The 72,089-nt window shown below is 38.8% G+C and overlaps 1 protein-coding gene across 1 annotated transcript; it reads left to right on the forward strand.

The window, feature by feature from the left end:
- Positions 1-24,418: 24,418 nt before the first annotated feature.
- On the forward strand, positions 24,419-52,173 carry LOC116516361 (zinc metalloproteinase-disintegrin-like MTP8). Its single transcript, XM_032228789.1, has 18 exons — positions 24,419-24,554; positions 25,306-25,412; positions 25,904-25,980; positions 26,771-26,849; positions 29,106-29,182; positions 30,911-31,103; positions 31,728-31,730; positions 31,834-31,896; positions 32,438-32,509; positions 33,446-33,615; positions 35,603-35,687; positions 36,712-36,842; positions 38,315-38,492; positions 43,044-43,133; positions 44,164-44,365; positions 46,789-46,891; positions 51,054-51,177; positions 52,102-52,173. Exons 1-18 carry the CDS (start codon positions 24,503-24,505, stop codon positions 52,171-52,173), a joined length of 1,878 nt encoding a protein of 625 aa, XP_032084680.1. The 5' UTR covers positions 24,419-24,502.
- The last annotated feature ends 19,916 nt before the right edge of the window (positions 52,174-72,089 follow it).

Genomic DNA, 72,089 nt, shown 5'->3' on the forward strand with positions numbered 1-72,089 from the left:
CCCCTTTTTTTTTTGAAGATGAGAACCATCAGTGCTTTTCCAGTCCTCTGGTAGTTCCCTTGTGCTCCAGGATTTTTGAAAGATGTGGTACAGTGGTTCTGAGATGACATCTGCCAGCTCCTATAGAACTCTGGGATGTAATCCACAAAATCCCAGTGATTTGTATTTATCAAGATCAGAGGGGGGTTCTGTTACCATTTTTTATGTTTATTTTAACATTTATTTCTAGTTATGAAAGTTATGTTTTTGACAGGTTGCACTATAATTTCTTTTTGCATGAAGACCGATGCAAAAATGATTTAAGCTGCTCTGCTTTCTCTCTACTGCCTGTTATTTCTTTGCTGTCTTCTCTCTTTGGTGGATCAACTTTTGCCTTGATTTTTCTCCCTGGTTAAAAACCTGGTTACAGGCAGAGGAAGAGCTCAAAATTCTGATCCTCTCTTTGTCTGCACAAGCCATAGGGGGAACTTGTGGTCCCCAAAACTAGAACCCCTCATTTCTAGATTTAAACCTTAAGTATTGAAATGGCCCATTTCTTCCCGAGTTCCAGTGAAACCATTCCATGTACTGTCATGCAAATCTCCCTTGCAGGTACGACAGATTCCTTCCTCCCCCATGTATTTCCCACCTGCCTCCTCAGCTTCCCTGCTGTATTTATGATTGGCAGGGTGCTCTTCTCTCTGGGGCCAGGGAGCAGCCCAAGCACCGATAGCAGGAAGGGCAGCGGCAGAAAAACCAGAGGTTTTGGGGTATGTGGGTTGGAGGGAGGGAAGACGTAGTTTTGGAGGAGAATAAAGCTCTGTCACCATGCAGGAAGGCCTCTGCCGTTGCATCACTAGTTCTCCCTGCAGCTCCCTTTGCATGCTCGCTTTCCCTCAAAACCTGCTCCACCTCACTTTTGGCCTACTCCGTGCTTAATGAAACAATCACGACCTCGCCTGAAGCATCCGGGGGGCACTGCAGGCTTGACATGTGGTGGGCCGAGGCAGGTGGGTGGGAGAGAAAGAGAGGCTCTAATGGCGGGACGGGAAGCGCCCTCCTTCCGCACTGCCAGCTGGCAAGGGCTGCTGCTCCAGCGCAGGCCAGCAGAGAAAGAGAGGCAGCCCCCTCCTCTGCCTCCTCCTGGATCACTTTTTTCAATCCGGGTTTTTAAAAAATAATTAAATCAGGGAGGAGGAGCACAAAGCAGAATAGCCAGGCAAAGCCCTTGCTTTGTGGGTAAGGATTTCGGGAGGAGCTCCCAAGCAGGGAGCAACTATTTAATGAGGTGCGGCAAACGTCTGGTTCTCCATTTCTAATAAAACAAAAACATGTAAATGTTAAGCCAAGATCAATATTGTTAGAACATCACTCATGCTCTGGTCCCGGCTGGACTTCTTCATAGGGCTACCCTTGAAGAGCATTTAGAAGCTACAACTGGTACAGAAGGAAATGATGCTAACAGTGGTGGACGCGCCTGGAACATGGAATGTGTGATCACATTGTTACACAAGTTACATAGATTGCCAGTTTGCTTCTGGGCCCAATTCAAGCAGTTGGTCATTACCTTTAAGCCCTTTATGAAATAGGTCCAAGATATTGGTGGAATTGACCTGGCCCAGTCCTTCGGTGGAATGTGCCTGCTTCAGATTCCGTCAGCCAAAGACTTTTGGCTGTCCAGATGCAGGAGAAAAGCCTTTTCTGCTTGGCGATTTTTTTCTTATCAGAAGTGAGATCTGCCCCCAGAATTCTGGCTTCCCGGAACAGCCTATGAACCTGGTTCTGCCTCTTGGCCTGCGTCCTCAACATGGGCCTGCTATGTTGGGGATGGCTGACCAGGAAGAGGCAATTCTCACCCCCAGGCTGCCCATCATCTTGGTTTTTAGCTTTTATTCTAATTATACTTGTTTTAAGCAATTTCTAACTTCTTATTATATTGTAAGTCACTGAAGCGATTAGCAAATGAACATCCTCTCATTACTCCATTCTTGCTCTACATGGGGCAGCCCTTGAAGAGTATTCGGTGACTTCAGCTTGTCCAGAATGCAGCCGCGCGAGCGATTGTGGGTGCACCTCGGTTCACCCACGTAACACCTATCCTCCGCGAGCTGCACTGGCTGCCAATTGGTCTCCGGATACCCTTCAAGGCGCTAGTCGTCCCTTATAAAGCCCTTCATGGTATTGGACCTGGGTACTTGAGAGACCGCCTTCTGCCAATTACCTCCACTAGACCAATTAGATCCCACAGACTAGGCCTCCTCCGAATTCCATCCGCCAGCCAGTGTCGACTGGCGACTACCCGGAGGAGAGCCTTCTCTATGGCTGCTCCGACCCTTTGGAATGAACTCCTCATGGAGATTCGTACCCTCACCACCCTCCAGGCCTTCCGCATAGCCCTTAAAATCTGGCTGTTCTGACAGGCCTGGGGCTAAAGATTCGCTGCCCCTAGTTCGAATAGTATGACTGTTGTGCTTTTTAATTATGTATTGTTTTGTGTTGTTACTAAACTGTCTGTATCCCCCCTTCCCTTTTTGAGCTGTGAGCCGCCCTGAGTCCCCTTAGGGAAAAGGGCGCCATACAAATGAAATAAAACTCAAACTCAAACTTTTTAATTAGAATGAATTCACTCTTTCCTTTTCAGGGATGTAAAGTGTGGCAGGTTATACTGCAGACATGGAAATGAATGGGAATGCCAAATGGATTACTTTCCAGAAACGCCAGATGTTGGATTGGTTGCACCTGGAACAAAATGTGGAGATGGAATGGTTAGTAAAAGATTACCTCTAATCAATGTGCTCGGATTCCAAAGGTTGATCACTATAAATATCATAATGGATCTTGCTGAAAGCTGGTTTAGATTTTCCAAACTGCAGTGAATGTACACAGAAGAAAAAGTATCCCTTTAGAATTCTTTTGATTTTCTTATTATTTTGTTTTTCCTTCAAACAGCAGCCACAACAAATGAGGTGAATGTCCAGGGCTGTTTCTTTCATCTAAGAACAAAGTTCCTGGCCTTCTCATAGCCTTGTGCTTCTCCCTGGCAAGCACTTTCTGGACAGAGACAGTCCTTTCTCTTCACTTGTAGGTATCTCCATACAAGTGAAGGTGGAAGAGAGAAATGAGAAAATCAGGGCAGAGCTGGTTGTGACCCAAAGGTCTACAGTTCAGTGAAGCCACTTAAAAGTGCTGAAGAAATCCTGAAGCTTATAGGAAAGGACCAGGAATAACTTCACCCTGTCTTTTTATACAATGTAGAACCTGAAAGAAATTTGGGTTAGTGCTAAGGAATGACAGAGTTTGGTTGTGAGGCAAGTGCTGTCTTACTCTATTGCAAAGTTGTCAAACTTAAGGCCCAGGGGCTTGATCCGGCCAACATGTTGCTTAGATATGGTCCACAGGGCCACCCAAGAAACAGGGAAGGCCTTGCCCACAGTGCCTCTGACAGCGAAAATGGAGGTCCAAACTCCATTTCTGCTGGCAAAGTGTTGCAGAAGGCTGTTGCAGCTGAAAATGGAGCTTGGCAACCTGTTTTCTCTGGCAAAGCACTCAAGCCACCATAGGCAAAATTGGCACAAGTGATGTTAAGCTGGCCACACCCACCCACCCTGGCCATGCCTATCCCCCCCCTTCCCCAAGATCAAATACAACCCTGAGTTTGACACCCCTGCTCTATTGATAATCTGTTACTTTGACTTTCAGGTCTGCAGCAACGGGCATTGTGTTGATGTGGAGACAGCCTACTGATCAACCACTGGATTCTCTATAATTTGATTTTGGAAATCTTCCTTCAAGTCCAAAAAGACACACCTGTCTTTATCCTACTAGTAAATCATTCTTAGCTTCCAGATGGCATCTAAAATTTGCAATATTTCTTCTCCATATTTAACCTGATTATCTTTTGCTATAATCAAACCTTTTCCCTGCCACAAAGCTCCATGGTCACGTACAACACCACAGGCTTATTTGCTGTTAAGAAAAAAAAATGGCCATTTTACCACTTGCCAATTGCAATGCATATTTAATGCAACAAGTTCTGCTTTTGAGCTGGTGTATTGAAAGGCAATGTTTCCTCTCCCAAATTTTATGCTGGCTTTCCCAGATGTAACTGCTTTCATCAATAAACTATTCTCATTCTGCACTTGTAAAGGCTCATCTTTCAAATCTGGTTTGATGAAGTAAACTGTATCAAGAACTTACATGCAATCATGAGTTACACCTTTAGGTGAAATATCTACTGGTATTAAAGAAGTTCGATTTAGCTTTTTCACAGTCACCTGTCTCAATCTAGCTCAGAAAGAGCCTCTAAATATAAATCTTTCCCATATTGCAACATGTGTGCTTTTCAAAAGGTTACTGGAGTTTCTTGTTTTTTCCTTGAAAATGTTTCACTTTGATACCATAGGATGAATTGTCACTGTAAGTGAACATATAATTATCAAGTCCAGTACAAAATCCTCAATAGGCTGGCACCAATAATAAGTAAAGTTTATTTTTTCTAATAGTCCATTGCTGTGGCAATAATATTTTCAGGAAAGCAAAGCCTTAGAAAGGTTTTTTTTTTTAATGTAATCTCACATTATTCATTTAAACTGGGTACCAGACTGTCTGTCTGATTGCAAACTTTCCAGGATGATGCCCAGAAGTTAAGAAAGATGGATGAATAACCTACAGTGGAAAAATCTAAATGATAGTTCTCAAGACTGGGTGAGAAATTTAGCAAAATAAATATAATTTCAAACTGCATTCCAAGCCTGCCACCTGAAGTAGCTACCTCATATCTAGCAGCAAATCTTCTTCAATTTTCAGTAGTTCTGTCAGAGCATGAATTCCCATAAGTGTAACAATCTTCTGCCATTACTTTGTGGGCTGTGAAAACATACTCAGGTATGTTTTGTCTACATATCTCAACAATTTACAATAATCTGTGAACAATCAAGAGTGGGGGGGAGCTGTCTTCACCCTCTTTCTCTCACACATGATATCCAGGCAGAATTGCCTCTTAATCCTCTGAAATTTACCCCATTTCTTCTGGAAACCATTTCAGCACAGGAATCTATCTGTGACAGTGCTGATGTTGGAAAAGGAGCACATAAAGGAATCAATCTGGATTTAGATTCTGCTACAACTATTCATTTACCAAGTGGTCTTTTGCAAGTTGGATAATAGTAGCTTGAGCTTTCTGTCTATAAAATGGAATAAGCAAGTTTATATGGTGACACTGTATGAGATAGTGAATGCTTCATGCATAATGAGCATGAGTAAAATAAAATGGGTAATAAATATATGGATATTAAATAAATTGTTTGGAATTCCTCTGAGATTTGTTAAACCATTTGTTATCCTGGCAGGGCATGTTATACGCCATTAAAAGACAGCAGTTTTAAACATTTAGATTTTTAAATAATAGTGTCTTTTTAAATGATCTTCGTATGTGTAGCAACCCTGACATCTACTATGCAAGAGTCTCAACTGCATCCTTAAATACTTGCTATTTATTTGTCTTCTATCTGCATATAGTCATGCTGGCCACATGACCACAGAAGCTCTTCAGCTGTAAATCAGAAGTGAACACTACTCTGCAGTGTCAGACATATTTTTAATGCATTGGTAACAATGTTTGACAGTTTTTCATATCATATTTGGCCAGAGGATTTAGGAGCAATAACAGCTACAGTAAATGAAGCTCACCAGTTATGTGGATTTTGCCAACATAAAGTCAGTAATCTTTGTGGTTTTGGTGCCAGATCTTCTTTCACACACTTTGTTCTGCTGACACCCAAGATAAGATCCAAGAGAATAGGAAGGGATGATGATATTACATAGTACTACCTTTGCTTTGAAAATTCTAAATGAGACAATTTGATATTAATGGTAGATATGTTTCCAGACAGAGCACATGAATTTCACACTGTCCTTTGAATCAGAAAGAGTAATGGTGTGCGGGAATGATCCTGAAAAAGACTGGGCAAAGCGAGGGAACAATAACATAAGAGACAATATGGCTCATAGTTGCATAGTAGATGGAGCAAGAGGCTCAAAATGGATGCTCCCTAATTTCTCAGACTGCAAAGGAGACAGTGGGAGAATTGTACTTTCAGACATTAGAGGACTTGGTTTTCCAGAGCCTCATCCTTCCACTTCTATTTCTGTTCTGTAGTGGAAAAAGCTTCTCCAACAGAGGCACTAAAATTGCTCACTTGTGTCCTGGTTCTTAGGACTCAAGTACTCAATTCCAAAATATCTGTTTTTATTTTTCTGCAGTTCCAGATTTCACAGCCATCTGTGAAATCCTATTTTACTACACAAATGGAACAGCTTTTCTCCTGAAGGATTAGCTGCTTTCTCTGACCGGATCAGATGGCAAGAGTAACTAACTTGGTCAGTTAAAGCTACCACCTGCAACATTTAGCAACAAAATGCTATTTAAAAGCACACATTCCATCTCTTCCTTGTCTTTCTGTCATCTTAAAAAGTGATATAAAAACCTCAAGTGTCTTATAATTTGGAACTGAAGGATATCAGATTCTCATAGTCTTAAATCAGATTGCCTTGAATGTATCAACCACATTCTTAACAACATGGTAAATTTTACGATGAAGAAGATGTTGCGCTACCATGAATGCATTTGATAATATACATTAGATTCTGGAGCGTTCATCCTTGCTAACTTTTATTTTATTTATTTTATTTTTCTGAATTAATTTATTATTATTCATGAGCTGCCCATCTTGTCCAGAGATGATTCTGGGAAGCTTATAAATATTACAACTAGTGCATAATAAAATAAGAAAGAGGAATAACTAATTGCTCAGAACTGAGTGACTGATGAGAACAGAAACAGTTTAAAATGCAACTGACTTTATTGAACAACAGCAGAATAGCTAGAACAACTCTTGGTTCCTCTGACATTTTATATCTCTACAATTATTTGAATTTAAGATAGATTGGAATAAGCCACCAGCTAATAGTAATCAATGGTTGATGATAAGTGAAGAGTTGGATCACTCCAATCCAAACTCAACACCTTAGTTGCTATGATATACTTGCTCTTCTCAATAGCAGCTGATTGGCAATCCTTGAACTTCCTGCAGGGATGGGAAACTTTTTCCTCTGAAGACCATGTGGCTTGTTTGATGCTACAGAGATTAGCCTCCTATTTAGAAGTGTACCTTTGTTTGCTTTTGTTAAGATATTAAAATTTAGTAACTGGAGCTGTGGGGTTGCACAATGAGCCATAGCAGACACTTAAAGCCGATTGTTCTTGCATGAGGCAATCTGCATGTGATTGGTTGCTATGGGTGTGAAGGGGGAGGGAAAGTCTCTCTCCCCCCATTTTTTTTTACTGTGTGCCTTGTGTGCTCTGTGATTTACCTCATGAGGCTCCTGTTTGCCTGAATATCTTGAGCTTGTTTGGAGGTTCTAGCAGGGGAGCGCAGCTATCGTGTACCCTTGACCGAAGATCGGTACACTCCTTCTATCTGGGATGGTCATCCTCTTCCACCGAGTGCACAGCTTCAGGAGGGACGCACATGGAGTGGTGAGGGAGGAAGGGGACACCCGCCTAGCCAGCCAGATCAGCTGAATCAATCCTGGAGATCAATGGGGTGACAGATGTCGCAGCCAGATCACCCTCAGATCTGTGTACTCTGTGATTTACCTCATGAGGCTCCTGTTTGCCTGAATATCTAGTTTTCTGTATAGATCTATGTAAAATATATTTATTTAGCATGACACCTGCTGTCCAATTCCCTGACAATTTCCATATATGTAAAAGTCATTTTGGCATAGCCTTGATCCCTTTCTTGTAGCAGTAGCCATAGCACTAAGACTTCTATATCACTTCACAATGCTTTACAGCCCTCTCCAAGCAGTTTACAGGATCAACCTCTTGCCCCGATAATCTGGGACCTCATTTTACCAACCTCGGAAGGATGGAAGGCTGAGTCAATCTTGATCCTGGTGAAATTTGAACTGCCAAATTGCAAGCAGTCAGCAGAAATAGCCTGCCTACCAGGATTTATGATTTCTCCTCAACTCTTGAGCAGCAACACCGGGGAGGAAAATAAATGATGAGTCTTCTTCAATCTTTCCAGTCATCCTTTGATAATCACTGGTTTCTTACTGTTATTTCAACTGGGAAACTGGTGATGTAATCAAAGTTATTCATCTGGATAGTAGAAATCCATTACCTGATTGCTTTCTATTAATTGTTGAATGAATCTAACTTCATTATAAAAGGAACAAATACTTTTCAGAAAGAAAATTGTTGGAAATAATTTTTACTGTGATGTTTAACTTTTTCTGAATGTTGCAATGTGTCTTCTTCTACAGGTAGTAGAAGACAGGTTGTCCTTCAACATTATTCTCCTACACCAAAGAACAACACAGGTAGTCCTTAACTTACAACAGTTCATTTAGTGACTGTTGAAAGTTACAATGGCACTGAGAAAGTGACGTATGCCCGTTTTTCATAGTTACAACCTTTCCAGCATCCCCATGGTCAAGTGATCAAAATTCAGATGCTTGGCAACCAGTTCGTACTTACGACTGGTGCTGTGTGCCAAGATCATGCGATTCCCTTTTGCAACCTTCTGATAAGCAAAATCAATGGGGAAGCCAGATTCACTGAACAACCAGGTTACTAACTTATCAACAGAAGTCATTCACTTAACAACTGAGGCAAGAAAAGTCATAAAATGGGGGGAAATTCATTTAACAACTATCTTACTTAACAACAGAAATGTGGGACTTTATTGTGATCATATTTTGGGGACTACCTGTAACATCAAGAGAAATTTTCAATTTTCATTCATACAGTTTGGTACGGGGGATGAGGTAGAAGGTAATCAAAATATTCTATATCATTTCTCATTTACAGACCTTCTGGTGATCTTAAATGAGCTTATTGATCCAAGCTTATTTGAATCAAAATTTCAAAAAAAAAAAGAGGGGCGGGGAGTATGTGTGAATAAGCATGCTGATGTAAATATTTCTCCTACTCACCTTCTGTGGCTGTGACAATTTTCAAACTACAATGGATTAGACAAAACTCCTGAGTCTGTCTTATAAAATGATGACACTGAGGCTGAAATAATTTTAAAATATAAACTAGCTGTATATACACAATAATGGCAAAACCTAGTGAATTGTGGAAGAAGTTTTCATGGCTGCAGGTATTCCTCAAGAAATATCAATAGTTGGTGTTTCTTAAAGCTTACATTCATAGATGATGATTCTGGGTATGTTTTTACTCAGAGTTAAGTCCTATTGAACTCAACAGGAACTACCTCTGAGCATGTGCCAAGGAACAATGTGTTTTTTTTAAAGAAAGCTTGGCAGAGAAATAATTTCACAAAGCTAATTCTTCCTGAATTGATGGCTCAGCTTCACAATCGCTCTTCTACCAGGGCCAAATGTAGCCACTAATGACCTACACTTTACAGTAATTCCCCCACCTGCGTTTCCAACAAGCTGCATTTTATAATTTGATAGAAGGGGGGATGATCCTTCTGCATTTAATTAATTGAATTTGCATAGAATTAAATTAATTTTTATCTGGTTCTTTTCCATTGTTTCTTTCATTCTGGTTTAGGTTTATTAGATTTATATGCCGCCCTTCTCCCAAGGACTCAGGGCAGCGTACAACATTAAAAGAAACACATAATACAATTTTTTAAAAAATTAAATAGAATATCCCAAACCCAATTAAAATTGACAATGGCATTTTTTTTTAAAAAAAATGAATTAAAATTAACAGTGATCACCCCACAAGTGATGCGCCTCGGGGTCGATCCCTGCCCTCCAGTCAACACAAACTGGTAGGAGGACAGGTAGGAGGAGAACCACCATAAAATAGTGTCCCCCACTCCCAACCCCTCAAGTCGTCGCTGTACGATACCATGGTCGATGGTATTGAAAGCCGCCAAGAGGTCTAATAGGACCAGGACAGAGGAGCAGCCCCTGTCCCAGGCCAGCCAGAGATCATTGACCAATGCAACCAATGCCATCTCCGTGCTGTATCCAGGCCTGAAACCCGACTGAAATGGATCCAGGTAGACAGCTTCATCCAGGGACTTGGGAAGCTGATGTGCTACCGAATTCTCAACAACCTTCACTACAAAGTAAAGGTTGGAGATCTGACGAGAGTTGGCTAAAGAAGCTGTGTCCAGGGAAGGCTTCTTAAGGAGAGGCCTCACCACCGCCTCCTTCAGGGTGGTGGGAAAGAACCCCTCTCTCAATTAAGCATTGGTAATCGCCTGGAGCCAGCCTCGTGTCACCTCCCGGGAAGCCAAGAGGGACACGGGTCCAGCACACAAGTGGCAGCACTGAGTCTCCCTATAATCCTGTCCATGCCCTCGGGGGTTACAGGATCAAAGTCATCCCAGATAGTCTCCACAAGATTCATCCCCATCGACTGGCCCGAATCTACCCAGTCAGAGTCCAAGCCTGTCCGGATCTGAGCGATTTTATCTTGCAGATACTGAACAAATTCTTCAGCCCTACCCTGCAACAGGTTTTTCCCAGCTCCTTGGTTAAGTAAGGAGTGGGTCACCCTAAACAGGGCAGCTGGGCAGTTATCTGCGGACGTGATAAGAGTGGGAAAATGTTGCTGTTTTGCCGCTTTTATCACCACTAAGTAGGATTGAATATGAATTCTTACTAGTGTTTGATCAGATTCGGACCGGCTATCAATATAAAATAATACAATACAAAATATCAATTAATATTTTTCTCGATCTTCCAGAGTTGCAACTTTTCAAAATCTCATCTGGCCAAAATATATAGATGAAAATAGGCTTCAGACCATTGACTGTCTTCTTTTGACAATTTTATGCATTTATTTTTATTTATTTTATGCCCATCTCATGGTTCAAGATGACTCTGACCAGCTTAGAAATTAAAAAACACAAACATTTGACAATTATAAATATAAGAACATTAAACTAAAACAATTAAACTAAACTTTTTTAAAATATAAAAAGCCCAAAAACCCAAGGATTTGGAGAGTAAGGTGAGCATAGCCAGATTTTAAGGCTTTGCCTGAGGAATAAAAGAGAGAGTGGATCTTACTTCCTGTGGCAAAATGTTCTAAACGGGAGGAGCAATGGCAGAAGATGTTCTTCTTCTGGATCCCACCAGCTGAAATTCATTGGCAGAAGGATCTGCAGCAGCCCCTTTCTACCAGCGTGAGTAGGGAAAGTCAATCCTATTGGGGAAAGATGATTCTGTAGATAGCCTACATCCATGGCATGAAGGGCTTTAAAGATAATAATTAACATTCTTAATAGAACCCAGTAAAAGATCAGATAGAGTGGCTCAGTGGCTAAGACACTGAGCTTGTCGTTCAGAAGGTCGGCAGTTCAACACCGCATAACAGAGTGAGCTCCCGTTATTTCTCCCAGCTTCTGCCAACCTAGCAGTTCAAAAGCATGCAAAAAATGCAAATAGAAAAATAGGGACCACTTTGGTGAGAAGATAACAGCACTCTGTGTGCCTTTGGCATTTAGCCATGCCGGCCACATGACCACGGAGACATTTTCTGACAGCTCTGGCTCTTTGGCTTAGGAACGGAGATGAGCAACGCCCCTAGAGCTAGAAATGACTAGCACTCATGTGTGGGGAACCTTTACCTTTGCTATCCAAGGAGCCTCCAAAACTATCCATGCCAAAACTGGACCAATTGTAGCTTCCCAATACTCTTCACGGGAAGCAGCTGTAGAACACACTACAATAATCAAGTGGGAGATGAACAATAGTTGGCAGCAGTATGCTTGCTGTTTTCAAGGGTGATAAAATGCCCATAAGCTCACAATTCAAATCAAAGTACATTCGTCTATTTTTTTTAAAAGTTGAAGGTCTATCTGAAGAACACTAACTTGTGAAATCTTAATTATGAATCTAAAAATCTTAAGAAAAGCTTTGGTGTTTCAGAGATGTTTGGGATTCTTATTTTTTGATCAAGAGCTGGGCCATTAGATAAGACTATAAGATGCCATCAAATGCCAGAGAAAAAAGCCATCTCCTTGTGTAGAGAACAGCAGTAAAATATAAATAAGGGCTTTGGCTTCTCCATTCTGTTAAAAAGTTTCCTTTGCAGAAGTGGTTAAGTAAATATGTTTTCCTGTTATTTTCTAATCTCTGCCATGAGAAAGCTAAATGTCAGAGTGTGTGTTTATTATTACAGATCCTTGGCATGGATGAGATTTATTCTGCTAAATATTTTGTACTTGTCTTTCAAGGATTAGGATCATCTCCAGAAAGGCAATGAAATGCCATCCCAAGCTATATCAACGTTTTGTAAATTTGGACTGTGCCAGGTAAGTTACATGATTATTTCCATGACTTCTATGAATTGGTGTAACCCTTTTCTGAAGGAAAAAGAAGTTAAGGGAGCCAGGTATGTCCAGCCTATCGAAGAGAAGGATTAAGGTGGATATGATAATTGTCTTCCAGTACTTATGGGGATCTCATAGTGAAGAGATCATTAACTTATTAAAGAGAGATCCAAACTAAAAGTAAAGAGATGTTTTCTGACAGTGAGAACAATTAATCAATGGAATAAAAGTTTACTGGAGATTTGACTGGGATGGTATAAGACTTTTTGAGCAGTGAATTGGACTAGAAGATCTTTGAGGTCCCTCCCAGCCTTATGGTCTATATTCTGTAAAACCAACCAAGCTGGTAACCAACGCCACCTCTCATAGTAGCCAATTCCAAAGCTGAATTATACGTTTTATTAAAAAAAAAAAAAAAACAGATTTATTTCTAGGACAAAATTTCATTGGGTGACCTCTGCTTCAAAATAAACTCCCTAAATTCTTCACCCTGTTTATGGCAAAAAAAAAAAAAAAAAAAACAACAAACCCTAAAAAGGTATTTGCCAGATTTTCAATAATTTAGAATGGTCACTTCTGATGAAATCCTGATGAAATTTGGAAGGCTACCATGCAATTTACAACTCATAAAATACACATGGAAAGGTCCCTAACACAAAGGGAAAAATGTTAGAGCAACATTAGTACAAAATGCAGGCTTCTGGTTAATACAAAATTTACAATGATTGAATTTAGCCATGATATGCTCTTTTATCTGATACAGATATAGGGTTGGAAGGGACCTTCTAAGTCATCTAGTCCAATGCACCACCCAAGGAGTTATTTATTTATATTGAAGAATATTGGGCCTATGACGGAACCTTGTGATACACTACTGCTTACTTCCCTCCATGTAGATGTAGTGTCATTAAGGACTACTTGCTGAGTACGGTTTGTCAGCAGTGACAATTCCATCTGGTGCTGATGCTATCTATTCCACTTTTTTTATAGCTTACCAAGAAGTTGGTTGTCAAATGCCTTGCTGAAGTCTAAATATATTATGTCCACAGTATTTTGCTGGTCTACTAGTTTAGTCAATATGTTGAAAAATGAAGTAAGATTGGTTGGGATGATCTGTTTTCAGCAAATCCACGCTGACTTCTAGTTATTACTTTACTCATTTCTAGATTTTTTTTAAATTATCTTTTTGATGTTAGGCTGATTGGTCTGTAGTTTCCTGGATCTGCTCCCCCCCCCTTCTTTTTTTTTTTTTTTTTTTGAAGATGAGAACCATCAGTGCTTTTCCAGTCCTCTGGTAGTTCCCTTGTGCTCCAGGATTTTTAAAAGATGTGGTACAGTGGTTCTGAGATGACATCTGCCAGCTCCTATAGAACTCTGGGATGTAATCCACAAAGTCCCAGTGATTTGTATTTATCAAGATCAGAGGGGGGTTCTGTTACCATTTTTTATGTTTATTTTAACATTTATTTCTAGTCTTTTAGAGTTATATTTTTGATACATTGCACTATAATTTCTTTTTGCATGAAGACCGATGCAAAAATAAGTTAAGCTGCTCTGCTTTCTCTCTGCTACATGTTATTTCTTTGCTGTCTTCTCTCTTTGGTGGATCAACTGTTTCCTTGATTTTTTTTTTCTTATTTATATGTTGGAAGACACTTTCTATTATCTTTGACTGACACCTCTCATAGTAACCAGTTCCAAATTGTAAGTTCTGTACAAAAAAGTTCTGTAAAAGAATGAAACAAACAAAGGAAACAGATTTATTTCCAGGACTCAATTTCATTGGGTGACCCTTGCTTAAAAATAATCTCCCTAAATTCTTCACCCTGTTTATGGTTAAAAAAAAACCACTAAATAGGTAACAGGATTTCTCAGGTTTTCAGTAAATTAGAATGGTCACCTCTGATGAAAACCTCCATTTTCAGAACATTACTCGGCGATTCACAACTCCTAAAATGCACATGGAAAGGTCCCTAACACAAAGGACAAAAAAGTTAGAGCAGTGGTTCCCAAACTTTTTCAGTCCACCGCCCCCTTGGTGCTACAAACTGATCCTCAGTGCCCTCCAAGCAGTGGTGGAATTCATTTTTTTTTACTACTGGTTCTGTGGGCATGACTTTGTGGGAGTAGTTGGGGGGGGATCATGTGACTGGGCGGTTTGCACGACAGAAGGAAGATAGTACCAGTAAAATTCAAAACTGTAACAATTAATTGCACATTTATTCAAAATCCAATTTAAAAACCTTTTTAGATAATGTTAATTCAACAAAATTGTTGAACATGATCCAGTGATACCAGGTTTTCAAAGTCTGATAGTCATTTATCAAGAACCTTACTAACTAGTAACTTAGTAAACTCAGTAAAATTTAGTAACTACTTCACTGTTCAATAAATTCTTAATGTGATGGATGGGCTTGATGAAGTGATACCAGAAAAAATGACTTTTCAAAGACGTGGCAATCAGCTATTTCCCAAACTGTAGGCAGAACTCCAGGATGTGGGACCTGGAGCATCCCTGTTTTTAAAAACCTGGTTACAGGTAGAGGAAGAGCTCAAGACTCTGATCCTCTCTTTGTCTGCACAAGCCATAGGGGGAACTTGTGGTCCCCAAAACTAGAGCCCCTCATTTCTAGATTTAAACCTTAAGTATTGAAATGGCCCATTTCTTCCCGAGTTCCAGTGAAACCATTCCATGTACTGTCATGCAAATCTCCCTTGCAGGTACGACAGATTCCTTCCTCCACCATGTATTTCCCACCTGCCTCTTCAGCTTCCCTGCTGTATTTATGATTGGCAGGGCGCTCTTCTCTCTGGCGCCAGGGAGCAGCCCGAGCACCGGTGGCAGGAAGGGCAGCGGGAAGAGGAGCACAAAGCGGAATAGCCAGGCAAAGCCCTTGCTTTGTTGGTAAGGATTTCGGGAGGAGCTCTCAAGCGGGGAGAAGGAGCCTTGGGAAAGAAACGAGTTGGCTACTCTGCTTTGATTTTAAATGCACCCATAGGTGTGTGTTTCTCGCTTTTCTTCCCTATCACTGGTATGAGGTCTCGCTGGAGGCTGGATGGCCTTTCTGGGGCTTGTTATTTACACACAACACACTATATCCCCTTCTATGGCCCTATCATTCCAAGTAGAGTCTTCCGCCCTGCAAGGGGGCGACCTCCAGCACTCCTCTGCCACCTTCCTTGCCTCTTAGTGCCCCCCTGCTGCCCCCTTGCCTCTTAGTGCCCCCCTGCCACCCCTCCTTGCCTCTTAGCTCCCCCTAAATCATCCCACCGCTCCCCAGGGGTTGGTACTGCCCACTTTGAGAACCACTGAGTTAGAGCAACATTAGTACAAAATATTGTAATGCAATTCTTTGAACTAGGCATACTAGGAATAGTACAACAGAAAAGAAATGTATTAGATGATCATATACATGCATGCAAATTTTAATACAGGCTTCTTGTTAATACAAAAGTTATAATGATTAATTTAGCTATAATTTACCTATTTCATTTATACCCTAACTTGCATCTCAGATTAATATTTAATATAATAAATTCACAGAATCTATGAGATTAGACTATGCAATAGTCTATAGAATAAAAACCTTTGCAAATCTTTAGCCAAATATCAAATTCTCATTGTAAAATAACCAACAGTTCTGCAACAAATGTTCATAACTCTGGTAAGAATGGACTATCTTTTGTCCTGTATTTGAAGAAAAAGACCCTATACCAAAAGGAAGAAAGAATGCTATAGTAGAAAACAAGGAAATATTAGCTTTTACCATAGTCACTAGTTTATCCAGTTTGCCAATATTGGTGCAACGATTCTCTTAACTGATCTTCAAACTATCATTATGAACAGAAAGGCAGAAAAACTAAAGTTGATATAGAAATACTACAATCCCAAACAAACATTCAATAAATAAACTTATTAGAGTACATTGAGCGCACAAAGAACACACAAAGGAATATATTGCTTTTAATTTTTTAAAGATTAATGTCTTTAGTTGGAATAATCCTAGCTGTTCCCCAATCCTGAAGTCTGTCATGTGTTTCCTAGTGTAGTCTATGTCAACCTCAGCAACTCAACTCAGCATGCTGACTGGGGAATCCTGGGAGTTGAAGTCTACACAGCTTAATGTTGCTGAGGTTGAGAGAACACTCTACTTGTGGTGTTGGGGGGGAAACTCACAATGGCAGTTGTATATAAGAGAACTTATATAAAAAGTTCTACCGATGGCACTTATCATCAGTGAGATTGACCAAGATGTATCCAAACATTCTGCAGAATATTGGAGATGCAGACATAAATCTGGAATGCTGTATCATATTTGGTGGACGTGTTCCCATGCCAGGAAATATTGGCTTAAAATTAAGGATTGGTTGGAAGAAACCATGGAAGAGAGGATAGTATTGAAACCAGAATTATGTGTATTAGGTATTAGACCCAGAGATGGATAAGAAATACCAATATATAACATTACACAAACTAACTGCTGCAAGGATTGCCTTTGTGAAAAATTGGAACAACTGATCCCCCCCAACCGATGACATGATAATTATGATAATGATTAAATGTGTTGAAATGGACAGGATGACCATGGAGTTAAAAGAAAGGGAAGAGTTGGACTATTATAAAATTTGGAGTAGACTGTATGACTAGAGAATTAAAGCCAAAACAAGAAATAAAAGTTTTGAAAACTATCGAATACACTATGAAGAAAAATGTATATATGTAAAATTTGATTATATGTACTAACTATATTATTATATTATAACATAATTATCACATGATCATTAATTAGTTAAAAACTAAGGGAAGGCAATAATTAAACTATAAACTACAAAAGCAGAATATATATGCTGATACGGAAAGCTGTGAAAGTATATTACATTGTTATATTTTTTGTGTTTTTATCTGTTTTGTATTTGTTTTTGTATTTATTTCTTCTGGTTCGTTTTAAACTTTAAAATGTTTAATAAAAACTATTTTTTTTAAAAAAAAAAAGATAAAAGAATTTGCCACTTTCCAATTTAGTCAAACTCCTATTATTGTAAGGAAAGGCAGGCTTAAACTTCAAAGAGACACATGGAGATATTTCTTGGTCTGCAACTTTTATCATCTATCTTCATCCAAAAATAAATACCTCTGCATATTTTCCACAGCCATTATCAGCTCATCAAACCTTTTTTTTAAAAAAAGTGTTCATGTTCATAAAGCAACATCTAAAAATAAAGAAAAAAAGGAAAACACCAAAACTGAGCCAATAGGATTCTACTCAAAGTGACAGACACAACTACCCTTCCTTCCTTCCTTCCTTCCTTCCTTCCTTCCTTCCTTCCTTCCTTCCTTCCTTCCTTCCTTCCTTCCTATTATTTCATGGATTTATAACCAGTGGTTATCATACAGCATTCCAAGGTAATGTGGCAAAACTTTGTTGATCTTGATTCTTGCAAATGAGGATCAGTTTGATCCAATGGTTAAGTTATCAGGCTAGAAATTACATAACCTATACAGTGAACCTTATAGCTGGCTTTACCATTCAGAGCAAGAGGACTGCAGTATGGACTGAAATAACTATGTCCCTTTAGATTTTATATGAATTTATTCCATTTATGTTCCTAAACCTTCTTTGGATGGTAAAAGAAACCCCCATTTATTCTTTCTAGAGTTTTGCAATGCTATTACAAAGCACATTTATATGCTGAAAATTCCAATGCTCTGAATGTTGTGATTCAATTCACTGCTAATGTAATCTGTTATCAAAAAGCATCTATAACAAACAAATGAGCACCCTATTATACATTTGCATATTTTAGGTGAAAGTCTGATCAAAAGTATTTAAATTAGGGAGAATAATCCCTGTTGGGGATCTTTGTTGGAAAGAGAGAATATTAAAGGTATTAAACTAAGATTATTAGGAGAAAGTCTATACAAAAAATGTGCATGATGCAGAATTACAAATACGGCGTAATTCGGGAATAGACAGAAAGAATTGGAAACCTGGAAAAAGAAGAGCCTTTGTCATAAGACTTTAGGGGAAGAAAAGTTTAACTTCTCCTTTTTATTGTACCTTTTAAAGTGATTCTTGTTTATAGCGTATTGCAGACCACATCCATAAACATCAACTAGCAGTCAGAAGACAGGATGGAAACTTTTGAATTACAAAACACAGAGTTTTAACTGGGAGACTGGGAGGATCCTAGATCAAGCCAAATTCAAAAAGTCTAGAGAATTCCTAGGATTTGGAACTCAAACAAATCAGCCTTCATCAGGTACACAGATATAAAATCATCTATACATTAATTGAAAGAGACAATCAAAGGGACAAAAAGGAACCAAAAAAAAAAAAAAAGCCCCAAATATTTCCTCACCGGCAATTAAGTACCAGATGAACAAACACCAACACCAAGATGAACATTCGACCAACAATCAAGACGTAAACAATATCCCAATCAAGGAACTTCTAACTCAGACAAAATGCTAACATAAAAAACAATTTAATTTGGTAAAAAGGACAATAAGGAAGACTCTCACCAAGACCAATAGGGAAAGCCACTTGTATATAAATAGAGAGCAAATCTCATTCCCTTATAGCATTGATGATATTACCTAGTTTGGTAATGAAATATCTGCAAGAAAAAAGGACTTCACAGTATTCATAAGCAATAGCTGCTTAAAAACAGTAGTGATATCAGCACTATAAGGCAATAGTTTTGAAGTAGCAAAGGCTTCATCACAAAGAATAACCATAATAATAATGATTGCAAAGGGTTAAGCATAATAATTGTTTCATAGTTGTTTTGCCTTGTGTCTTGCCAGCATCTGATTGAAAGAAACAGACAAAATGAGATCAAAAGAGATTAAAAGGAGATTAATGTGGAGGAGCATGTACAAAGGAACCATTTTCTTTCATGATCTGTTTCTTTATTTCTATTTTAGTCCCTGTTTATTTTAATTTTATATTCCAAAGCTATAAAGGGTCATACTGCAGCTTATGCAACATTAGAATTAGTGGCAGTCAAGAATGCACACATTTGACCTGCCAGTTTAAAAGAGACATGACTTTGTCACCATCATCTTGACACTCGTTTACTAACCTTCTCTGAAGATGCTCATAGCTGCAGTCAAAATTCATCAAAATCACTGAACCTTGTTAGTGACGGTTAGAATTTGGGGAGAGATTCATTTGCAAAATGAATAACAAATGGAGTCATAAAGAGCCAGTTTGGTGTAGTGGTTAAGATACTGGTCTAGAAACCAGGAGACTGTGATCCCATCTTAGGCATGAAAGCCAATTGGGTGACTTTGGGCTTTTCTATTAGTCCAAAAGATCAGAAAAAATAGGTCTAGGAATGAATATAAAGAATGTTTACAATCTTGACTTATTTATAAAATAAAATCAGAGCCGGGGGGGGGGGGGGGGGGCAGAATTTAAACATAAACCAGAAATGAAGAAGAAAACATTTGGCTATAAATCATGTAGATGTAGAAGAACAGACAAAGCTGGAGGATGGAGTTAAATGTGACATCAGTTTAGAGTTCTTGCATTGCAAAAGAGACCCAAGCCCAACCTTCCATGAATTTCATTGATCCTTTTCTAGTATCAATTTAGCATTTACCATTAGTTGATTCATCTTTACAATGGCAAGAGTGTGCTTTGAATTCAATAGTTTTGTTTAATTGTGCCTGCATTGTGTTCAATTCCAACATGATAGTCACACTCTGCCAAAGTTTATCACTTGGAAAGATTGAACAAAGTGGGATAATCAGTACCACCATTGGATCAATTTGCAACTGACTGACCAACCACACTCAGCAGGTAGTTCTCAATGGAACTACATCTATATGGCAGAAAGTATGCAGTGGGATAACCAAAATTCTGACTTAGGCCCAGTACATCTTCATAAATAAATAAAGCCCAGTACATCTTCATAAATAATTTAGATGAAAGAATAGCAGGGTAACTCATCAAATTTACAAGCAGCGCCAAGCTGAGGGGAACAGCCAACACTTTAGAAGATAAGCTCAAGTTTCAGAATGACCATGAAAGACTTGAACATTAGGCCTTATCTAACAAAATTCAGTGGTCAGAAAGGAAAGGTTTTACACAGAGGCAAGAAAAACCAAATCCACAGATACAGACAGGGTGATACCTGGCTCAACAGTAGTAACTGTGAATGAAATCTAGGTGTCCTAGTAGAACCACCACTAAAGTATGCTGCAGCTGCCAAAAAGGCTAATGTACTCCTAGGGTTCATAAACAGGTGGATAATTTCAAGAAATGATAATACTAGTAAAACTACACTTGGAATATTATATCTAATTCTGGTCACCATGAGACAAAAAAAATATGATGAGATGATATGAAATGAGTGCAACAAAGATGATAAGGAGTCTGAAGGCTAAACCATATGATGAAAGAAGAGGGAAGTCTAATAAATAGAAGGACTAGGGGTGATATGATAACAGTCTTTCAGTACTTGAGGGGCTGTCACAGAGAAGAGGGAGTCAATTTATTCTTCCAAGCAGTTGAAGGCTGGACAAGAAGTAACAAGTTGAAGGTCATTAAAAACAGATTCAACGTATAACAAAGAGAAATTTTCTGACAGTGAAAATGATTAATCAAATGAACAGTTTGCATCTGGAAGTTGTGGGTACTCCATCACTGGAGGTTTTCAAGAAGAGATTGAACAGCCATTTGTCTCTAATGGTATAGGGGCACCTGACATAGGAAGAACTTGGGCTAGAAAACCTCCAAGGTCTCTTCCAACTTTATCAATCGGTGCTCTGGGATTCCTCTTGGTTATTTGCACCTGACAATGGGTCTATAATTATATTATGGGAACTGCACATTGTGGATAGTGCTGCTATTCATGGGCTTGTTGTGGTTCCAAAGACTTTAATCTGGCCCTTCTTTCTTCAATGTTTACTTTCCAAGAAAATTAAGACTTTAATCCTAGGGCAACAATGCTATGTGTGTTTGAAATGGCTGTTGCCAGTTATGGAATATTGTGGTTTGGCAAAGAACATTTCTTCTTAAGTATAGTAAACATCATCCTCTTGTCACAAATGATGAATTAAACCTTGTTGTCCTTTCTTTTCTATTCGACATCATCCTCTTGTCCAGGTGAGAACATCTCACTGACAGCTCACAAATGACAAATGAAGTCTTGTTGTCCTTTTTTACTATTGGGGTTGTGATTCAGAAGGGCTTTCAGCCTCCAAAGTTGGTGCCCACAAAAATATTTTCAGTTTTCCTTGCCTCATAAAGAACTTTCCTTGAACTGGTGAGTGGGTTGAAATGGACACTAACTTCCTGGAGAAAATACTTCTCTGAGGTTCCCTGCCTAACCTTTAAAAAAAAAAAGATTAAGTTACAAAAAGGGTTAGGGTTAGGGTTTGGTATCTTTTTCAAGGGCCAGTGTCATATGAATTAAGATGTTGGATTGGATTCAGGACAGCCATGTTTAAGTTTCCAGTTACCATAAATCTCATGGGATGAGTTTTCACATTAATTTTCTTAGCCAAGATTAACTCCCAAGATTGGTGCTGTGAGGAGAGAATCAGAAGTGATTTCATACATATTTTGTGCTCCATGTAGGAAATGTGGGAAATTAATGTAAGAGTATAAAAGAGATTCTCGAATGTAGCTCTTAGGCAAAAATTTTCCTGGATTATATTGATAATCTTCTGTTTATGGTTTTTTTTCTTTGACCAAGATAATATAATTTTATTTAATTTCTAATAATTCCTAGATTATGACAATAGATTATAACAGACCAGCAAATTCAACACAAATATCACAGGTAAATAGGATAAAAAGTGAAAAATAATTGTTCTATAATATCTAAAACTATGACATTCTGTACAAATTATAGGACAGTACTTTGCTATGGTCAAGGAAATAAAAACAGACTGATCCAATACTAAATCTTGAAATAAACCATGATACTGTATAGAAATCCAAGAGATAATTTTCATCTAGACAAGAACTGTTACATCAGCAAAGAGGGCTGAAGGGTTCTTGAAGCTGCAAATTTGGCAATAAACCCTATGGAGTTTGTAGAAGAAATGCTAACTCTAAAACTTCCAAATTCTGCTCAATTAAAATCTAGATATTTTGGTGACACTGCTTAGGGCTGCCGGGAAATACCTCGTTGATTAGAATTATCTGGAAGTCTAAAGGACTATTATAAAGAAAAGACAAAAGATTCTGAAAGAAAAATCCATATGCATAGAATATATATACCTATACATATATTCACCTACTTAAATAAAACGTAGGTAGGATTTTTTTTGACTAAGCTAGTGAATTATGTAGCAAAAGTTGCTACATAAAATTTCTTTTCATAATGGAGATAAAAGAACAAATAAATGGTGCTTTTACAAGATGAAGGAGCATAACCCAGAATGTGGAAGAAGAGATGGAGAAAAAAAGAAAAAAAACTTTTTAAAGAAAAATTTGAAAGTGATACATTAAGGTTGTGTGTTAGACAAAAGTGTTAGAAACTTATTTTTCATGTGTTATTTTGATGAACAGCTAAAATCATTTGTCCATAAATTTGGCTTATGGAGTGCTTAATTATCAATCAGTCATGAAACTTCCTATAGTCAATTCATAAAATGGAGGACAAGTTCCAGTTCTAGCAAAGACAATTTTGATAAAACTATTTTTAAATGAATAAAAAATAAATGTGTAGTCAAAATACAGCATATTTTAAAAGTAATACAGCAAATGTGGCCACCTTCAGAGAAAGGAAAACTGAGATCAGACAATAATAATTTAGACAGAATTAATCTGAATGACCTGGAAATGAACAACAATCATAGAGAAAAAGTATGTGATAATCGAGAAGTTTCCTTGTCTACTGACTGTGAGTGATGATCTCTTCTTCAGGAGCAAAATATAGAGATATAGAGATACATATTAATGGGAAGAATGAGGTTGTTCAATTGATAGCAGCTATAAGGAATGACCTCGAACATGGGATTCTGATTTATTAATCTCTTTTCTCTTCGATCACTCTAAAACACAACCACGTTCTCACTTCAAGAGAGCTCATTGAGTAACTCATTTTTAAGATGATTGAAAGAGAAAGCTTTTCCTCCTTTTTTCTATTATGGGAAAAGATTTTAGAAATTTTAGATCAGATTCAACATCAAACTGAGATAAGAAAAGCAATAAAAGCAGTCTATATTTGCAGAAGTATGCATACATTGTAATATTGGTTTATCATTTATCCTCCCTTCAAACAGAAAGGTTAAATTTAGCATAAGATGTGGCTTCAGCGACTTTTATAGCTCTTCCCCCAACAGCTTTGCTATTTTAATTAGTTTGGACTCATTGAGGAAGAAGAGTTCTGGTGATGGTAAGGGCAGAAATTCTGAAAGAAAACAAGCTGGCCACCAAAGAGAGTTTCAAAGGCTCATATATCTCCTTGTTTCTAAATGAAGAGAAGATTGTTTTGCATTTGTCCTGTTGGGATGAAGGAGCTGATTCTACTGTGACTTCTCTTTCTCCCAAAATTGCCTAACAGTGTGATCAAAAGCAGAATTAACCCTAACCCTAAGGGGAAATAAATGTTTTTGAGTTCTCTACAAAGAGAGAAATCTATTATGGCATAGAGGGTTTTTCCCCTGTAGTGAAGTCAGGCGTTCCTTAGGTGAATGCATTGACATAGATTCATTCTATTCCAAAATAACATCATTTTTCAGACTCTACTAGTCATTTCATTGAGCTCATTGACTGGCAACCAGCACTAAATGCTAGCAATATTGAAATGATGCTAGATTGCTGAAAAAGTGCCTCTTACACAAATAATACTATGAAAACCAATTCTTGGCATTTAAAACCCCATGCCCAAGAGGCCCCAATTTTTGTTGAATTTACATATGAGCCACAGACAACATTGATATGAGTATTTAATCCTCTCCTGTTGGCTTTTGCTTTGAGTGATGCTGTCAAAGAAGCTTTCCAGATGTCATTGTTGGAGTGACAAGCGCTAAGCCAGTTGGAAAACTGCCCTCCAGTAATATTGTTACAAGTTAGAATTTGTGCAAATCCTTTAGCAAACACCTTCGCATATAAGGGCACGAATGAAGCTGAAGAATATGCTTCTCACAGTCTACAGGAGAAGAGCTCAGGTTGGCTTGGAAGCAGAAGGAGATTTCCTGTCCGCAAGCCCATCCAGGCTCAAAAATGATCCAAGCTCTCTTGGTAACTATATGCTTAGTGGTTTTTCCATATCAAGGTAAGATGTTTTCTTTGGTTTCCTTCTTCAAATTCTTACTGCTAAAAGTCTATGGCACCCAAAAGGTTTCTATGGTTTTTCTTTTGATTCTTAACCAAAATTTGTTCCACTTCAGTTTCGGCAGACTGAGCAAAAGAGTTCTTGCTCTCAAAGATCACATTTGTTGTAAAGTTATATAGATGGTTTTCTGGTATTTGTTAAATTTTGTCAAGATAATAGATCCTAAGAAAGAAAAGTCCTAATATCCTCAGAAGAAAATCATATTCAATGTGAAGAAAAGGTTTTCCAATAATGTGAGTAAAAGAATTAGAAGACTGAAGAGGAGAGAGAGACAGAGTTTGTGGCAAGAAAAGTTCAGGAAGCAAAATGTTAATAATGTAGTATGATTTACTGAATTGTGTGAATCACACTATTGTAATTTGTATTTTATCATGTTATCCTTATCACTCAGTGCACAAACTTGCACATTCATTGAAATTTATTTATTTATTTTTCAGATTATTCATGCTCCAAAATCTTTCTTTTGCAACTGCCCAAATAATGCCTCTAGATAGTCTCCCAGCTGTCCAACACATTCAGCAAATTGCATATCCAAAGAAAACCTGGGTTTGTGTGGTCTCTTCCACTAGAAAATGATTCCATTCTTCACTGATAATTGAGTAACAAACTGAGTTGTGAATGTGAGGATGGTATAATAACATTCAAAGTAATGCACACCTTTCTTCTTCTTCTCCCCTCCGTCCTTACAAAGGGAGCTCTATAATCCTGGAACCTGGGAATATTAATGATTATGAAGTAGTGTATCCACAAAAAGTCTCTGCATTGCCCGAAGGAGGAGTTCAGAATGCTGAGCCAGAGGTAAGAAAAGGATCTCAGCACCTTACTTCTTGCCAGCCAACAGAGTTTTTGGTATTCCTTTGCTGCCATGTAATGATTACCTGGATTTTTGCATTACAATCTATGTGCATAATTAATTAATTAATTAATTAATTAATTAATTCATTCAACAAATTTATATGGCTGCCCAATTCACATAAATTTGAGGAGTCTCTTGGTAACTTAGCCGAGAATTTCCTAATATTAATTGACTACTATAGCTAATAAAGTATTGGGAAACACCCAGCCATATAGGGAAGATGGATTGAGCAGGGAATTAGCCTGAGAATGAGATCTTGAACTTATGCTTAAATTTAATTTTATAGTGCCCTTCAATCACTAGATTAAATACTTTAAATCTAATAAATAATTTGGCCACAGCTCTCCATTTGACACAGGTGTGGAGTTGTTAAGAGGGTACACATTTTATTTGCCTATTTTTAAAAATAAACTCTGAACTCTTTGCTTTTCAGACCAACTATGAAGATACAATGCAATATGAATTTAAAGTGAATGGAGAGCAAGTGGTCCTTCACTTAGAAAGAAATAAGTATGTTAACTCAGAGGTTCTCTTAACTTTACTAGAACTAGAGCTAAAAGAAAGTATATCATTTTCATTACCCCTATTTATGGGCATTTCTGTGTCACTTTATCTTGTAGCACTGGAGAGATTTCATTCTAAATTCTAAGTGTGCTTTAGAAAGTCTAGTGCCCCCTTTTGTTTTGTTTAAATATGAAGGCTATCCAGATTTCAAGAGCAGCATCTGAATGATCACGTTTTGGCATGGAAGCCAAGCAGGGATAGAAGTGGAAGACTAGCAAGGAACATGTAGATTGGAAAAAGAGAAGGCAATGCCAGAAGGCATAGTTGTGACACTAGGAATGGAAAGTGACTCCATATATTGGTTTAAAACTTCAGTACTGCTTCAGTATGAAGCTTCAAGGCATCCATTTATTTGAGGTTGCTTCATTTTACTCTTAAGTTAATAGAGCTATGTGGCTCTCCTTTATAAAACCAAGGAGTTTCATCAAATTGTTGCATTGATCAGAATAATAAAAACAAGAGGCAATACAAAATGTCTTCTGGTCAATCATACCACCTATGAGTCTTGGTGAAGAAAATTGCACAGCTTCCTTGGTGCAAATCTCTTTCCTTTGGCGAATCTAGTATGTTCAGCACTCCTCTTAAATAGGTATCCTCTTGAGATTGAAATTCCTGCTCCTTTCCTTTGATACCAAACAATATAAGGTTAAAATACCGTAGTTGTAGACTTACTATAAAATTATCTCCATCCTACTTAATTCCTAACATAGATATTCACTTTTTTCATTCTTTCTAGAGGACTTTTTTCCAAAGATTACACTGAGACTCATTATTCCCCTGATGGCAGAGAAATTACAACAAGCCCTCCAGTTGAGGTAATATCCAGAGTGTCTTACTTTTAGGAAATAAATTGAGAGGAATATTTGAGCACTAATATTCCAAATATGTAAGTACCAGACAATGTTCCCTCTAATTTTTTTTCAGTGTGTGCGGAAAAGTATAGTGTTCGAGCGGCACATTTTCATGCCTGAGCACCTGAATTGTTTTTAGCCATAATTTCCATCAGAGCAGATGTTGGGGGGGGGCAAGGAGGAAAAGGGTCCCCTCCCTCTCCCTCAGACCCCCAGGAAGGGAGGGAGGGAAGGGAGGGGAGGGAAAGGAAAGAAAATGGGAAACAAGAAAAGGAAAGGAAAAAGGAAAGGAAATAGAAAAGAAGGAAAGAAAAAAGGAAAGAAATGGGAAAGAAGAAAGGAAAGGAAAAGAGAAAGGAAAGGAAAAAGGAAATGAAATGGAAAAGAAGAAAAGGAAAAGGAAAAGGAAAAGAAGGAGAGGAAAGGAGAAAGGAAAGTGGAAGAGAAAGGAAATGGAAAAGAAGGAAAGAAAAAGGAAAAGAGAAAGGAAAGGAAAAAGGAAAGGAAAGGAGAAATAAAAGAAATGGAAAAGAAGGAAAGGAAAAGAGAAAGGAAAGGAAAAAGGAAAGGAAAGGAGAAAGAAAAGGAAATGGAAAAGAAGGAAAGGCAAAGAGAAAGGAAAGGAAAAAGAAAGGAAATTAGAAGAAGGACAGAAAGGAAAAGGAAAGAGTGGAAAGGATTGTTACTGCTCAAAAATCAAGTCTCAAGATCCCGTGTACCCCTTTGGCTCAGGCAGTCCAATCCCACACTGCTTCCCTCTCTCCCCAAAGCGAAGGGATCGCAGAAAAAAGGCTGAGCTTCAGATGAGGCAATGCCTAAGAAACCCCGGACGTGCAGAGAAACGCAGGCTACAACCAGCGAATCCCATTTTCCCAGGAACTGACGAAGCCCCAGAGGACCAATGGGAATTCTCCCTTCTGCAGCTTCATCTATCTCTGGGCAGAGTCTTCCTTGATTTCACCAATCACCAGATGGAGGAGAGATTTCGGTGCAGAGAGAGAAGGGAGGGAGTGGGGATATATTTAGTCACATTTAAAGACATTAAAAAACACTGCGCTGCAGTTTGAAACTTGTGCGCAGTGTTTTTTGTTACCTGTGTGGCCGCGCACGAGCTCAGCTTAAAGGGAACGCTGGTACTAGACCAGGCTACTCAATCAAGAATTGTACATCTATAAAGTATCTTATACTGAAATATTCATGTAAGGATGTATGGATTGTTAAACCCAGTTTGTTTTATTCATTGAATTAGTAGGACAAGATTTCAAGCAACCAGTTTTTTGCTATTGGTTAAAAGCAAACATTCTGGGGAGTGAGTTTCACAAATAGATTGATTATGAGAACATCACGTTCATAAGATCTACATTTTGATTTTTAAAGCAGATTACTGTGATAAATTCAGAATCATTTGTTTGTATTACTAAAAATGAAAAAAAAATTACCTTCATCCTTACTACATGTCTAGTAAATTATAATGCTCTCTATGGTGCAGCGCTAGAAGGTCACCAGTGGTTTTTCATTCAGTTGTTGTTTCCTGAGAAGTATCAAGTACTATAATCTCTGCTAGGTCCCTTTGACCAGTGCTTCATTAAGTCCTTGCCTTCTTCCCCCCAAAATGATATAAAAGTGCATCCTCTGTCTCCAAAAATAATCTACTTCTGGCTTAGCCTCTTCAAAGTTCATACAAATTGTTCCTACTGAGTTTGTAACAGAAATCTCCTGACTTTAATGCTACATGGATCCTGCTTCCAGATGATGTTAGGAATTACATCTCTGTGTAAATTTCTGAACGCTTTCATTATGCAGGCTCAAGGGAATAACAATTAATTGGAATCATTAGTAAATGTGGAATTTTTAATAACAATTTCAGAATGTAGGACAATCATCAAGTCTGAAAGTTTGTTCAGCAAATCCTTGGTTCATCAATAGAGTGGATCTCCAAGAAGACAAGGTTGATGGAGAAAAAGGCTTGTAATTTCAACAACGCATTTTCTATTTGTGTGTTGGTTGTCTGCCCAAAAGTTCTTAGCATTTTACCATCAATGGATGGTGCAGTGTGACTTGCTTTTATAGAGACTTCTGGCTCCTAAAATCAAAATGTTCTGAATAATTGCTTTCTTAATATTTCATTCATGTGGTGAAATACATTGGAACCGCACTTCTGTTCATCAAATCACACTACAAACAAGCTTTAACCAATGTAGTCCTCTTGCCTCCACACAGGATCACTGCTATTATCATGGACACATCCAGAATGAAGCTGACTCAACTGCTGTCATCAGTGCATGCAATGGCTTGAAGTGAGATAGTCTCTTATCTTTTATTTATTTTGTTAAGAATAAAATGTTCCTCTTGGAGATGTCATAATTAAATTTAAGGATATCAGTTATTCATGTAAATTAGTTGGGTTTGATCTAAGCCCTCTGCAAAATTTAGAAAGACTTTGGTTGAATACCAAGAACAGCTGTTGCCAGCCAATAGAGATACTAGGGAGCTAAATCAGGTTTGTATAAAGGAGCTACCAAGCCCATATCTCTTTTGTACATAGCGTTAATGTTACAGATAGAGAAGATAAGTAAGCTTCAGATTGCATACCTTGCTAGAATGTTTACGGGAAGAGGCAAACAGACTTTTCAGTTCTACCCAGAAACACTTCCTTGAGTCACTCTGCACACCTTCTCCAACCAGCTAGATATCTTAGCCACATAAAGACCCCACAATTCAAAATCATTAGTCAGATTCAATGTTGTCACAAAAGCTGTTATTGAAGAAAGGCACTAAAAGATCCCCTTTGTACAGAGGCTATGTCCATACAGTGGAGGAATAAATGAAATGATGGAACATAAGATAATAACAACAGAGTAATAAAGGAAGAACAGAATGATAGAATAATAGAATTGGAAGGGACCGTAGATGTCTTCTAGTCCAATCTCCTGCTCAAGTACAAGACCTATATCATTCTGGAGAAATGGCTTTCAATCTCTCTTTAAAAACCAGTGGTGATGGAACACCCACATTGTCTGAAGGTAAACTATTCTATTGGTTAATTGTTCCAACTGTCAGGAAATTTCCCCTTCCATCTACTGTTTCTTGTCCTGCCTTCAGATACTTTGGAGATTAGATTGTCCCCCTCTTAGCCCCTTAAATATTGGAAAACTGTTATGTCACTCTTAGTCCTTCTCTTCATTAGTCTAGATGTACTGGGTTCCTGCAAGCACTCATCATCATATGTTTTAGGCTCCAGCTCCTTGTCATTCTGCATTGTTATTCATGTTATTCTACATTGCCCTCTCGAAGCAGATGCTTGCCAAGAATTCTTATTTCCATTTTTATTAAATATTCTGGTCATCCTGACTCTTATCTTAAATTGCTTTTAGGGCAATCTAATATTATTTCCTGGATTGCAGCTAAATACTGTACTATACTGTGTATAGTTCATTTTAGTATTTCCTCTTATTCTTTTTTAGATATTTTAGAATAGTTATATTTTTCTCTATTATCCTATTTAGTTGTGATTTTTAGGTTTGATTTGCTGATCTATGACTGAATAAATATTTCTTGATTCAGTGTACAAGATATATACAAAAACAGAATCTTTCAAATAGGTTTAGTCTTACATTTGTATAGATAGAAACTTTATTTTCTTTTAAACCCTAGGAAATATACAATATTGGATTCTGTGCCAAACTTTCTCAATAGAAATAATGTACAGATATTTCCTGGCTGTATTGAGTATGTGCAATTTCTTGTATGTTTCTGATCATAGCTGAATCTTTGGGAAGCATGAAAAAATGATATCAGTTCTGAGGATAGAAATTAAATAATTCAGTTAGTTTTAAAAAGGGATTGAAAAACACAGGGAATGTTGACTTGGTCAGTTAAAAATGGCTCTCAGAGGTTAGTTGTTTCCTTGCAGACATTTCATCACCAATTAGGTAACATCATCAGTGCAAGTCATCCCTGAACTAACAATATTCTCTTCTATTAGTTATTCATCTGTGACCACTCTTTCATATATTGTTTTACAGAGGACATTTCAAGCATCAAGGGGAGACATACCTTATTGAACCCTTGAAGCTTTCTGACAGTGAAGCCCATGCAGTCTACAAATCTGAAAATGTAGAAAAGGAGGATGAGACCCCCAAAATCTGTGGGGTAACTGATACTTGGGAATTGGATGAGACTATCAAAAAGACCTCTCAGTTAAATCTTACTCCTGAAGTAAGTCTTATATTGAAATCTCATGTATATAACATGGTTAGATAACAGGGATTCATTTACTTGTTTCTAAAATGTAAAGTAAAAGCGAAATTCTTTGGGGGGTGTGATTGGATAGAATTCATAAGAACATTCATAAGCATCATAAATACCAAAAACAAATTAATTGGAAACAAGTGCCACACCATATTAATACAAAGAAAGAGATTTGTGTTGTGACAAACCTTTTTTTAAAGGTGACAACTTTTGTTTCTGCTTCACAATCCATTGCATAATGTAATTTTTCCTCAAAAATTTATCAACACATTCACTAAGTCAGAGTTCCCCAACCTTTCCAGCTTTGCAGACTTGCAGGGAGAGAAAGGGGATAGTTCTATGTGAGCAATGGGGGTCATGTACATGCCCTCACTTGGGCAAATGGAGCATGTCCATCCATGCTTTCTTGCTGTCCATGCAAGTGGAGATGCACATGCTCATGCCAATGGTCACGCACCACTTCCAAGTAGTGGGCTATGGCCCAGGGGTTGGGGAACCCCACTCTAAGGGCTAAAATTTAAACAATCTGTCTCCCTATAAATGTCTTCTTCAAAGAGCCAATATTTCTGAAAGGCCCAGGATTTTGATCAGGAAGTATAACAAGCAGTTTTCTGATTATCTGATGATGACCAAGATTCTTGTTGGCTGCTGGGAGCAACATGTCTAAACAGCCTTTTGTTTATTTTTATTTTTTTAGCAAGACAGATACTGGCAGGCCCAAAAATATATTGAGTTTTTCATAGCTGTGGACAACAGAATGGTAAGTATCTGGGATATCATTCCCATTAATTTCTGCCTTTTATAATGTGGGCATTTTTGAAGACATTAACAAACATCCAAACTGGATTTCTCTTAACATGTGCTTCATCATAAACTTTGATATTTCTTTTTGTTATTGGACCCAATCAATATTTACAAAGTTAGGAGACATTTGTAAATATACCCTAATTTGCACATTTGTTCTTCCTCAATTCCATCTAAATTTATTTTCATCCCACACTGGTTAAACAGTTATATAGATTTCTTTGAAATATTCCTGCACAATTTGTATATCCAAGTTTACAACACAGGAAGAATAAAATGTCTAGTGGAGAATGCTTAGTATGTTACACTTCTCTAAACATGGAAATATGATATCCAATTTAGGAAAGCATCTCAGTAGGCTGACCAAAATTTTCTCCAACCTGGGGGAGAACCCATGTATATTGTTGAACAGTTAATAATCTTAATATATAAATGGCATAAATGAAGATTCTTCCTATAATTATGATCTCATCTTAACTTTTTTGTCTTTTCTGTAGTACAGGAAATACAAGAGTGATTTAACTGCTATAAGAACAAGAATATATGAAATTGCCAACATTATAAATACGGTAAGAAGACATGACAAAAAATCATTTCACTTGTTGGATTTAAACTTCTCTCAAGTCCATCCCAGATTTTCACTGTGTTCACAGAACACACTTAACCTGCTGGTGTCCAGCATGCAAGACCATCCCAGAAAATGGGTTAATTGTAACCAGGTTAATAAGCCCCTTATGTGACTACAGCCACTATGTTGAGAGGTTGCAAATCCAAAAGTGTTGCAAAAATTCAATCAGAATGACACCTGTAGCTGGATTCTTTGAGGACCATGGTTAATGGTTCTGAACTTGGATGTTAGAAAGAGATGGACAGAGTGAGTCAAATGATTGTTAAACTGATCCCTGAGAAGAAACCTAAAGACAGGAACTCAATTTGAGTTGGATTGTGGTACCTACCAGGAGATACACTCATATTGTAGTGTCTTATTAACGTTTACATTTTCACTGTTGATGATCAGTTGGAATCAGGGAGACAACAGAAAGATCAATGAGTCAATTCTCCCTTTACTCCTCCTCCTTTTTTTCCTGATTACAGAGAATAATCAACTGCTTCTTTTTATCATTTGTTTTATTTCTACTGCTAAAATATGTCATTATTATTATAAACTTGTATGTTGTTCCAAGTTGTTCTTGTTATATTGTTGTTGTTTTTGTTTCCCCAATATATAGAGTCCTTAGTGCTTCTGAGCTTGGTGGTTTCCTTGCAAACATCTTATTATCTGAGTAAATAACTTACTTGAGTAAGCAAAGCAATAAAGTCAAGGTGCACCAAAGACTCCACAATAAAACCTTGAGTTCCAGAGATTTCTCTTCTATTGATGCCTAGATCTTTTTTTTTTCTTCACCTGCCCATAGAAGCCAATGTCAGTTGCTTTTTGATCTTGAAAGGTTTCTCAGGGTTTACTTGTATTTGAGTTTCTGATTGTTGCCATGTCCACCTGACAGATGTTGAGACCTTTGCGAATTCATGTAGCACTGATTGGCACAGAAATTTGGTCCGACAGAGATAGGATTAATGTGCAGCCAGCGGCGAATGTCACATTGGACTTATTTGCAAGATGGAGAGAATCAGATTTGCTGTCACGCAGAAGGAATGATAATGCTCAGTTACTCACGTACGTCTCATTGTGGGGAAGGGAGTGGGGTGTCTGGGAATGGAGAATTATGGAAAGTTTAGTGCTTGTACAGTTTTTCCACTCTATGCTGTATATTTTAAACCAAACATGAACTGAATCTCTGGGTCAAAGTAAACTACTTTTTTTTAGTAGATGAGAGCTGGTTTTGAGAAGTCTTTGAATGATTGCAGGTCAAAACCTCAGCTTGATTTCATTTAAAATTGAAACTCAAATAATTATTCTGCTACGCTTTGACTGTACTTAAACATGCATTTTCCAATCAGTTGAGTAATATTTTGGTTCTCATTCTGCATTAATTAAATGAATGCTTTCATTACACAACAGGTAAAGCAAGAATAAACGAAAAAAATAAAATACCCAATCTATTTATAATGCTTAGCAATATAAAATACACATACATATACCTACCTACCTACCTACATAAATACATACATACATACATACATACATACACACACACACAAACACATATCAATGGTGGGTTTCGGATCCCGTTGCAACTGGTATGGTGGAACGGGGCTGGGCGCCGATCACATTAATGTGTGCAGCATACACATGCATACTTACCACCTGCGATGCTCCACGACACTTCTGTGACACTCCAGGTGCTCGGCATAGCATCATGCAGGCACCATACGCTCCATGTGTAGAAGCCCCGAAAACCTCAAATACCACGAATGTGGGCGGGCAGGTGGACCATCCGGAGCACCGTACCATACCTGTACTGCTCCCTGTAGGCACTGGTACGCCCCGGTACATAACCCACCACTGATACATATGTATATATACACACACAAGCTCTTTTTCATAGCTGAAGAGCCAACTTTGTCAATGTCAAAATGCCAAAAGCACATGGAATGCTATTATCTCCTCCCCCACCATCGCAATGCTGCCTATTTATCTACTTATGTTTGTGTGCTTTTGAACTGCTAGGTTGGTAGGAGCTGGAGCAATATTCTTCTATTTTTCTAATTAGCTTCACTCCAGTTTCTAAGGGGCCTTCTAATATGGAGACCATGTCGTCTACAAACGCCTGTAGCTTCTCTTTCTCTTTTTTAATTTCCATTCCTTTTATTTCTTTATTTTGTGGAATATTCCTGGCTAACACTTCCTAAGTCAGTATAAATAGCAGCGGCAACAGTGGACATCCCTGTCTAGTGCCTTTTTTTAATATCAAAGTTCTCTGTCATGCCCCCATTTATCATCACCTTAGTTGATTGTTTATTATATGTTACTTTAATAATATTAATGAAACTTTCCCCAAAGTCCATATATTTCAGTTGTAATAAGATAAATTGCCAATTAACGTTGTCAAATACTTTCTGTGAATCTAGAAGCATCAATGCCATTTGTTCTCCAGGGTGCATTTCATGATAGTCCAATGTGTTTAAAATCATTCTCATATTGTTTTTAATCTGTCCCTTTGGCAGAAATCAATTCTAGCCTAAATGTATAAATTCATTCAAATACTTTTTAAATCTTTCTATTATCTAAGCATATGTATTTTATAGTCCACATGCAGTAAAGATATTGTCCTATAATTGTTTATCTGCATTAAATCTGAATCATCTTTTAGTATGAGAATGCTGTTTTCTTCCATCCATGAGTTTGGTATTTCTACTTCTAGCAATACTTCATTATATAGTTCCAACATCACAGGGCTTAGTGTCTGTTCTAGTTGTTTGAAAAATTCTGCCAGTAGCCCATCAGGCCCTTATGTTTTATTATTCTTTTGTCTCTTAATTATTCTTCTGTCAATTTTATCAAGGTTATTCGTTCATTGAACATATCTTTAATTGTGTCTGGTACTTAGGGAGATCAGATTGTTCCAAATATTGTAGTATGTTATTTTATAGTGTGTTCTCCTTATCATACAGTTTCTCATAATACTATTTTTAATGGTTTTTTCTACTCATTCTGATAATGAAGAGTCCCTATCTCATTGATCTCCCCTTCTTTCTTATAGGGACATTGACCTTAATGGACTAACTTTAGGATTAGGTTACATCGGCACCATCTGCCATTCGAAGCATTCTACAGCAATTGTTCAGGTTAGTAGAAACGATGCCTGTTACCTATTTGTACACAAGTGAAAACTTATATACAAGTATAACTTCTTTACAAATTAAGAATCTTCTTATTGTTGATCCAAGTCATTTTCAATTTGGCACAATGCATTCTAGACACGTAGATTGAGCTTTTGTATGCCATGAGCTATATATCAGAAGGTGACAATATATTACAATGTTTCTGGAAGAGTCTAACGGTGCTCTGATTGGCAAATAAGCAGGTTACATCAGATTACAACGTTCCCAAATAACGCTTCTGAACAATATTCTTAGAAATCCTAATGACAAACATGAATCACTCTTATTTTCTTACAAGAAATTTAGGATCTAGATTGCATATGATTGAATTAATGTGCATTGAGAAAATGAGGAAATACTAAATCTACTTAAAAAGAAAAAAAATCCAGTATTTTGAGACCCTACAAGAAAATTATATTAGTTAAGGTAATGCTATGCATTTATTGAGAAACAATAAACAATAAATACATAGCATCATTTTTTGTTCATATAGAAAAAATGGAGAAACATGGCAATAAAAAAATTATAAATAAAACTTGTACAATTTGTTTCTTAAGAAGCACAGGTAGGATTCAGGTAGTATGATGTAATCCTAAACTTGTTTGCTCAAGAAGGTCATTTTTATTCAGAAAGAACAACTCATTCTTAAGTCTGTTTAGGACTGCATCCTTCAATATTCTGAAAACACTAACTTGTGCAAAGTTTTTGTAACTAAATAAATGCAGACAGCAAATGGATGATAGGTTTTGATCTTCTCCTTTACCTTCCAGGCTTTAAAGTTTTCTTTTGGATGTATTTATGTATGTCCTGAGTCTTGGTGGGCATGCATGCATTCAGAAGAGCTAGCTAGATGAATTCTGAGATGGTATCCTCAACTCAAAATTTTTCACTTAGTCATCATTTTTAGGCAATTAGTGTTAATGATAATTGGACTCACTTTCAGTTTCTTGGCAGACTAACAATAAACAAAGGATTCCGTTTTCTTTAGGATCATACCAAAGAAACACGTTTGATGGCATCTACAATGGCCCATGAAATGGGTCATAATCTGGGCATTAATCATGACACAAATGCCTGCAATTGCGCTGCTGAGAAATGCATTATGTCTCCAACAATAAGGTAAGATTGAGGAACACTTTTAATCCCTTTACAATGAAGTTATTTTTAAACGTTTGCAATTGTGATTTATGACTGGTCCTCATAGTAACAGCCATTACAACCTCCCTTCTGTCACAGAATTAAAATGTGGGCAGTTGGTGATACCAGTATGTATTTATGGCGGTTGTAGCATCCTGATTCATAATCGTCATTTGTGACTTATTTCTTTGATTAATAAGATGAGAGCTTTGAGAGCTTTCCCAGCTCTATTTCCATATGCAAAGCCAATGGAGCAAGCTGGAATTCTTTAATGACTTTGTGATTCACTTAACAAAGTGGCAACACTGGTTGTAAAATTGAGCATCACTCACTTAAGAACTGGCTTGCTTGGCAATGGAAATTCTGTGATATCAAGTCAAGGACTACCAATATTTTGTCCCAGGTGCATGTTTAGCCTTTGCTTCATCAAGAGGGAAAAAGAAAAGGGAAAAGGAAGCCAAACAAATTGAAGGAATCTTCTCAGCAATTGTCTATTGCAAAACTCCACATAACTTTTCTGTAAGACTTTTGCATAGGCTCGGTGAGCATGTCTCCTATCAATCACTTTCTGGTATCCTCTGCTAAAGCCCTAGGACTTCATTGTCTCATATTTCATGCAATGGCAATGAGGTCAGGAAGTATGGAGAATGCTAGGTAACTTTTCCTGTACTTACTGAAAGATTTCTGGGCATCATGATTACTTTTTAATATTTCTAGACACTTCATGGTGTTTTCTACAGAAGACCTTGCTCAGAAAACAATGTCGGTCAATGAATGCCACGAAATGGGCCTATTTAATGGCTACCAGCAATGATTGATTGAAGGGCTAATGTTTATATTCCTATTGGTTTGTATTAACATTAGGATGGTGATTGGGCTTATGATACCATGCTTGCATTTATTTAAGAACACAGCTTCAGAGGACAGTGTGGCATTGCTGATATTATGACCTTTTCAACAAAAGAAATTAACAATGAATAGTTTAAGGCAAATAGAGAGTTAGTATACTTAGCTCTCTATTTGCCAAAAGTATTCATTGTTATAAAAAGTACTATATCTCCAAAAGAAGAAAAGGAAAACAAATTTTAATGTTTTCCTTTCAATTATATTATTGCCCTTCCACAGAGATGCTGACTAAAAATCAAAATGAAAGGCAGCCAACTCAAAGACAAGAAGAAGCTCAAACAACTAATATCCCATGGAGTTCTCATTGAAAATTTATTTGGTTAAAAAAGAAAAGAAAATTTGTGGAAATAAAACTGAGAAAGCATAATCTGGGAGTAAGATCAAGGGAACAAACAGTTCTCTTAGCCAATTTGTTAGCTTTTGAGAAAAAAAATCACAGTATTTCTTCATTAGCCATCCCTTTTCCATCTTATATGTTTTTGCAATGAATTCTGTTCCTAGTTCAGATATGGATGATGTCCTGATCTTACTTTGTTTCATCTCTGCAGTGGTGTCCCCCTCTATGACTTCAGCTCTTGTAGTGTTGAGGAATACAAGACGTATCTAACTTCAAAACTCCCAGAATGCATTCTCGACAAACCCTTGAAAAAAGATATTGAGGCACCTGCAGTTTGTGGAAATTACTTTGTGGAGAGGGGAGAAGAATGTGACTGTGGCTCTCCTGAGGTAAGTTTTTTTTAAATCAACAAGAGTGATTTCAAAAATTTTCTCCTTGGAAAATCATCTGGCTATCTAAGTGGTTTGAGCCATCTAATAGGTTGGTTTCTGAATGGCATAGGTTTTTGTGCTTTATGTACATGCATGAATGCTGTGGTTGATTTGAGGAACCAGTCATGGAGGAATAAAGAACTGGTATCTCACTAACAATTGGGGAAGACAGCATATTTTTAAACATGGGTGATTTACCTCTCCAACAAAATCCTTCTCTACTGAAAACCCTATTTTGTTGACATGGACACATTATCTGTCCACTATTTTCCTGAGCTGCTTCCTCCCAGAACTTATGATTTTTAAACTATGCTCTGATTCCTAATGATATTTTTATAAGAACTGTGATTTACTGAAGTGTTCTCTTTATATTGTTAAATATACATATAATGGTTTGTAAGAATGTCCTTGAGAGACAAAAGAAGGAGGAAAAATCTACTCAATGGTCATATAAGTGTAGGTAGGTTATAGGTAGGTTTATTATTTATAGGCCGCCCTTTTCCCTGAGGGGACTCAGGGCGGCTTACAGTTCATAGGGAGGGGAATACAAGACAGTGAGACATAAAACACTACATAATTAAAAATAGAACACAACATTCATCATTCGGGCGGGGGCGGATTGCAATCTTTAACCCCAGGCCTGACGGGATAGCCAGGTCTTAAGGGCTGTGCGGAAGGTCTGGACGGTGGTGAGGGTACGAATCTCCACGGGGAGATCGTTCCAAAGGGTCGGAGCTACTACTGAAAAGGCTCTCCTCCGCGTAGTTGCCAGTCGGCACTGACTGGCGGATGGAACTCGGAGGAGGCCTAATCTGTGCAATCTAATAGGTCGCGAGGAGGTAATTGGCAGGAGGCGGTCTCTCAAGTACCTAGATCCACTACCATGAAGGGCTTTATGGGTGGTAAGTAGCACCTTGAAGCGCACCCGGAGATCAACAGGTAGCCAGCGCAGCTCGCGGAGGATAGGTGTTATGTGGGCCAACCGGGGTGCACCCACAATCACTCGCGCGGCCGCATTCTGCACTAGCTGAAGTCGCCGGATGCTCTTCAAGGGCAGCCCCATGTAGAGCACGTTGCAGTATTCCAGCCTAGAGGTCACGAGGGCCCGAGTGACTGTCGTGAGAGCCTCCCGGTTCAGGTAGGGTCGCAACTGGAGGACCAGGCGAACCTGGGCAAATGCCCCCCTGGTCACAGCCGACAGATGGTGGTCAAAGGTCAGCTGTGGGTCCAGGAGGACTCCCAAGTTGCGAACCCTGTCTGAGGGGAATAAATTTTGGCCCCCCAGCCTGAGTGATGGAACACTAGCCAAATTATTGGGAGGGAAACACAACAGCCACTCGGTCTTATCCGGGTTGAGTACAAGCTTGTTAGCCCTCATCCAGTCCCTAACGGCTTCAAGGCCCCGGTTTATCATGTCCACCGCTTCATTGAGTTGGCACGGGGCGGACAGATACAACTGGGTATCGTCCGCGTATTGATGGTATCTTATCCCGTGCCTCCGAATGATCTCGCCCAGCGGTTTCATGTAGATGTTAAATAGTAGGGGGGATAAGACCGAACCCTGCGGCACCCCATATGTTAGGGGCCTAGGGGTCGATCTCTGCTCCCCCACTAACACCGACTGCGACCTGTCCGAGAGGTAGGAGGAGAACCACTGCAAAACAGTGCCTCCCACCCCCACCTCCCGCAGTCATCGCAGAAGGATACCATGGTCGATGGTATCGAAAGCCGCCGAGAGGTCAAGGAGAACCAGGATGGAGGTGTGGCCTCCATCCCTGGCTCTCCAGAGATCATCAGTCAATGTGATCAAAGCAGTTTCTGTGCTGTAACCAGGTCTGAAGCCGGACTGGAATGGGTCAAGGTAACTGGTTTCTTCCAAGGACCGTTGAAGCTGGGAGGCCACCACCTTCTCAACAACCTTCCCGACAAAGGGAAGGTTGGAGACTGGACGATAATTGTTAAGAACGGCTGGATCCAGAGATGGTTTCTTCAAGAGGGGTCTCACCACCGCCGCTTTAAGTGCGGTGGGGAAGAACCCCTCCCGAAGAGAGGCGGTAACAACCGCCTGGATCCAGCCCCGTGTCACCTCCCTGCTGTTGGCAACCAGCCAGGAGGGACACGGGTCCAGTACACAGGTGGAGGCACTCACAGCTCTCATGGCCTTGTCCACATCCCCAGGGGCAACATCCTGAAACTCAACCCAGCGGTGGTCAAAAATTTCCTCCTGTGCCTCGGCTGGATCTGCAGAGATGGAGTCCAAATCCGACCGAAACCGAGCAACTTTGTCTGCTAAGAACTGGACATAATCCTCAGCCCTACCCTGCAAGGGGTCCCCCGTAACCCTCCTATTTAGGAGGGAGTGGGTTATCCTAAACAGGGCGGCAGGGCGAGACTCAGCGGACGCAACCAAGGTGGCAATATATGATCTTTTTGCTGTCCTAAGTGCCCTGATGTACTCCTTGGTGCAAGTTGTTAAGAGTGCTCGGTTCGATACGGATTTATCGGACCTCCATAGGTGCTCTAGGCGTCTCCTCCGGCGCTTCCTCTCCCGGAGCTCCTCGGTAAACCAAGGAGCCTCCGGGGTCCGCTGCGCAGGAGCGGCCGTAGTGGCGCAATCCGATCAAGGGACTCCGATGCTGCCGAGTGCCAGGCAGCAACCAGAGTCTCCACCGGACTGTGGGCGAGAGTATCAGGAATAACCCCAAGCTCCGTCTGGAACCTCAAGGGATCCATAAGTCGCCTGGGGGAGAACCACCTGGTTGGTTCCTCCTCCCTACAGTGGGGGTTTGGTCTCCAAAAGTCAAGCCTCAGTAGGCAGTGGTCTGACCACGACAGGGGTATGATCTCATTGCCCCTCAGACCAAGATCACAAGTCCACTGCTCCGAGAGGAATACGAGGTCGAGCATGTGACCCGCTGAGTGGGTTGGGCCCCGAATTACCTGGGTCAAGCCCATGGCTGTCATGGAAGCCATGAACTCCTGCACCCCATCAGAGTGTTCACTGAGCGAAGGCAAATTGAAGTCCCCCAGGACCATGAGCCTGGGGAACTCAATTGCTAGCTCGGCTACCGACTCGAGGAGCAAGGGGAGGGCTGCTGCAACGTTGTTGGGAGGCAGGTACGTTAACAGCAAACCCACTTGACCCTTGAGGTCCAACTTCACCAGCAGGGACTCACACCCGACAAGCTCTGGAGCAGGGATCCTACGAGGTGCTAAAGACTCCCGGATAACAATAGCCACACCCCCACCCCTTCCCTGGGCTCTCGGCTGATGAAGCACCTGAAATCTTTCTGGGCACATCTCTACGAGGGGGACTCCTCCCTCCGGGCCCAGCCAGGTTTCAGTAATACATGCCAGGTCTGCCCCCTCATCTAAAATTAAGTCCCGGAGGAGGGGAGCCTTGTGAACTACAGACCTGGCATTTAGCGACAACAGCCTGAGACCAGGGTCCTGATTGCTCGCGCCATCTGGCCTCGGAGTGGGACTCATAGGGCCGGAAGGAGGGATCTCTGTGACGTAGCGAGCCCTCCTTCCCCGGTAATGGCCAGCCCTAAAGTCCCCACCATATCTGCCCCTCCCCGTTACGACCGTAATGCTCCGACCCACTCCCGTGGCCGTGGTCCCCTCAACCACCCCCACAGTTCCCGCATTCCCTGGCAGGCCCTCCGAATCAAACACACTCATTTATTCACCCAGACAGTCCCCACGTAATAGTTAAAAACACATAAAATACAATATAATGGAGTAATAAAAGTGGGCCATTCATTCAATCACAAGCAAACCCATACACTCACCATACCAATTAAAATTGTGCAGTTGCGCGAGTTCGTAAAGGTTATATAAGAGATCTTGAATCTTGCCTTCTCCTCTATAAGTCTAGTGGAGAGTCTAGCAACAGGAAAATGTATGGTCCAGGTCCAGGGGGAGGTGTTATAAAGGCTAAAGTCTTTAAGATAGTAATAGGCGTTGAGAGCCACGATAATAAACGCAGTCTGGGGGGAGGAAGTGTAACATATTAGCCTGCTGAAGCAAAGCGACAAGGCAAACATCTGAAGAGGAACACCTCCCACCCATTCTTTTGGTCCATAAAAATGAGAGGATAGAAATGTACATTCAGTATTTAAAGATTCTGCTACTGTAACCTTACAATAAAGGTAGTGTTCATATTCATGTTGATGCTTCTTCTCTAGACTCCCTCCAAGGCTGGCATGAAGATTACAAAATCCCTCATGAATAAGAAAGCAATAGGGGCACAATTGGGAGATGAGAATATGTTTATTTGTTTTATTGTTTTCACATAGGAAATATCAGATAAGTCTGTTTCACATAGATATGCCATCAAACATTTACAATAACCAACCGTTTGCGCCTTTGCTAGCTTAAACCCATAAGAGGGAACCCATCACAGACATATCTTTTTCCTTCACAGTTTCCCTCTTCAAAATAGACCAATAAAAAAAGACCAGGCTGAGAAGTCTATGACATCATTTGATATGTTTTGCTTCTCAGGATTGTCAAAGCACCTGCTGTGATGCTGCAACTTGTAAGCTGAAACCTGGGAAACAGTGTGACGCTGAAGAGTGTTGTGAGCAATGCAGAGTAAGACTTGTTTATTTTTAACACCAAGAGAGATTTTACCCTGCTCCATACTAGCCATATAAAAAGATATTATCTCTTGGCTGCTTACTATGATCAAAACATTTTAACCTATTCCTATCCCCTCTTCCAGCTTATTTGACCCTTATGAACATATCCATAGGGAGGATAATGTAACAAAATTTCAGCAAAATACCCTCTTTCTGTACATTAAATCTCTGAAAATAATAAATTTGTTCTTTGATTGAATTTGCATGGATGTTCAATTTAAATAAATGTGCCTAATGTTTGAGATTGATGCCCTAACTTAGTTCCTTGACTTTTGGGTAGGTTCTTGGATGTCTCTGGTAATGCTGAGATTTTTAGGATGGAAATAGGTTTAATAGATTTCTGGAAATAAAATAGCTTCTCTCCCACACCCTCCTTAAATTCTCTACCTGATTTCTAAAGCTCTAAATTCAGTTATTTTGGTGGCACATTCTGGAGGTGCTGCAGGCTCATGAAGAGAGAGATGCAAGTTCCTAATTACTTCTATAAAGGATCGCAGTTCATTCTGCAATAAACTTTTTGAGCAGAGGGGCCCAAATCATTTTGTTCCTTCCACATTTTCATCACAAGCCCAGAGTCACAGGAAAAGAAGATTTTTTGAGCACCACAGAAAATTCTGTGAATGCTTCTTCTGATGTAAGGAAATAAAAATATATCATGAGAAGTTCATCAATTAAACTTTGGCTACTTTTTCATGGCAACCTAATTGATTTTCACTTCATGGCCAGCCAATATGTAAGTCTTGTGTTTCAGGAATCGAGTCTTTCATTGCAATCATTTTCTCATAGTAAAAAAGACAAGCTGCAACTGTCTTCTAGGCACAATGCACAATTGCAAAATGGCAATTTTTTGCAAGGGATGCCTTGCTTAGTAATCCTCAAGAAGATGAAGAGGACATTTTGAAATGTATTATGAATCATAGTTTGACTCTGATCTCTGCTGCTAAAGAATTATAGGTGGGAGTATTTTCCATTCTCACCCACAGTTTAAGAGAGCAAAAACAGTGTGTCGGCCAGCAAAGGATGACTGTGATGTGACTGATCACTGCACTGGCAGATCGGCTGAGTGTCCCACAGATAGCTTCAAGAGGAATGGAGAACCATGCCAAAACAACCAAGGTTACTGCTACAATGGGAAATGCCCCACCATGCAGAAACAATGTTTTGCTTTATTAAAGAATGCGCCAGGTAAGTCAACCTGAGGATTTCAAAAGTAGTTTTATTGAAAAAGACTAAGACAGTCATTGCATAAATCAAAGATTTTCTCATTTGTATCCATAGTAAATCATGATTGCATATAACAGAGTGAGAAGGAGCCTTGGGGGTCTTCTAGTCCAACTCCCTGCTCAAGTAGGAAACCTTATAACATTTCCCATCTCTTCTCTAAAAATCTCCAATGTTGGAGCACCTACAATTTCTGAGGGTTTTGTACAGATGGAATGATTTTTCAAGATGAAGTTTTTTCTTTGGAGGTTTTAGAGCCCAGCCCTCCGGATCTTTGGGTTTAAAGCTCCAGTCATCCTTTGAGAACATGACCAATGGTCCAAGATGATGATAGTTGTAGTCAAGAAATGACTGGAAAGACTGACTTTGGGGAAAGGATCTTTTGTGGGTTGTGGATACATTCCCAAATTGGACAAAGATATGAGCCAATGTCAATGATCTCAATGAGATATAATGTAAATTGATTATGGGACTGTGTGCTAAGAATATTCAAACCCCAGAATCAAACTTTTCTTTACATTTCACACAATAATTTAAGAAACAGATCTTGGGGATGTGATTCTTGTCACTCATCACTCCTGACTTTCAGACTATTCACAAAATTTTCAGCATGGTTTTATGTTGAAAAGGAAACTGAAAATAAGTTCCCTTTTTCATATAAGGTAGATAGTTTTCAGTAAGCATGGAGATTTATCTTGGCCATAGATCAGTGGTGCAGTGAGGCTTTGCATATAGAAAGCCCAAATACAGGTTCAGGGTCATTAATTAAAAGAGTAGAATTAACAGAATAACTGAGTTGGAAGGATCCTTGGAGGTCTTCTAGCCCAACCCCCTGATCAAGAGGGAAACTGGAAACCATTTCCAATCTAAAGGTTTCCTTGTTGAAGCACCCACAACTTCTGAAGGCAAGCCATTCCACTGATTAATTATTCTGTCATAGAAGTTCTTTATTAGCCTTCAATTCCATAATCATATTTGTTCATTTTCTTTGTATTCTTTATTCTTTCAACTTCTATTTTATATTGTGGCGAATAAAACTAGATGCAATATTTCAAATGTGGTGTTGCCAAAGCATTTTAAAGTGATACTAACACTTCTCATAAATCTTGATTTTATCCCTCTGTTAATGTAGTCTAATGTACTGTGTTGGATTTTTGGCAGTTGCAACACACTGCTGGTGCACATTTAAATGATTGTCCACTAGGACTGCAAGATCCCTCTTATAGTTATAGTATTTAGCCAGGTATCACCTATTCTGTACCAGTGATTTGGTTGTTCTTGCCTAAATATAGAACTTTTAAAAACTTTTTTCACCATTAAATTTCTTTTGTTAGATAGGGTCAAGTGTTGAAGTCTCTCGAGATCATTCTGGATCTTAAGCCTACCTTCTGGAGTGATGGCCATTCCTGTCAGCTTATTGTTGTCTGTAAATTTGATATGTTCCCTTTTATCCCCTTGTCTAAATTGTTTATGAAGGGTCAGATGACATGTGATGGTGACTGGGAATCCGAATTGCAAATTAGAACATTGTTCCACTTGCATAATCAATCGATCCATTGGATTTATGGAGGATGTGATTTAGACAATAAATGGACACTTGCTGGATTATTTCCATTGCTTTGAAAATGGAAATCTCAGTTCAAACAAACAAATATTTATTTTGGTCAGTTAAATAGCATAACATGATGTAACATTCCAAAGAATGATAATACCTCCATCTTTTGCAAGAAGTCCAGCTATATTCAAAAAGGCTTATACCCAGGTCTCAAATCAAGAATAACACACGATGATTATTCCATGCTGAATTCTTTCTTCTTTCATTCCTGTAAACTATTAGAGAGCATCTGTCTTCACCCTCGTTCTCTCACATGTAATATCTGGGGTGTGTGAATTGCCTCTTACTCATCTGGACTGCATCATCTCCCACAGAGGGATCCCCCTCCTACTACATTCCAGCAAAGGGATATTTCTACAACATTATTAAGAGGGCTGAAAACCCTATGAAGCGGTATATAAGTCTAACTGCTATTGCTATTGCTATTATTAAAGTTGGAAAATGAGAATGAGCACACAGAGGAATTAAGTGCATTCAGATTCCCCTCCAGCCATTGATTTTCTGCATGATGTTCTGCAAGCTGTATAAAACTGGCTTCAGATTTTCTGCCCATAAAATTCAATAAGGAAGTTTAGTATATCACTGTATCAGATAGAGAATGATTCAGGCATAATGAAGATTAAATAAATAATAGGTTACAAAATAGTAGTTTACAAATAAGCAAATATTAACTATAGTTTCTTTAATCCTCTGGTATCTCTTAAATTATTCTTTATCCTGCTGGCATGTTATACATTCATGTATTTGTCTTGTTTCTCACTCCCTCTTGAAGATGCTAATGTGTCTCCAGATGTATGTTATAGAAATAATCTAGGAGGGAATGATTATGGCTACTGCAGAAGGGAAAACGGTGTAAAGATTCCATGTGAACCACAGTAAGCAATCTAAATTATTTCCTTCTTTGATGATGATATTATATAAGGATAATAAGAAATATTTTAGGGTCCACATCTGCGGGAATATGATTCTGCCATCTGGCTAAAACAGTAGAAATGTGAATCAATTTCTGAATGGCTAATTTTCTTTTGTTTCCCATTTTGGGAAACTGCCTTTTAAAACATTGTGTCAGAAATGACAGTTCCTTTTTTTATTTTTTTTATTGTTTTAGTTAAACAAAAACACACACAAAAAAGAATAATCTTTCGTTACATCTTGTAGAAAGTGTCTTGATTGATTACAAGTGTATTCCGTGCGTTTCTTCCACCATCCTCACATATACTTCATTCAAATCGAGTTGTACATTTTAAGTCAATAAATAAAAATTGTGTATTTTACTATCCCTGTATCACAATTCTCATTTAATTGCCATTATTTAAACATGTTTTTATCTAGAATCTAAAATTTATATTTAAAGACACAACCACCTACTGGCATTCATTTGCAGTTTCAATAGATCTCCAATGACATTACACCTTTATGACATATTCTAAAACAAATTCAGTTAAGTAAGATATCTAAGCATTTCCCCCCAATTACACACCTATATGTATCATTAAATATTATCCATTAACATTTCTTTGTTCTGATTGTAGTTGACTAAAAGTTATTTACTGTTTATCTCACCTCTTCTCTCCACAGGCCCACACAATATTATACCTTTATAGCCATCTTTAAAAAAATGATTTATTAATAAGATTTATATGTCTTTTCCCTCAATCCCAAATTAATTAATTATGTGCTAAGAAAATACACGTTAAACATCTAAGACAATCTAAGAGATGTTAACATTTCTACTTATCAATCACCAAAAGTATACATTAGCATTTCTATGGCCTGGTTATTTATCCTAATTAAGGTTATCATTTCACTATTAATATCATAGTAAATTATATGTTAACAAATAAATATTCAATGGTAATCTAGAGCAGTCTATAAAATACTAAAATCTCTACTTATTAATCATCAATAATTAACTAGCTTTTTTTCATCAACTAGCATTATTAACTAGTGTCTTTCCCGTAACAAAATGTTCTTTTGTTTCTCACCAATTGTGTGTCGATTCTCTTTCCAGGACCTTTCAGGGTTTAAGACTTCTCTCTACACTTTGTAGCTTAAGCGATCTATAATGTAGTTTTGTAGCTCTTGAGTTGTTATTAATGTAAGCTTAACTTTGGTTGTCAGGTTTATTTCTAGATAGAATTGTCTTACTAACTCAATCTTTTTCACTCTTTGTTTTTCTCCTGAATCTTGGAGTTTGGGGTGAAGCACCAAATTATCAAAGTCACTTTTCCAGTTTCCCTTCTTTCCACCTTCACTCATGTTTACTCCATTAATAAGTTCATCTAACTTCTTATCTTTGTTTTCTATATTTTCATTCGCTTCTTTGATTTCTGGGGCAAAATTTCTCAAGTCCTTCTGAGATGTTTTGAAGTCCAGCCAAAATGTTTTGAATTATCAAGTTTTTATCGAGTTTTCTTCATCTGAGTATTGATCCATTTTTAGAATAAAAAAATATATAAAGAAAAAACAAAGAAAGGAATTTTGTACTTTCTGCCACTCTAGCCTGTCACAAATTTTTGAAGAATATATCTATTTTTATTTTAAATCTTAAGCAGATGTTCTTTTATAGTTTTCAAAAAAGAAGGGTTCTAAACTTTTTCTTTCCTTATCCAATTCTCGCCAAAATATTTTTCAGACGCACCAGCAGTAGAATATTTGTGACCTTGAGTCTTTATCAGGTTTTAAAAACAAGTTCCAAACCCTTCTGTTGCAAAGTCAGTGTAGTCAAATAGTAGTGAACAAAGGATAGATTGTTACAACAACAAAAGAAAGAGACTTCAGACTTGGGCTTCCAGGTGGCAGATTCAACTATTATAAAAACTTTTTCCTTAAGTATCTTTAATATGATGTTATAACAAGTAGAAGTAGAAATTTATTAAAGTAAAAAAAGTTTTAATTTAAGCCAAAAAAGTTAAAGTAGTAAAAAGAAATAGAGAAAGAAAAATCAGTCTCTTCACCTCAAGCCGAGAAACAGGAAATCTTGCAATCACTTCAATCCACAAAACATTGTTACAGGGAAGAGCAAAAAACTTTCTAAGGCAGTCCATTAGGGATTAAATACACCACTTTGTTCTTACTTAAGGGACTAATTTATCTTAAGAAAAAAGTTTCTTAGGGCAATCTTCTAAAAGAAAAGAAAAAAAAAACCTCACCAGACGAAACACTTTCACTTCTCTTTCTTTCTGGAGCCGTCTCCAACTATGTCAGCCTGGGGGCTGCCTGTTTGCCGTCAGTTAGAAGCACTTCCCTTGGGTCGATCAGGGACTTTGCGATGTCCCTGTGACCAGCAAGGTCTTGTCTTCCCAGTCACCGTCTCTTCGGGACGGTTTAGGTCCAACCGGACCATCCAGGGACAAAAGTGTCATTGGCGGATTCGGAATGTTGAGTCCGCACGTTGGCTCCTCCCCATTGCGACATTGGCTCCTCCCCCAGAAATGACAGATAGTTCTTGATTTACAACCATTCATTTAATGACTTATAAGAAGTGATTTAGAACTTGTCTTTACACTTACAACTATTGCAGCATTCCTATAGTCATGTGACCAAACTTTGGGTGCTTGGCTTGGTGCAGTGTCCCTAGATCACATGTTTATTATTTGCAACCTTCCAGCCAGCTTCCAATAAATCAAAGACAATGGAGGAAATCAGATTTGCTTAACAGCCATGTGATTTATTTATCAATTGTAGTGATTCACTTAACAACCATGCCAAAAAGATCATAAAATTGTGTGCAGCTCACTTACCAAGAGCCTTGTTCAGAAATGGAAATTCTTCACACATTTGTGGTCATAAGTCGAAGACTTATAAATAATGATTTAGAAATCACAATGGCCAAATTTGCACCATATGTTGAACCCAAACTAAACAATAAGGAACATTATCTTTTAATCATGTGTATAAATCCAGATTGTCCTTTTGCCTCTTACACACTGTAGTGTCAATCTTTGGATTTCAACTCCCATCATCCCCTGTCACCCACTGATCAGAGATTACAATGATTTTAAGCTAGATATCTGGAAAATATCTAAAGTCTCCTAAATCTGCTTTAAGGGTTTTCCCAGTGAATAACGTATGCATTAGTTACTCTTAAGGTTAGAATCCTGAGTCAACCATCTTCATCCTGAAAAACAGGAAATCACAGTGAGCCGGTTGGAAATACAGGAACTGTGATCTCCAAAACACCTTGTGAGATTTTTCAGTTATGTGTCAGAGGGAACTAGTTCTTAATGAGGCATGGCAAACGTCTGGCTCTCCATTTCTAACTAAACCAAAAAACATAAAACTTAACCCGAGATCAAGATTCTTAGCACAGTCACTAATGCTCTGGTCCCAGCTGGACTTCTGCATAGGGCTACCCTTGAAGAGCATTTAGAAGCTACAATTGGTACAGAAGGCAGTGATGCTAACAGTGCTGGACACTCCTGGAACATGGCATGTGTGACCACATTGTTATACAAGTTGCACAGGTTGCCAGTTTACTTCTGGGCCAAATTCAAGCAGTTGGTCATTACCTTTAAAGCCCTTTATGAAATAGGTCCAAGATATTGGTGGAATTGCCTTACCTTGTTGGGATTGGCTTAGTGCTAAGGAACGACAGAGTTCAGTTGTGAGGAAACTACTGTCTTACTCTATTGCAGGGGTGTCCTTCAGTGGAAAGTGCCTGCTTCAGATTCTGTCAGCCAAAGACTTTTGGCTGTCCAGGTGCAGGAGAAAAGTCTTCTCTTCATGGCAATATTTTCTTATCAGAAGTGAGATCTGCCCCCAGAATTCTGGCCTCCTGGAACAGCCTATGAATCTGGCTCTGCCTCTTGGCCTGCGTCCTCAACATGGGCCTGCTATGTTAGGGATGGCAGGAAGAAGCAATTCTTACCCCCAGGCTGCCCATCATCTTGGTTTTTAGCTTTTATTCTAATTATAATTGTTTTTGAAATTTCTAACTTTTTATTATATTGTAAGTCACTGAAGAGATAAGCAAATGAACATACTCTCATTACTCCATTCTTTTTAATTAGAATGAATTCACTCTTTCCTTTTCAGGGACGTAAAGTGTGGCAGGTTATACTGCAGACATGGAAACATTGTGAAATGCCAAATGGATTATATTCCAGAAAAACCAGATGTTGGATTGGTTGAACCTGGAACAAAATGTGGAGATGGAATGGTTAGTAAAAGATTACCTCTAATCTATGTGCTCAGATTCCAAGGGTTGATCACTACAAATGTCATAATGGATCTTGCTAAAAGCTGGTTTAGGTTTTCCAAACTACAGTGAATGTACACAGAAGAAAAAGTATCTCTCTAGCCTTCTTTAGGTTTTCTTATTATCTTGTTATTCCTTCAAACAGCAGCCACAACAAATGAGGTGAATGTCCAGGGCTGTTTCTTTCTTCAAAGAACAAAATGCCTGGCCTTCTCAGAGCCTTGTGCTTCTCCCTGGCAAGCACTTTCTGGACAGAGACAGTCCTTTCTCTTCACTTGTAGGTATCTCCATACTAGGGAAGGTGGAAGAGAGAAAGGAGAAAATCAGGGCAGTGCTGGTTGTGACCCAAAGGTCTACAGTTCAGTGAAGCCACTTAGAAGTGCTGAAGAAATCCCGAAGCTTATAGGAAAGGATCAGGAATCACTTCACTCTGTCTTTTTATACAATGTAAAACCTGAAAGAAATTTGGCTTAGTGCTAAGGAACGACAGAGTTTAGTTGTGAGGAAACTACTGTCTTACTCTATTGCAGGGGTGTCAAATTCAAGGCCCAGGGGCTGGATCCTGCCCACATGCAGCTTAGATCTGGGCCACAGGGCCACAGAGAAGGCCTTGCCCACGGTGCCTCTGACAGCGAAAATGGAGGTCCAAACTCCGTTTTTGCTGGCAATGGGTTGCAGGAGTCTGTTGCAGCTGAAAATGGAGCTTGGGAACCTGTTTTCTCTGGCAGAGCGCTCAAGCCACCACAGGCAAACCCAGCAAAAGTGATGTTGAGCTGGCCACACCCACCCTGGCCATGCCTATTCTGCCCACCCACCCCCAAGGTCAAACACAAGCCTGAGTTTGACATCCCTGCTCTATTGATAATCTGTCACTTTGACTTTCAGGTCTGCAGCAACGGGCATTGTGTTGATGTGCGGACAGCCTACAGATCAACCACTGGATTCTCTATAATTTGATTTTGGAAATCTTCCTTCCAGAAGGCTTCCTTCAAGTCCAAGGAGACACATCTGTCTTTATCTTACTAGTAAATCATTCTTAGCTTCCAGATGGCATCTAAAATTTGCAATATTTCTTCTCCATATTTAACCTGATTATCTGTTGCTATAATCAAACCTTTTCCTTGCCACCAAGCTCCATGGTCACGTACAACACCACAGACGTATTTGCTGTCAAGAAAAAAAAATGGCCATTTTACCACTTGCCAATTGCAATGCATATTTAATGCAACAAGTTCTGCTTTTGAGCTGGCGTATTGAAAGGCAATGTTTCCTCTCCCAAATTTTATGCTGGCTTTCCCAGATGTAGCTGCTTTCATCAATAAACTATTCTCATTCTGCATTTGTAAAGGCTCATCTTTCAAATCTGGTTTGATGAAGTAAACTGTATCAAGAACTTACATGCAATCATGAGTTACACCTTTAGGTGAAATATCTACTGGTATTAAAGAAGTTCGATTTAGCTTTTTCACAGTCACCTGTCTCAATCTAGCTCAGAAAGAGCCTCTAAATATAAATCTTTCCCATATTTCAACATGTGTGCTTTTCAAAAGGTTACTGGACTTTCTTGTTTTTTCCTTGAAAAAAACTTTGATACTGTAGGGTGAATTGTCACTATAAGTGAACATATAATTCACAAGTCCAGTACAAAATCCTCAGTAGTCTGGCACCAAAACCAATCAATAAGTAACATTCATTTTTTCTAATAATCCATTGCTGTGGGAATTATATTTTCAGGAAAGCAAAACCTTAGAAAGGTTTTTTTAATATATCTATCATCTGTCTGTCTGTCTGTCTGTCTGTCTGTCTGTCTGTCTGTCTGTCTGTCTGTCTGTCTGTCTGTCTGTCTATCTATCTATCTATCTATCTATCTATCTATCTATCTATCTATCTATCTGCCCATATTTGGGCATACCAGGGGTTGTGACACTAAATACATACCTTTTTCCCTGGCTCAGCTGATAAAGGAGGAGAACCTTGTGGCTTAGTGGTTAACACATTGCCTAATATGTAATGCAGCCCAGGTTCGAATCCCAGTAAGGATATGGCTAGCTGATGAGAGCTAAATAGCTTGAAATAGAGCTATACTAGTCTCCCTTTATTTATTTATCAGCACAAATACAACACACACACAAAAACGTGTGTGTGTGTGTGTGTGTGTGTGTGTGTGTGTGTGTGTGTGTGTAGTTTCCAGGATGAAACCCAGAAATTAAGAAAGATGGATGAATAACCTACAGTGGAAAAATCTAAATGATAGTTCTCAAGATTGGGTGAGAAAGTTCACTAAATAAATATAATTTCAAACTGCATTCAAAACCTGCCACCTGAAGTAGCTACCTCATCTGTAGCAGCAAATCTTCCCCAATTTGCTATAGTTCTGTCACAGCATGAATTTCCATAAGTGTAACAATCTTCCACCATTACTTTGTGGGTTGTGAAAACATACTCAGATATGTTTTATCTACATATCTCAACAATCTACAATAATCTGTGAACAATCAAGAGTGGGGGGGTCGGTCTTCACCCTCTTTCTCTCACACATGATATCCAGGCAGAAATCCTATTTTATCACCCAAATGGAACAGCTTATCTCCTGAAGGATAAGGTGCTTTCTCTGATGGGATCAGTTGGCAAGAGTAACTCACTTGATCAGTTAAAGCTACGACATGCAATATTTAGCAACAAAATGCTATTTAAAAGCACACATTCCCTCTCTTCCTAGTGTTCGTCTTTCTGTGATCTTAAAAAGTGATATAAAAACTTCAAGTGTCTTATAATTTGGAACTGACAGATATCAGATTCTCATAGTCTTTAATCAGATTGCCTTGAATGTATCAACCACATTCTTAACAACATGGTAAATTTTACATTGAAGAAGATGTTGCGCTACCATGAATGTATTTGATAACATACATTAGATTCTGGAGTATTCATTGCTAAATTTTATTTTATTTATTTTATTATTCTAAATTAATTTATTATTATTCATGAGCTGCCCATCTTGTCCAGAGATGATTCTGGGAAGCTTATAAATATTAAAACTAGTACATAATAAAATAAGAAGGAGGAATAACTAATTACTCAGTACTGAGTGACTGATGAGAACAGAGACGGTTTAAAATGCAACTGATTTTATTGAACAACAGCAGAATAGCTAGAACAACTCTCGGTTCCTCTGACAGCTTTTTATACCTGACCTGTCAGAGGGGTAACCAATCGGCTGGCTGCAATTCTCCGACCAGCTGGCAGCTGCGTCATATCCAATAGGATGGCTGCTCCCCTTGATGGACACCTCCGCGGTCGTAACTGTGAGGACTTAACACTAATAAGAATAGCAAACTAGCTATCAGAGGAGGGGAACATTAAGTAAATGAATAAAGATGGGATCAATCCAAGAGCCACCCCCAGAATGTTGAACCCCAGTTAGGACCAGGTTTTCAGGCCCTTTTGGATGGCCGAAGAGGAGAGTTCAATTCTCACTTCCAGTAAAAGAATATCATGAAAGGCAGGGGCCAAAACAGGCTCTTCTCCTAGACAGCATCAGCCAAAATTCATTGATTGATGGAGGTACAGACCATGCCCCTCTGCCACCATGTGGGGTGGACCCATCCATTGATCTGAGGTGATTCATTTATTACTCCTTTTCTCTTAGTAGTTCAAGTCAGAGCACAGGAGAAGGCTGGTTCATCTTCTATGCGACCAATTAGATCGCACAGATTAGGCCTCCTCCGAGTTCCATCTGCCAGTCAGTGCTGACTGGCAACTACACGGAGGAGAGCCTTTTCAGTAGTAGCTCCGACCCTTTGGAACGATCTCCCCGTGGAGATTCGTACCCTCACCACCGTCCAGACCTTCCGCACAGCCCTTAAGACCTGGCTAGCCCGTCAGGCCTGGGGATAAAGTTAATTTGTCCCCACCTGAATGATGAATGAATGTTGCTTACTATTTTACTTCTATGTATTGTTTGTGTCTATTGTCTGTACCCTCCCTTCCTTATTTTATGTAAGCCGCCCTGAGTCCCCTCAGGGAAAAGGGCGCCCTATAAATACTAATAAAATCCAAAAATCCAAATCCAATTCTCATTTTATATTTCTAAAATAATTACCATTTGTGATAAATTGGAGTAAGAGAGCAACAAGCTTATAGTGATCCATGATTGATGATAAGTGACGAGTTGGATCACCACAATCCAAACTCAACACCTTAGTTGCTATGATATATTTGCTCCTCTCAATAGAAGCTGACTGGCAATCCTTGAACTTCCTGCAGGGATGCGAAACTTTTTCCTCTGAAGGTCATGTGGCTTGTTTGATGCTACAGAGTTTAGTCTCCTTTTCAGAAATGTATCTTTGTTTGCTTTTGTTAAGACATTAAAATTTAATAACTGGAGCTGTGGGGATGGTGCAGTGAGCCACAACACACAATTAAAGCCGATTGCTCTTGCATGAGGCAAATTGGAATGTGATTGGTTGCTATGGGTATGAAGGGGGAGGGGGAATCTCCCTTTTTTCCCCACCTTTATTTTTCTGTGTGCCTTGTGTGCTCTGTGATTTACCTCATGAGGCTCCTGTTTGCCTGAATATCTAGCTTTCTGTATACATCGATGTAAAATATATTTATTTAGCATGGCACCTGCTGCCCAATTCCCTGACAATTTCCATATATGTAAAAGTCATTTTGGCATAGCCTTGATCCCTTTCTTGTAGCAGTAGCCATAGCACTAAGACTTCTATATCGCTTCAAAATGCTTTACAATCATCTCCAAGTGGATTACAGAGTCAGCCTCTTGCCCCGATAATCTGGGTCCTCATTTTACCGACCTCGGAAAGATGGAAGGCTGAGTCAATCTTGATCCTGGTGAGATTTGAACTGCCAAATTGCAAGCAGTCAGCAGAAACAGCCTGTAGAACTGCATTGTAACAAATTTGTGGCTCAATTGTGATCATATGTTGGAAGCTACCTGTAATATCAAGGGAAATTTCCGATTTTATTCCTTGCGGTTTGAAATGGGCGATAAAGGTAAGAAGGTAATCAAAATATTTCTCATTTTGCAGACCTTCTGATCGTCTTTAATGAGCACCAAGATTTTTCAAGCATCTTTGAATCAAAATTACAAAAAAGGGTGTGTGTTACAATAAGCATCGTGATGCAGATAAACATTTTTCTAAACCTTCTTCACTTATGCTGTTCTTCTACTCATTTTCTGTGGCTTTGAAGATTTTCAAATTGCAATGAATCAGATAAAACTGTGGAGTCTGTCTTGTAAATGATGACACTGAGTCATGAAATAATTGTAAAATATAAACTAGCTGTATATGCAGAACAATGGCAAAGCCTAGTGAATTGTGGAACAGGTTTTCATGACTTCAGGTATTCCTCAAGAAATAGCCATAGCTCGTGGTTCTCTTTGCTTCCATTCCAAGATGATGATTCTGCACATGTTTTTACTCATAGGTAAGTCCTATTGAACTCAACAGGAACTACTGCTAAGTAAATGCACCAGTGAAGCAATATTTTTAAAAATGACGATGGCAGAGAAACCTTTTCATAAACTAATTCTCCTTGAATTGTAGGCTCAGTTTCATAACTGCCAGATGTAGCCATTAATGACTTTCATTTTGATTCCCCCCCTCTGCATTTTATAATTTGATAGAAGGGGGCAATGATCCTATGAATTCCATTTAATGAATTGAATTTCTGTAGAATTAAATTAGTCTTTATCTCATTATATCCCATTGTGTTGCCCTAATTCCACCTTGTACCAAGCCAACCAATGTTTGACTTCAAAAGCTTGAGTATTTCTCAACGAATTAACCCCCTTGACAATCAAGATGGAAGGATTTACTTTCCGACAGGAGCTAGAATGACTTTCCTCAACATAATCCTGATGTTTTAGATTACAATCTTCCAGAGTTGCAGCTTTTCCAAATCCTAACCAACCAACACATCCAGAAATAGGCTTTAGGACAGGTGTGTCACACTCAATTTCACTGAGGGCTGCATCAGGGTTTTGTTAGACTTCGGGGGGGGGGGCAGGGTGAGTGTGGGCAGGGTGAATGTGGGTAGCATGATTTCACTTGTGTCAGAAGGCATTTGTGGAGGCTTAAGCGATCAGCCAGCGAAAACAGGTTCCTGAGCTCCATTTTCGCCTGTGACAGCTTCCTGCAACCTTCTGCCAGTGAAAATGGAGTACGAGGCGGGGTACTCACAGCCCTCATGAGCTCCATTTTTTAAATAAATTTTAAGCTTTTTATAATACAAAACATAAAAACCAAATTTAACATCAATTCTTCCCATTTCTAAGGTATATCCCCTTTTGTTTAGCATCTTACATACTTTCCATTCATTTTTATTTGCACTTTCCTCTTTACATTTATAATTTTTATAATTTAATATTTACATATATCAATATTTTATTTTCATTGATTTTTCCTATTCTCTAACCACTGATACCATCTGTCCCATACTGTATAGTATTCTTTTTATTCTTTATCTTGCAGTTTGAGCATGAATTTAACTATTTCTGCCCAGTCCATTATTTATTTAATTATCATGTTTTCGGAGGGTATGCTGTCTATTTTCCAGTTTTGGACAAAAGCTATTCTTGCTGCTGTCAGCATATGAATTATGATATAATTGATTTGCTTTGTAAATGTTCCTCTAATTATTCCTAGCAAAAACATCTCTGGTTTAAATTGGATTTGAAGGCCTATTATTTCTGGCAAACAAATTCTTATTTTACTCCAATATTTCCTTGCTTCCGGACAACTCCACCACATATGAAAGTATAACCTGTTAGATTGGGTAAAGGAGGCACACAAAGACTTCAGTAACAACAGCTTTTTATTGCAAGTCAAATAAACATCCGGCTAGAGAATGGTCGGGCAGCATCCCCTTTTAAAGGAATCTGTCAGACCTCTTGACCAATGAGATTCAACCTCTGTTCCTGCTGGAACAGAGGACCCTGCTGCAAACCTCTGTCAGTGCGGGGGATATCTTAACACCCCTCCCCTCTAGGATGGAACAATCTAACTGGTGACATAGTCATGCAGTTAGGCGGGCTTTTGCATAGCTCTGCCTGACCTGCGCAATTCAGTATTGGTGGTTCCTTCGAACAAGTCAGATGAACCTGTTTGTTCTGCAGTTCTGCCCGATGGAATCTCCTGGAACTTTTCACAGGGTGTGACTGGGGCTTATGGAGTTGCTCGGAGATCGTTGCAGACCTGGGTCAAAGTGAGATAAGTCTATTCTCGGGCTTGAGTTGGACTTGGGAAGACTGCTATTATGTTTTGTGAGATTTTGACTGGTTCGTGCAGGAATTACTGTTGGTTGTCGAAGCACTGACATGCGGCTACAGAGTTGGTTTATATGCCTTCTCCAATTTCTACCGTCGAGTTCTACTGTGTATGACCGAGGACTGGTAATTCCAATTACGGTTGCAGGAATCCACAATGTTCCCCCGGTGTAGTTGTGTGCGTATATCGAATCTCCTGTGGTAAAAGATCTAACCTTGCTTGTGGAGTCAGGGGGTGTTTGCTACATCCAAACTATTACACCTCAAGTGATACCTTAGGTGGCAGCCCATGAGGAGTTCATAGGAGCTTCTCCCAGTGGTAGCACTGGGTGTGATGTGTTGAATTAGTAGTTAGTGGTCAATTCATGTTTGCCAATCACCTGGGCCCATCTATTGAGGGCCTCTTTTGCGGATCTTACCATTCTCTCCGCCTCATCATTGGCCGGATGGAATGGCGCAATCAGGGCATGCCTGATTCCCTGAGATGCTAGGAAGGACTTGAATGGCATAGCCATGAATTGGGCCGTTTGTCAGAGACTAGGACATCGGGCAGGCCATGCATGGAGAAAAGTGTCTGTAGTACCTTGATGACCGATTCCGCTGTAGTAGAATTCATCAGGACTACTTCTAACCATTTTGAATAAGCATCCACAACTATGAACTGGCCATGAACTGGTCCACTGAAGTCAATGTGTACTCTGGACCATGGTGCTTGTGGTCACTCCCACTCCTTAGCGGGTGCTTCCGGGGGAGCCGGTCTGGACTCCTGACAGGACGTGCATGTAGCCACCCATTCTTCGATCTCCCTGTCCATGTTAGGCCACCAAACGTAACTCCTTGCTAGAGACGTCATCCTGACGATTCTAGGATGCCCTATATGTAATGCTTGTAATACTGCAATGCACGGTTGGTTGGGAATGATTACCTGGTCCCCCCACAGCAAACACCCATTAATAACCGATAGCTTCTCACGTTTGGCACAATACGTTTTGAAATCAGCCCCAACAGGCCTCTTGGGCCACCCCCTCCACACCCAGTTCAAAATTTGCTTTATTATGGGGTCCTTTGCAGAGTGGTGTGTAACATCACTAGATGAGACGGGTCCGGTTTCCAGGCAGTCAATGAGGAGGACCATGGTCTCGGGGGTGGGGTCGGCAAGGTCTTTGGGCAATGGGGAGTGGCTCAAGGTATCCGCATGCCATAAAATGGAGCCCGGTCCACGTGATCATTTGGGGGGATAATGATACTGGGGTGGGGAAATCCCCAGCCAGTAACCCCAACAATGGTTTGTGGTTGGTAATCAGTTCGAAGTCCCAGCAGTAGAGATATTTGTGGAATCTCTTTACTCCACCCACTGCAGCCAAAGCCTACAGTTGGCTGTAGTTCTGCTCTGTGGCAGACAATGTCCTGGAGTAAAACGCAATGTGGGCTTCGGTTACTTTGGGCATGTGGTGGTTGAGGACAGTGCTGACACCAAAAGCGGAGGCATCACAGGTCACCACCAAAGGCAGGGTCTGGCTATATTGTACTAGGAAAGAATCCACTGACAAGAGTTGTTTTACTGCGGCAAATGCAGTGGCTTCAGTTTTGCCCCAGGACGATTTCATGTTCTTTGCTAGGAGGCGATGTAGTGGCTCAGTAACAGTGGCTTTCTGTTTGAGAAAGACACTGTAGAAATTAAGGAGCCTGAGGAATGCCTGCAGTTTGGTCTGATTGCGAGGTGTGGGGGCGTCCTTAATAACTTTAATTTTTTGTGAGGTCAGGTGGATCCTAGACCCATCGATCATGTACCCTAGGAATTCGACTTTGGGTACATTGATTTGACATTTTGCTTTTTTGAGGCGGAGCCCCTTGTCTCTGATTCTAGCCAAAACTGTACGTACGCATTTTAAAAATTGCTCTTCATTTGTAGCTGATAGCAAGATGTCGCTGAAATAGAGGAAGACTACTGGGATCCCCTGCAAAAGTCATTCCATGATGCTTTGGAACAGTCGATACTAATGCCAAATTGCAGGCGGCGGCATTTAAATGCACCCCTGTGTGTCACAAGGGTTTGGACCTGCATGGTAGCACCATCTACAGACAAATTGTTGGTATGCACCATATCCAATTTTGCAAAGATTTTTCCTGGGCCAAGTGAATGCATTAGGTGCTGTACAATAGGTACAGGGTAGGCACTTTATTGTAGTGCTTTATTAATTGCGCATTTATAGTCTGCGCAGATGCGAACAGACCCGTCAGGCTTGAAAGGTGTCACAATTGGCATGCGTGATCGACTGGCTCTAAGATGCCCTGGCTCACAAGTTTATCAATTTCTTTGTCAATTTTTATATGGAGAGCAAAAGGTACTCTCCTGGGTTTTAGCCTAATTGTGGCTATTTTGGGGTCAAAACTAAAGGAAATTGGGGTTCCTTTGTACTTACCCAGACTGGTGCCAAAAACGTCCTTGAATTCCTTAAAGTGGGCTTCAGCGGTGTCCTCCTCCACGAAGTTGACTCTGGTCACTTCCATCCCCAAAGCTTGGAACCAATAAAGCCCCAGTAAGCTCTGAAGGTTTCCGCTGACCACCCTCAAAGAGAGGTTTCACAGAATTGTTTGTAGTTTACCCAGAAGGTACCTTGGGCCACGATGGGGACCTGGTTCCCCTGGTAGTCGCGCAGGCAGACGTTGGGGCTTCTGAGGTGTCACTTTTGTAGCTTGAGGATCACTTGCTTTAGGACTGTCCATGGGATTATGGTCAGTGATGACCCAGTGTTGATCTCCATTTCACATGGAGAGTCCTTGATGAGGACAGTGGCTTTCAGCTTTTTGGGGTGCCTGGGGCTGCTTTGTGTAGCAGATGTGAGATTGGTGATTCTATCATCTCCTTCTGACTCATGTGGGTACTTCTTCCAAGCCCCTGGTTTGTGTCACTGACCAATGGGATTCAACCTCTGTTTCCGCCGGAACAGAGGACCTTGGTGGAAACCCCTGTCAGTGGGTGGGGGGGGATATCTAACAACCCATGTTAATGTTTACATTTCCAACATCTAGGACTCAAATTTGGATAAATTTTTGCCAATCTTGCCAGTGCTAGATGCCCACGGTAGAACATTTTATATAAGTTCTCTTTGTATGAGGTCGACATTATTAATTTATAATTTTTCATCCACAAGTATTCCCAATCTCCTAACTGAATACTATAGCCAAACTTACCTCCATTTTTACTATCAGGGGCACCATGGGTTGGTTCTTCATTATTTCCACGTCAGCCTTTGGGTCAGATCTAAGCACTCTGCAGGCCGGAACCAGCCCTCAGACCTTGAGTTTGATACCCCTGCTTTAGGCCATTGACAGTCTTATGTATGTATGTATGTATGTATGTATGTATGCATGCATGCATGCATGCATGCATGTATGTATCTATCCATTCATTCATTCATTCATTCATTCATTCATTCATTTCATACCCATCTCATGGTTAAAGGCGACTCTGAGCAACTTAAAAGATAAAACTCAAAACATTTGACAATTATAAATATAAGAACATTAAACTAAAAAATTAAACAAAAATAATAATAATAAACCCAGGGATTTGGAGAGGATAAGCCATCATAGCGACATTTTAAGGTTTTGCCTGAGGGACAAAAGAAAGTGAGTGAATGATATGTCCTTTAGCAAGATGTTCTGAAGGGGAGGAGCAATGGCAGAAAACGTTCTTCTTCTGGATCCCACCAGCTGAAATTCCTTGGCAGAAGGATCTGCAGAAACCCCCTTCTGCCAGCGTGAGTGGGGAAAGTTTTGGGGGAAGATGATTCTGTAGATATTCTAGATCCATGATCTGAATGACTTTAAAGATAATAATCAACATTCTTAATTACACCCAGAAACAGATCAGTGCAGCTCTTGTAATAAGGTGTTACATATGATATCCAAGGAGCCTCCAAAATGATCCACACCAAAACTGGACAAATTGTCGTTTCCAAATACTCTTCCAAGGTACCTTCCGAATACTCTTCAAGGGAAGCCCCTGTAGAACACACTACAATAAGTAGTGGGAGATGGACCATAGTTGGCAGCGGGATTTTTGCTGCTTTTAACGGTGAGAAGGTGGCCAAGGAGTCACAACTCGAATCAAAGTGCAGTCTTCCATTTCTTTTTTAAGTTGAAATCTGAAGAGTTATCTGAAGAACACTAATTTGTGAAATCCTAATTATAAATGCTAAAATCTTAAGAAAAGCTTTGGTGATTCAGGATATTTAGGATTCTTATTTTTTGATCCAGAGCTGGGCCATTAGATAAGACTATAAGATGCCATCAAGTGCCAGGGAAAAAAGGCAATAAAATATAAATAAGGGCTTTAGCTTCTTCATTCTGTTCAAATGTTTCTTTTGCGGAAGTGATTAGGGTAAATATGTCTTCCTATTATTTTCTAATTCCTGCCATGAGAAAGCTAAATGTCAGAGTGTGTATTTATTATTACAGGTTCTTGGCATGGATGAGATTTACTCTGCTAAATGTTTTATATTTGTTTTTCAAGGATTGGGACCATATCCAAAAAGGCAATGAAATGCCATCACAAGTCATATGAAAGTTTTGTAAATGTGGACAGTGCCAGGTAAGGTTACATGATTATTTCCATCACTTGTATGAATTGATCTAACCTTTTTCTAAAGGGGAAAAATGGTTATGGGAGCTACGTATGTCTAACATATTAAAGAGAAAGATTAAGGGGGACAGGATAAGTGTCTTAAAAGTAATTCTGGGGCTATCATAGTGAAGAGGGCCTTGACTTATTAAAGAGAGACCCAAACTAAAAGTAAGGATAAATTTTCTGACAATGAGAACAATTAATCAATGGAATGAACGTTCACTGGAGATTTGACTGGGATGGTAAAAGACTCATGACTTCAGCAGGTAATCGGACTACAAGACCTCTGAGGTCCCTTCAATCATGATGATTCTATATTCTGTGGAACCAGCCAACAATAACATTGATGATATTATCTAATGTGTTAATGATATGTCTGCAAGAAGAAAGGACCCCACAATATTCATAAGCAATAGCTGCTTTAAAATAGCAGTAATATCAGCATTATAATATAATAGCTTGACAGTAGGAAAGCCTGCATCAATAATAATAATAATAATAATAATAATAATAATAATAATAATAATAATAATAATAATAATAATAATAGGCCCCTGGGTGGGGCCCGACTAGTAACCAATGCCAAATCCGGCGAAACAACTGGCCGCTGTGATACAATTGTGTAATAATAATAATAATAATAATAATAATAATAATAATAATAACAACAACAACAACAACAACAACAAAAACAACAACAACTCCGCCATTGCTGGTCCCAAGCCCGGATGAGAAAGGAGTGTTGGGATCAGGTTGGCAACCCATTTTAAAAAAAATGCCACCCATATAAAATGGTGAAAGAAACAAATAAAAAGTCTATACCGCATCGGTCGTCACTTGGATTAACAAGGGCCGCGGCGGATGTTGAGGTCCCTGGGCATCCATCGAGAAGTGGGCTACCAGTGGACCAGCCAACAAAATGACAAAAATATAGTGCAGATGAAAATCATGCCATAATGGCCTGTTACTACAACTCAGAGCCAGAAAAAAGAGGCTATTTAAAGCGAATGTATAAATAATGGAAACAACAATATCCAGATTCAAATGTTAGGGAACAACGACTAGCAGATCAAAGGTGATTTATTATACGAAATAAAGCATTTAGTGAAGTTGAACTTGAGGAAATTCAGGCAATTTGCAAAAATAAAAAAAAAACATCACAAGCGGAAACAACCAATACTCAAGAAACAACTAAACACATTGTAGTAGAACTTCCAGAAGAAGATGTCAGGGAGGAAATAACAACACTACCACCAGAACCAGATATCATTGAGCCAACTGATGAGCTAACTCAAAAACAAAAAGAATGGAAGGACAAGATCATGGAGCATTTTCTGTCTAATGAGGAAAAACAATGTTTACCATCATTAAAAACTGTGGCTAAGAAAATTTTGGCCCCTATCATGAAAATGGTTAATGCAGTGTTTTCAACAATCAAACCGGAATCCATCTTGGAAACAAATAAGTTAATGTACAGTGCAGCTGTAATAGTCACTAAAGAACTTGGCGTTAAAATCAAAGCACCTAGTCACACAATGGAAAAAGCATCAAAGCCAAAGTGGAAAATCCGATTAGAACAAAAAATCAAAAAATTAAGGGCAGATGCTAGCAACTTAAATAGCAATAGCAATAGCAGTTAGACTTATATACCGCTTCATAGGGCTTTCAGCCCTCTCTAAGCGGTTTACAGAGTCAGCATATCGCCCCCACAGTCTGGGTCCTCATTTTACCCACCTCGGAAGGATGGAAGGCTGAGTCAACCCTGAGCCGGTGAGATTTGAACAGCCGAACTGCAGATAACAGTCAGCTGAAGTGGCTGCAGTACAGCACTCTAACCACTGCGCCACCTCGGCTCTTTTTAAAGAACATGCATGGGCAACGGTTTACAAACAGCAAAATCATAGATCAGCTAATCAGAAGATATAGATTGGATACAAGAAACATCAATGAAACTGTAGAGATTTTGAACAGAACTTTTTTATTTTTCTTTAAAAAAAACACAAATATGTCATCATTTGTCAATCATTAAGACATTGAAGTACAATTTTTTTTGTTGTGTGTACCCCTCCCTCCCTCCACCCCCCACCCCCCTCCTCCTTCCCCCCCCGACTTCCCAGAACCCGTACACGGTATGGATTTTTAACTAACACAGTCTAAAATCTATTGAGAAAAAAGAAATAAAGAAATTAATGACATTCTAGATTGACCTTAGCTTCTTCTTACTGAACTGACTTTTAACAGTTTAAATCATTTCTGATCTTAAGCATAGGCTAACTGGAATTTCTTAGTCCCGTATTTATTTTGTATATAGTCAATCCATTTTTTCCAGTCTCGTTTATATCTCTCATTTGAGTGATCTTTGAGATATGCCGATATTTTAGCCATCTCGGCTAAGTTTGTTACTTTCAATGTCCATTCTTGGATTGTAGGCAAGTCTTCCTTCTTCCAATATTGCGCCACCAACAGTCTTGCTGCAGTTATCAGGTGCAGAATCAAATTGGTCTCTACCACTGTAAAGTCAGTACATATACCTAGTAAAAATAACTGAGGACTAAACTTTATCCTTCATTTAAAAACATTTTGCATGACCCACCATATTTTTATCCAAAATGCCTTAACCTTTTGGCAGGTCCACCATATATGATAATATGTAGCATCGAGAGAACCACACCTCCAACATTTAGGCTGTACATTCGGATACATAGAAGCCAACTTTTTAGGATCTAAATGCCATCTATAGAACATCTTGTAAAAATTTTCTCTCAGATTTTGAGCTTGTGTAAATTTCACATTTCTTACCCAGATTCTTTCCCATGTGTCCAACATTATTGGTTCCTCAATATTTTGAGCCCATTTTATCATACAATCTTTAACTAATTCTGTTTCCGAATCCATCTGTATTAATACATTATATATCCTCTTTATATGCATTAAGCTTTGATCTCTTATTTGTTTAAACAGATTATCCTCAACTTGAATAAAACCAATTTTTTGATCTATTTTCCACCTAGCCTGTAATTGCCCATACTGGAACCATGTTTGAACTACCTTCTCCTCTTTTAATACCTCTAAAGATTTTAATTGTAATACCCCCCTTTCCGAGGTAAGAAGCTGTCTGTAAGTAATTCTGTCCTGTTTTTGTGCTGTATTCATATTTTCAATTGCGTGTCTAGGAATTGCCCACATGGGTATCTTGTCATTTAATTTATATTGGTATTTCTTCCAAACCCGCAATAAAGCATTTCTTAAAATATGACTTTTAAAGTTCTTATCCAATTTTTTGTTGAATAACAGGTAAGCATGCCAACCAAATACCAGATCGTGTCCCTCAATGTTCAATATTCTATCATTGGTTAAATGAATCCAATCACTAATTACAGATAATGCCACTGCATCATAATATAGTTTTAAGTTAGGTAGTTTCAATCCTCCTCTCTCACGTACATCTTGCATTATTTTCATCTTTACCCTCGGCTTCTTTCCTGCCCACACAAATTTGTTGATACCCTTCTGCCATTCTAAAAGGTTCGCATCTTTTTTAAGTATAGGTAACATTTGGAAAAGAAATAAAAATTTTGGTAAAATGTTCATTTTCACTGCCGCTATCCTACCCAGCAAAGATAAGTGCAATTTCTCCCATTTTTTCATCTCTGTCTGTATGCTATGCCAAAGTGGTTCATAATTATGCTTATATAATTTCCCATTTGAAGTTAAAATGTTAACTCCAAGATATTTGACTTTTTTAACTACCTCACATCCTAGCATCACTCCTAATTCTTCCTTTTGTTTAATATTCATATTTATAGCTAATATTTTGGTTTTTCCTAAGTTTATTTTAAAGCCCGACACTTGACCATATTGATTAATCGTATTCATTAAAACCATACTGGATTCCTGCGGTTGTTCCAATATTATGACCAAATCATCCGCAAAAGCGCAGACTCTATATTCTTGCTGCCTAATCTTGATCCCTTTTAAACCATCCAAGCCCCGTATTTTATTCAACAATACTTCCAAAGTTATAATAAACAATAATGGGGACAAAGGACAGCCCTGTCTTGTACCTTTTCCAATTTGAAAAGAGTCTGTTAAACTTCCATTGACTATGATTTGTGCTGTTTGCTGTTGGCATATTGCTTTAATTGACTGTAAAAAATTATCTCCTATCTGCATTTTTTGCAGTATCTTCAACAGAAATTGCCAGTTAACTCGATCAAAGGCCTTCTCAGCATCCAAAAATATAAACGCAGCAGGGATCTGGTTGTTCTTTCCCAAATATTCTAATGCATTAATAATTAATCTAACATTACTTTTCATCTGTCTCCCTTGTATAAAACCTGTTTGGTCCGTATGTATCAATTGTTGAGTGACCAACATTAACCTATTTGCTAATATTTTAGTAAAAATTTTATAATCTACATTCAGTAATGAAATAGGTCTATAATTTTTGGGTTGAGTAGTATCTTGATCTTCTTTGGGTATCAAAGATATAAACGCTGTCTTCCAAGATGGAGGGACTTTACCTTCCGTTTGAATCATATTAAATAATTCTCTAAGAGGTTCTACCATTTCTAACTGTAAGTTTTTATAGTAAACCGCTGTCAAGCCATCTGTACCTGGTGCTTTCCCTGACTTTAATTGCTTAATTACCTGCAGGATTTCCCCCGAGGTTATTGGTTGATTCAATTTTTGCCTGTGTTCTTCTCTAACTGAAGGTGTTTTCTCTTTGTCTAAATATTTGTCTATGTCTAAACCATTAATTTTATCCCCTTTATACAGTTCTGTAAAAAATTCCCAGAAAGCCTTTTGAATCTCTTCCTGTTGAAACACCTCCTTCCCTCTGTAAATCAGTTTAGATATATTTCGAGTTTTCCTTTTTTTCCTAATCTGATAAGCTAACCATCTGCCAGGTTTGTTTGCATTACAAAAAGTATTGTGTTTTGCATATAATAAATTAGTAGCTACCTGGTCAGAGATCAACATGTCAAATTGAGATTTTAATATGTTAATAGCTTCCTTAACCTTTGTATCGTCTGGGTTCATTGTTAACTCCAGCTCTTTTCTCTTAATTTCCTCTTCCAGTTCTGTTCGTTTTAACCCTTGCTTATTTCTATGTGTTTTATTTATATTCATCAAAACTCCTCTCATATATGCTTTGCTTGCGTCCCATACAAATTCCATAGATGTACCCTTATTCATATTCAAAACAAAATATTCAGATAGTAATTTTTTACAATCATTAATATACTTTTCATATCTAAATAAGTTTTCATTCAATCTCCAAGACCTTCTTGCCTGCACTACCCTTCCCAACTCCATCCAAACTGGGTTATGGTCCGAAAGGACCCTAGCTGCAATCTTTGTTTTCTTGACCCTAGAAAGCAAATCATTAGTGGTTAGAATAAAATCAATCCTTGAGAGGGATTGATGCCTGTCCGAGAAGAAAGTGAAGTCACATTCCTCTGCATTTCTTTCTCGCCAAATATCTCTCAATTCAAAATCATCCATAATGTCAAAGAAAGATTTGGGTAACTTTGCTCGCATCTTGGTATTTAGGCGGGAAATCTTCTTATCTCTCTTAGTGTCTATCACTCCATTCCAGTCACCCAATAGTATACAGGAACTATAGTCCCACTGTACTAATTTAGCATGAATATTTCTATAGAATCTATCTTGCTGTTGATTGGGAGCATAAATTCCCAAAAGTAATGTCTTTTTCCCTTCTAAGATTAAGTCTAAAGCAATATATCTTCCGAAGGGATCTGCTTCTATTAATTCAGCTTTCATATCTTTTCTTAAGTATACAACTATACCATTCTTCTTTTCCATAGCAGAAGCTGCAAAATGTTGACCAAGTTTTGAGTTGATCAAATATTTTTGATCAGTTGACTTGATATGAGTTTCTTGCAAACAAATTACATCATTCTTAAACTGTTTGAGATAATGAAATATTTTCTTCCTCTTCTGTGGAGAGTTCAGTCCGTTGACATTCCATGTTAAAATCTTAGTTGTCATCTTTGGTTGGTTGAAGCATTTTTAGAGCTTCCTGCACGGCCTGTTTAACCTTAGGTCTAGCTCCTCCCACTGCTTCCAGATTTGTTGTTGTAGTTCCTTGATCGATGGCCGATGATTGTTGATGCTGTTGCTTTTTAGCTTGTTTCTCCATACGTCTAGTAGTCATGCGGCTAGGTCTTGGTTCCATAGCACCTTGCACTTCTAGAGAAGAGAGATGCTCCATCTTGTCTGGTGGTTGTGTAGTTTGCTGTCTATCCTGTCCTTCTTGTGGTCTTTCTCTAGGTCCAGATGGTGCAGGGTGTCCGGCCTTCAATATATTATAATAAAAATCTCGGGCTTTCCATACAGAGTTGAGGCGGTACCTTTGCTTATCAAATGTAAATATGATGCCGAATGGTGCATCCCATCTATACTGTATCTGACGATTTCTGAGTTCTTCAACCAAAAAAGCGTAGTCTCTCCTGGCTCTTAACATTTGAGGTGGTATCTCTTTCAAAACAGCCAGGTCTTGACCGCCAATTTGAAGCTTAGTGTTATAAGACGCTTGCAGTACCATATTTCTAAGCTCTCTTGTAGTAAAATATATAACGATGTCTCGAGGAAGCTGCTTCTGCTTTGCCAGCCAGGAGTTAACGCGGTAAGCTTTGTCAATTTGCCAGCCTTGGTTGGTCCCTGGTCTTCCCATCAGGCGGTCAAAAGCTTCCGATAGGATCTGTTTCAGGTTCTCCTGTTTCTCCTCACGCAGCCCCCTTACTCTTAATGCGAACTCCATTTGTCGGTACTGTATCATAATAATTTCTTTTTCAGCATTTTCCACTTTTTGTTCCACCACCTCTGTTTTCAATGTCAAGTTAGCATTGGCATCATTAAGAACCTCTAGAGTATCTTCCACTCCAGAAATATGTTCTGTTAATACAGTTACAAGACTCAGCATGTCGTCTCTAATTTTATCAACCTTAGCCTCAAATTTCTCATACAGCTCCTGTTTAAGTCCTTTTATTTCACTTTTAATTTCTTCTTTCATTTCTTTTTGTCAGTCAAGGAAATGAAACTGTAGAGATTGTAAAACAAAAATCTACTGAAGGCCCAACAGACGAAACAAGAATACAGAAAAGATGTGATAAAATCAAGAATGGAGAGTTGGCAGAACAAAACATTGCACGACCAATTTCTGGAAAAAATAAAAGATAAAGTAGACAGTGAAAAAACTTGGCTATGGTTAACAACAGGTACATTAAAGAAAGAAACAGAGTCACTAATCCTGGCTGCGCAAGAACAAGCTATCCGCACAAATGCCATTAAGGCCAAAATTGAAAAATCCTCTGATGATGCCAAATGCAGACTTTGCAAAGAAGCTGATGAAACTGTTGATCACATCCTCAGCTGCTGTAAAAAAATTGCCCAGACTGATTATAAATTGCGGCACAATTCAGTAGCACAAATGATCCACTGGAATTTGTGCAAAAATTATAATATTAAAATAGCAACAAACTGGTGGGAACATCAGCCTGAAAAAGTCACCGAAAATCAAATGGTTAAGATCTTATGGGATTTTCGTATACAAACGGACAAAATACTGGCGCATAACACAGCAGACTTCACACTGGTTGAGAAAAATAAGGTTACAATCATAGACATCGCAATACCAGGTGATAGCAGGGTCAACGAGAAAGAACATGAAAAAAATCGTGAAATACCAGGACTTAAAAATCAAAATTCAACGATTATAGCACAAACCAGCAGTGGTAATTCCAGTGCATATTACGAAAATACATTATGACGTCCTAGACCCCTGGGTGGGGCCCGACTAGTAATCAATGCCAAATCCAGCGAAACAACTGGCCGCTGTGATACAAATCTGTTGTTGCGATAATAATAATAGCAACAATAATAATCATTTCTAGGTCCTTGGTTAGGACTACAGCTGTTGAGCTGTCAAGCAGCCCCAAAGGCTGTGAATCTCACCAAAGTTTAACCAACAACAACAACCACAAAAAAAAACCTGATTACCGAAAGATTAAGCATAATAATTGTTTCACAGTTGTTTTGTTTTGTCTCTTACCAGCATCTGATTGGAAAAAACAGACAAAATGAAATTAAAGGAGATTAAAAGGAGATTAATGCCAAGGAGAATGTGGAAAGAAAGAAACCATTTTCTTCCCTGATCTGTCTCTTTAATTCTTTGCTTTCTCTGCTTATTTTAATTTTATCTTCCAAAGCTGTAAAGGGTCATAATGTGGTTTATACAACATAAGAATTAGTGTCAGTCAAGAATGCACACATTTGACCTGCCAATATAAGAGACATGACTTTGTCACAATCATCTTGACACTCTCTTACCAACAGCTATGGACATCCCTGCAGATGTCCATAGCTGCAGTCAAAACTCATGAAATTTGCTGGACCTTGTTGGTGGTGGTTAGAATTTGGGGAGAAATTCATTAGCAAAATGAATAATAAATGAAGTCATAAAGAGCCAGTTGGTGTAGTGGTAAAGATGCTGGTATAGAAACCAGGAGACTGTGAGCCCATTCAAGGCATAAAAGCCAGTTGGATGACTTTGAGCTTCTTTGTTAGCCCAACAAAACACATAAGGTTCCCCAACAATGTTGCTATGGAAAATAGGACAACGAAAGAATATAAGGAATGTTCACCACCTTGACTTTATTATAAAAATAATAAAGGCGGGGTGGTGGTTGTGGAATCTAAACATAAACCAGAAATCAAGAAGAAAACATGCGGCCATAAATCATATAGATGTAGGAGAAGAACAGACAAAGCTGGAGAATGGAATTCAAAGTGACATCAGTTTGGAGTTCTTGCATTGCCAAGCCCAGCCTTCCATGAATTTCATTGACCCTTTTCTAGTATCAATTTAGTATTTACCATTAGTTAATTCATCTTTACAATGGTAACAGTGTGCTTTGAATTCAATGG

This window comes from Thamnophis elegans, chromosome 13, assembly GCF_009769535.1.
Source record: "Thamnophis elegans isolate rThaEle1 chromosome 13, rThaEle1.pri, whole genome shotgun sequence".
NCBI classification, from domain to species: Eukaryota; Metazoa; Chordata; class Lepidosauria; order Squamata; family Colubridae; genus Thamnophis; species Thamnophis elegans.

Bases quoted from the DNA above. Each gene is read 5' to 3' on its own strand.
- LOC116516361 (XM_032228789.1), top strand. From the start codon at position 24,503: ATGATCCAAGCTCTCTTGGTAACTATATGCTTAGTGGTTTTTCCATAT. The intron at 29,183-30,910 runs GTGAGATAGTCT...ATTGTTTTACAG, and splicing joins AGTGCATGCAATGGCTTGAA to AGGACATTTCAAGCATCAAG. The intron at 36,843-38,314 runs GTAAGATTGAGG...TCATCTCTGCAG, and splicing joins ATTATGTCTCCAACAATAAG to TGGTGTCCCCCTCTATGACT.